This window comes from Callospermophilus lateralis (assembly GCF_048772815.1).
Source record: "Callospermophilus lateralis isolate mCalLat2 chromosome 11 unlocalized genomic scaffold, mCalLat2.hap1 SUPER_11_unloc_3, whole genome shotgun sequence".
Lineage (NCBI taxonomy): Eukaryota > Metazoa > Chordata > Mammalia > Rodentia > Sciuridae > Callospermophilus > Callospermophilus lateralis.
The window spans coordinates 8,033,469-8,105,557 of NW_027510155.1; the positions used below are offsets into that span (position 1 = coordinate 8,033,469).

A 72,089-nucleotide genomic window follows, 5' to 3' on the forward strand; every position below is an offset into this window, starting at 1 on the left:
TGGCATTTTTGGTTGAAAGGTGACGCCAACAAGCCATTAAGATGATATGATTATGTTAAGATTTGCATTCATATGGATATTGGACTCCTGCTGTCCACCTCGGCCTGCTACACTCCTGGAGAGTTCCCATTGGTAGGGGAAGTGCGGTAGGAGGGAATTTCAGAGGAGGAACTGCCTCTTGGGTTCCAGGAGAATGCAGTGTGGGCCGATCCAGAATCTCCCCAGACACGTAGGGAGCATTGACGGTAGTTTCAAAAAATAAAGTTTGTTCCTGCTTGAGTGGCTCGTGATTTTGTGCCCAGCCAGACTGCGGCAGGAAAAAAAGTGATAAACTTTAAAATGTCAAGGGTATATTTTGTTTAATGGTGACTGATAGACCCAACCTGATTTTTTCTTAAAATTGGGAGCCATCTCTCCACAAAGCCATGAAAAAATAATTTCAGTTTTACTATAAATTACTGCAAATTCTGATCTTGCTTGGAATGCCTTCCCGGGCCTTGAATTCAACCATGCCTGGCTTTCCTTGACCAGATAGTAGCCCTCTCTGAAACTTTAGTGATGCTTCATAAATCTTGGCCTTCCTTGGCCAGATAATGACCCACTCTGAGACTCTGATGACCTTCATAAATCCTGATGTCAGGGCCAGAAAAAATGTAAACTAGCCTTTTTTTTTTATTTTTTTTGTTATCTGTAACCCCCCTTTCTGTAACTTTCTGGGCTATAAGGCTTGACTGCAAGGAATTTGTGGGACTGTCTTGTTCCCACATTTTTTCTGAGGAGAGGCAGCCCGGCCGGTTGAAATAATAAGCTTGCTTTAATTTGATTTTAATTGAAGTCAGTTGTCTTTTCTTGCATCCTGGTCCAACAGTGACTTACAATGAAATCCAAAAGCTGAAAGCAATAGAAATTAATTGTTCTATGATTTTTGAAAATTATACTTAATATACAAAGTCTGCCTCCACCATTTCACAGGCTCTCTTTCTACAATGTTGGGAGTGGAGTCCTGGTCAGAAGTAAACATTTATACATACTAAGGCTAAACACAAACTTCTGCCTCATATTCTTTCCTTTTATTTTTTCATAAACTTTGGGAAAATTAAAAAGCATGCTGTTTATTTTCTTCTTGTTTTTCTCATTAGATACCAGTGGGAGTGAAGAAAGTAACTTGATACTACAATTTGCCATGCACATCGTGGATCTTTTTAGTTTTGAACATCATGATCAATTTAAGAACAAAAAATAGCATGGAAAGTAACATACTTCAGATGTCTTTTTTCAACCATTACCCCAGTTCTTGAAACTCTGGGGCAAGGCTGTGACAGCACATAAATAGAAGTGATCTCCATTTGAGAAATAGAGAAACAAAGAAATTACATAAAAGTGATTTAATTTTGTCATTGAGGCAAGATTGCCTTTAAGTGTTTGCATTTAGGATATTTAAATAAAATGAAAAATTAAACAATGTAATTTTCATTTATAGTTATTCATTATTTTGCTCTCAGGATAGGTAAAATAACATACTTTGTCTTCTTTTAGAAGAAAACAATGAACAACAATGTTTTGAGGCTACTTGGTGATAAAGCACAGCACATTTACATATCAGCACATTAGTATCACTTACTTTGAGAAATATGGATTGTTTAAATCTGTTTTCAAAAATTAACTGATGTGTTTAGAAGTACTTTATAATTTCTGAGTATAGTTACATAATTTATTTTGCCTATTAGTCTTTATGATAAAATTCTGCTTAAATATCATCTCTTTAAAGAAGGCGTGATATGCAAACAAACCATTTTTCCTTCATGTTCATCACTCACCAATGATCACTGTTTCACTGACAGCCCTACGAACAGCCTTATTTATTGCATAGAAATTAATTTTTTCCTCATATTCAAAAACTGAAGTTGCAGCAAAGAAACTAACAAGAAAGAAAGAAAGAGGGCACTGTCAAAAAGTTTTTGATGAATTATGGAACTGCATTAAATTAAATAAAAATAAGTTTCTAAAATTTCAAAACCCTTCCCCCTTTGATATGTATGGTTTTACTTTAATTACTGAAAATCACTAAGGAAAGGACAACCCCATTGATTCATGTTAAAGCACTCTTATGACTGCAAATTAGTGAAGTGTCCATAGCAATATGGAAATATGTTGACGAAAATGAAAAGAAACAAACAATTATTAAATTTATTTAAATAAAACTTAAAAAAAACATATCAGCCTCGATATATCATATATTTTAGACTATATAAAGGTATCAATCACATAAAATGCTAACTCTTAGATAAATATAATAACAGTTGAGAAGGGTAAAAACAACTAACTAGGGAAAAGAGAAGCTATATATATATTTGTTAAGTATGTTTAATGCCTTATTCCATTTTTATACTGCAGATTACTAAAGTTTGGGTCCTTTATAATGAACAGAAATTTGTAGCCTCAAGGTTGTGTAACACAAGTTCAACAGGCCAGCATCTCACAGGAATTTTTTTTCTGCACCACTACGTGATGGAAGTTAGAGGTTGATAGAGTGTGGTAGAGGGAGCAAAAGTGGGCCAAATTCATCCTTTTATATGGCAGCTACTCCCATAATAATGACATTAATCCACTTATCAGGTGGTATCTCCATGTTCCAAATACCACCACATCATTGGAGATCAAGTTCCAAACACATGTAGATATTCAAACCATAGCATTAACTAACATAATTTACATTGAAAAATAGTGTCAATACATGAAAAATTTTACATATTGTGTCCTAGAAAATTAATTATATTCATGTATATAGTGCAAATTAGGATTACACAAGTATAATAAATTTGTTTGTTTGTATAGTAAAGCATCAACACTGGTTGCAATATTATTATAAAATTATGGTTATTTAATTTATTTTCATGTATATGTACAATACAGTTCCAAGAAATATTTGTTGCTTTTAAAATAGGAAATAAAAAGTATTTTGTAATCATAATATCTTTGCTAACCTACTTAAAATAATAGGTCTGGTTGACTTCTAATTATATCCAAATCGAGCTTATTAAGCCAAGGTGAAGTACTTTTTTAAAAGTAATTATTAGGCAGAGGTGTGGGAGGGGAATGGAGGGTACATGGGATAATTAATGATGGTTGAGTGTGATGATCATTATTATCAAAAGTACATGTATGAGGACATAAATTGGTGTGAGTATACTATGTATACAACCAGAGATATGAAAAATTGAGCTCTATATATGTAATAAGAGTTGTAATGCATTCCACTGTTATATAAAAAATAAACACATAAAAATTAAATATTAAAGAATAAAAATAATTATTAATGTTCATTTTTCATTCAATTTTATACTTAATTATATATTGTGAATAAATAAAAATATTCATATTGTATGAAACTCAGCAAAATTTTAGTCTGAATTAATATTCAAAGTAATGGAAATGAGGTTTGTTTTAATGACTTAAAATGCATATTATATAATTAATTTTATAAGTATAACTAAACTACTATATGAACTTTCATTTTATTGATTTAAAATGTAGGGTTATTTTATGCAGATGTTAATATAAATTCAGAACTTTCAGTTAAGATACATATGCATATCCTTTGGCCAATTTATAGTCTCAGAATAACATGTATCAAATTATAGTGGAATCATGTTAACAATGTGCAATACAATAATGACTCTAAATTAGTAATTACTATTTGATAATATAGAGATTTTAGGCCTTGATCACAAATATATATGTCAGAATTCCTTTTAACTTTGTATAAGTTTAAATTTAATATTTAAATACAATAGTGCTATACTAGGAATGCGTCCTTCAAGATTCATGTGTGAGAAACTTAATCTCAAATGTAACATGTTGGCAGGTAAAGACCTTTAAGAGATTACTGGGAACAGATTATTGTCATCATCATGGGAATGGATTAAGTATCGTAATGTGGTGGGTTCTTTTAAAAAAAATTAGTTGTCAATCACCTTCATTTATTTATATGTGGTGCTGAGAATCAAACCTAGGACTTCACACGTACTAGGCAATTGCTCTACCACTGAGCTATGACCCCAGCCCCATGTGGTGGGTTCTTGGTAATTGATGGGATTAATCAGCTCACGTGGCTCTCTCTCTCTCTCTCTCTCTCTCTCTCTCTCTCTCTCTCTCTCTCTCCCTATCTATCTCTCTCTATCTCTATCTCTATCTCTCTAACTTTCAAACATGCTTGTGCCCTCCCACTATCCACCATGAAATGATGTAGCAAGAAGTTTCTCATTAAATGTGACTCTTCAGTCTTGGACTTTCCAGCTTCTAGAACTATAAGTCAATAAATCTCTGATATTTAAAAATTACTCAGTTTAATTTATTCTACTGTAGTGTTTTGGCAAAAACATATGGCCAAAACATATATTGTATGCATGTACAAATATTGTTACAAATATGTAACAAGAAATCTCATCAATATGTATAACTTTAAAGTACCAACTAAGACACAAGATTTATAAGATTATTGCAATCCTTTTTTTTTAAAAAAAATTATGAACTATACATTTATACATCACGATATGATTTATATGACATGATATACATGTGTGCATAAGGAGATATTCGGATTTTTCTCATATTTTGGAAGTTTTTCTGTGTATTGACATTACAGGCATGCATATTTGTTGTTATACTCTTTCTTTCTACCATGCTATATATCTCTCTGTGTGTATAGGTGCGTGTGTGTTTGTGTATGTGTGTGTGAGATCTGTATTCATTCTAAATGGGCCTTTCACATTAGTTCACCTTGAGGTGAGTATAACATATTTCCAGAAATATTTTGTGCACACTAACATTCAGAACTATTGTAGCAGACCACATTTGATATAGCTGCGTAAGTGGCATTGGCCTTAATTTCTTTCTTTATCCTATAAAAAATCTTATTTCCAGAATTTGGATATGCTTATTAATTTTATACCAAACTTCAAGACAGGGCTGGGGATATAACTCTGTTGGTAGAATGCTTGCCTCACCTGCACGAGGCCCTGGGTTCAATCTCTAACACCACAAAAAATAAAAAAATTCAAGATGAAAGAGACCTTATCCTGTGTCCCATAAAGATGAAATAATTCTCCTAGAATGTATTTTACTTTTAGAAAGTTATTATTTTCCTTGAGTGTATACTTTTACTTCTAATTGTCAATCTAATAAATGTTTAGATTATATATTTTTATTTTCATGATTTCATACCACTTATTTCTCTGGAAGACATAATACTATAGATTTAAAAATGAGTTTATGATACTTCTTTCACTCTACTTATTGAAACTGTTGTTAAATATCTGTATTCTTTTGAATGGATTCTCTTTGTAATAGCAGTTACAGCTCCTTGAAAACTCCAGCATAATTTATGTTAATATCAAAAATGTCCTTTGTGCATGATTTGACATGGACTTCATAAAAACATTAAGTGAATGTAAATGGATAATACATGAGTTTATAATAAGGTTGGCAAGACATACAAAGTAAATATTGGAAATGGACACCCAGGAATTCAGAAAATTAATTCTTGCATTATTACACACTCCCATTTGGCCCTCATTCTTCAAGTCATTAAAATTCTCAGATATGAATCAGTGAATTTATTGGTAATGACTTGAGTTTAGATAAATCCAGCAATGAAGACAAATTCTGGAGCGTTATTACCTTAATAAATTTATGGAATAGCCTTTCTGTATATATACATGGAACACAATTTCAGAGATTACCAACTGAGGTTCAGCAGGCACACTCTTTCGGTAGCACAGGCTACATTCTATCTGGACCCAGGACATTCTACCCCTCAGGAAAAAAAAATTACATATTGTTGGAACAATCTTAGTAGTATTTTCTGATTCTTAATGAGCCACTTACCCATAGTTGTGATTCTGGATATAGTAGTCTATTTACTTGATATAAACCAAAATTTTTCTTCTTATTTGATATCTTCTGTATATGAGAAATGGTTTTAAATAATGTTTAAAATATATAGTTCTTGGGCTGGGATTATGGCTCAGAGACAGAGCACTAGCCTAGCATGTGTGAGGCCCTGGGTTTGATTTTCAGCACCACATAAAAATAAATTAAAATTGAAGGTATACAAATATAGTTATGTTATTGTAAATTATAATTTACTATTTCTTTTTTAATCAGCTTTATTGGTCAAAGTTGAGATTTAGGACACACAATAATATTAAACTTGTTTTAGTATTCTTTGCCAGTGGATGAAAATATGTTTGTATTCAATATTACTTATATGAGGACTCACAATATTGTGATATACATGGATATGTGTTTATTTCTGGGTTTCCTTGTACTTTCTTTCCATTAAAAAAAAACCGCTTTTGTTTGTTTACTGGAAATATATGTAGGATTTAATAAATAGGTAGGATCAACAATGGCTTATGACTATTAATTTTTAAACATTTAATCCAATAAGAAAATGGAAAAGGAGAAAAAAGATTTTGGGTATAGATAGAAATATTTCAAAGAGAAGAATAAGAAGGAAGTTTCTCTAAAACCTAGCAAAAGAACGCCAAAACTGAGGAAAGAGAGAATTTACAGATATCTGGTTTCTTAAGTCAAGAGTCGAGTTTCTTGGTAGTGCCCTTGAGGCTCCAAAGGGACCTTGTGAGGAGGGTGGAATGATGGAGTTAATATTTGGCCATTCATTTAATTGAACAATATTTAGTGAATCAGTTTATGTGCCAGTGTCTTTTTCAGATATAGGTAATATACCAGTGATTGAAGAAAGATCCAAATCCCTTATATTCTAATACTGGGGGTAGATTGGGAAAACAAAGATTGACAAATGGTGACAGAGGTATGCTGAATTATTTAATGAAAGCTAAAAAGAGATATAGAGTGGGTAACAGGAAGATATTAAAGAACTTAAGATTACTAAAAGTTGACCTGATTTTGGAGGAAATTCCAGAATAAGAGAAAAAGCCAAGTTTACTTCTGAGGTAGAATTGTCTACATAAGAGAAAACAGAATAGATAGATAATCATCATCCCTGTTAGCAACAAAAAAATTACCAGGTGATCTCAATATGCATTCAGGGTTGAAAAAAAAATTGAGTTATTTTAGGAAAATAAGAAGACAAAGGCACAGAGACATTACTTGATTGTTGATAATCAAGAAATGAATGCATATTTATTAAGCTTCTCCCTCCAAAATGAACATGCTCAGGATATCCACTCCAAAATGTGGGCACCTTAAAAAGGAAGTAGAGTTGCAGGTCTCTCACTAGGAACTGAGTATAAGCATAATCAGTTTTCAGAATCTGGCAAAATGAAGTCTTAAGTTACCCCACATAATTAAAATCTGGTAGGAATCAGAAACATCTTTTTTTTTAAAGAGAGAGAGAGAGAGAGAGAGAGAGAGAGAGAGAGAGAGAGAGAGAGAGAGAGAGAAATTTTAATATTTATTTTTTGGTTTTCGGCAGACACAACATCTTTGTTCATATGTGGTGCTGAGGATCGAACCCAGGCTGCACACATGCCAGGCGAGCCACACTTGAGCCACATCCCCAGCCCCAGAAACATCTTTTTTGCTAGAGGTAAGAAGGAAATTACAAGAGGAGAATAGTTGAGAAAGAGGGAAAGAAATATGCACAAGGTTATTTCTATCAGGATCCTCAGATCTTCTAGAAATAACTGCTCATATAAATAAGAAACAAAGCAAAACAGACAATCAAAACAAAACTATTTTATACCAGAAACTCATGTGTCTTTGAGGAACCAAAAACAAACAAACAAACAAACAAACAAAACAAACAAACATGCATTTCATGGTATCTCACAGTATGAAAATATGACCTTACTGGGATGTAAAATAACAGTGCAGGCTTAGACACTAGTCATTTGTGGAAGAGTCAAAGATTCAGACTTGTTCAGACTTGTATAAAATGCTTGAGCCATGGCACCATTAAAAAAAAAAAAAAAAAAAAAAAAAAAAAAAACCTGGGTTATCTAAATGGGAGTTGTCCAGCAAGTGAAAGGGATTTCTGGTTCTGCAGCTCAATAGGAAAAATAGGCAATCAACATTTGGGAATTATTACTATAGAGAAACCTGAAAGCATGAAAATGGTTTAAATTGTTCTTATCTGGCATGCATACACAGAAAAAGCAAATAGGGCAGAAAGAAATCCCAGGATAACACTCAATATGAAGGGACAGGCAAAGTTAGAAAATTCAGGAAGAAGAATGACATGGAACATAGGTGGCTGGAGAGTTGCAAGAAAAATCACATGTCCCTTAATGGGACAGCAGTATAGTTTATCTGCACACCAACTACCTATCAGGAAGTTAAGTGCCAAGTCCCTGGTGCTCTGCAGAAAATACAACCTTTTTGATAAAACCTTAGGGGTATGTAGTTTATCCATTCTACATAATCTATCCCTATATCACCTTAGAACAGCTGAAGTTGCAAATATAAAGCACTTTATTTCAGTCTACTTGGAATGGTTTTATTGAAATACCTTTGGTAACAGCCATTATGTGGTGTTATAAGATGTAGTTTTATTAGTCTTTTCCTATATTTTCTATAAAGTTGAAGTGTTCAATAAATTGTCATTTTCTCTGTGAAGACTGACACTGTGAATGTATCCTTGGCCATTGTGATGGGAATAATAATGCTATACCTCAGTAAATTTTCTGTTCCTTTATGACATTATCTTGCATTTATCTGAATAAAATTTGATCTTTACATTGGAGGGAAGAGACAAATAAATGACCTAGTTTTAGCATAGGGAAATTTAAGGAATAGATTTCATATTTAGCCTTCATCTGTCTGCTTTCTTTTTTAACTATTCTATTCTTATTTATTATCTATTTTAATTTTTTTCTCATTATCTCATTGTAATAAAATGACATTTCTTCATATTGCATATATTAAAGTCAACTTGAACTCGAATATTCTCTATTCACCCATTCTGACCCAGCAACCATTCTTCTCCACCTTCAACTATGTCATTGGAAGTAGAATTTTGTGGATGACACCTACTCACTTTAATTTCCATCAAGCTTAAACTGGTTTTGGGTAATGGAAGATACAATGTAAATATCAGAAAATGCAAAACAAGAAGTTGGAACTATTAATGTCTTTATTTACTGTTTGTTTGTTTGTTTGTTTATTTTGGTAGTTTCACAGCAGCTATTTTTTTTAAAAAGCCATGGGTCTTATCTCATAGCTGTAGAACTCTCTGGTTTCTGATTACAAAGTGTTCCTTTTGTCATCTCAATCCTGTATTTGACATTGATTTTATACTATTGCACCTAACTTCATGCTTAGCAATCTGTTTTCCTATCCTGTCCAAGAAAATATTATTCTTTTGTATTCTATACACCCTTGCAATGTGGTTTGTTTCTAGCACAGATATTGACTAATGAAGTCATTTTCCTGTTTTTCTTAATTATGGGAACTGTACATTTTTCATATGTACCATGCATGGCTGAATGTGTATACACAAGGCGATTTATCTAAGGTAACTATTTTTAACTTTATGAGGCAAAATTTTGAAACACAGAATAGAAAAATAAACTAATAGCCTGTTTTTAAAAAATATTTTTAGGTGTAGATGGACACAATATCTTTATTTTATTTATTATTTTTTAATGTTGTGCTGAGGATTGAACCCAGTGTTTCAAAGGCTGCTAGACAAGCATTCTACCACTGAGTCACAATACCAGCCCCAATAGCCTGTTTTAAATAGTCTTATTATTCTCTCAATGTTACTTAAAGAATCAAAAATAACTTATAGCTGCCGCAGTCTGGCTGCAGCAAAATAGCGGGGGGGGGGGGGCGGTGACGAACAACTTGTGTAGATCGATATAGCAGGAGTGGGAGCCATTTATTGTAGGACAACAGAGGTATTTATACATTCCACACAGCTTATCTTAATTAACATAAACTAGATACAGCAGTCAACCAACAAGGAATCTCCACACTTAATGGCTTGCTGGCATTACTTCACAAACCACTCCCCCTGGCAAAATGCCAGGTGCCATCCTGACTTGTTTACAGACTCTAACATATAGCAAGATTTCACATTAGCTCCCAGTCATTCTTGCCTTCTGATATTAACCCCATATTTTCCCTTTCAGCATCTACTAGGGTTGGATGTATGACCAAAAGCATATGGCAAAGTTTATGGTATGCATTATTTCAGCACATCCTGCAGTTTGCAACTCCAAGGTCTCATATCCCCAAGAGAATTTGGCAGAATTCTAAAGAGCAGTCCAAGGGTTCAACAAACAAGTGAATGTTGAATCAAGATAATGGCAATTTGAAAACTGGTGAAAAGGTTTTTTGAGATTTATATATCCCTTGCTTCAAAACTCTTGGGCATAGTAGCACTCTTAAAAAATAATTTATTATTTTTAGATATACTTGACAGTGGAGTATACTTTGACATATTTGAAGATGAAAGCCCACAACCCCAAAGTAAAACTCTAGTCCCTGGTTCTGATAGGAACAGACCAGACCCTACTTGCAAGTTATTTTGCATATCCATTCTAGTCTTTCTGAAATATATTTGAAGGAGTGATATAAGGTATTCATATCTGTTTCAACTATGTTCAAATTCAAAACAGAAACCACTGGACTTGATTATAAATACTGCCAACAAACTTAATAACCTAGTCTCTTATAGCAGAAGATACTTTTGAAATATACAATAGACCACCTACAAGAAGGTAAGAAAATCTGAAGAGAGTTTCCTTAGGAGATTACGAATAAGCATTCATTAAAGCATGTATGTATATATGGGATAGTTAGAAGACCATGCTCACTTTCAGGGTAAGAAAATGCTCAGAAAAAACTGAAAATAAATTATGCTATCACTATTTCTTTATCCCTAAGTTGAATACAAACGAATATTGCTTTTTGGTGGTTTGCTGGTTTCAGCTGCTGCCATTCAAGAAGATCTTCATCAAAACAGTACATGAATACACAATAAGCTACCTTAGTGGTCACACACAGAGACATATGAAGCCTTTTAAAAAATAGTTTATAAAAGATACTACACTATGGACTATTTTAGCTAACAAAAATTTGTAAGATTTACAAAAATATTGATTACGGCCATTCAGAAACTATAAACTCAGAAACTACCTGATGAAGTCAAGCTTTGGATTTACTAGACAAGGATTAAAACAACTTTCACATAATTGATATTTTAATTAGATTGATTTAGCTAATCTTAAATGTATATACTATCAAAATATTTTGTGTTTTATATATACATATATAATATAAACATTTTGTCTGTAAATTTAAAAATTACTATATTTTAAAATAATTAAAAATAAATTGACTATCTTAAACATGCTAAAAGAAAACCTGAACCAAAAATTGCAGAAAATCAGGCACAGTATATCTGAAGAAAATAAAATATTAATAAAGTAATATAAATTATTAAAAAGGAGCTAATCAAAAATTATGGAGCTGGAAAGTACAATAACTAAGCAAAAGATAAATCCATGAACTTGAAGATAAGACAAATGAATTAACCAATTCTGAGAGGCAAAAAGAAAGAAAACTAAAATTGGCTAGAATATAAGGGTACTATAGGGCACCAACAACTGGACCAACATAGGTGTTAATGGAGGCCCACAGGAGAAAAGAGAAGGAAAGAAGGGAAAAAAAAGTGTTTTTGAAGAAACAATGTTCAAAACCTTTTCATATCTGGTGAAAATATGGAATTACAATAAAATTAACACAATAAGCTACAAAAAAAAGGATAAACTCAAAAGAACCACCAAGTTTATTACCAAACAAATTCAACAAGAGAAATTCAGCTCATTACATATAAGGGACCCTGTTACAATTTTCATCTGGAATGTCCCCCAAAGTCTAATATATTGAAGGTTTGTTTTCCAGTGCAGCAATATTTTCAGGCAGAACTCTTGGGTAGTAATGGGATTAACTGGGCTCTGATCTCATAAGAGATGGGACACATTATTGGGAGGCAGGAGAAAGTAAGGGAGGTGAAACATGATTGGAGGGAGTAGAGGCCCTGGAGAAGATTTCCTGAACTTTGACACATACTCCTCTTTGGTTCCTGATCATCATAAAGATAACAGCTTTTCTGCATTTTTCCCTTCTGCCATGATGTTCTGCCTTGCATGAGGCCCCAAACCATGAAGCTGGCCAAATCTGGACTAAAAAGTCTGAAACCATGACACAAAATAAAGCTTTCCTCTTGTAAAATGATTTTCTCAAGTATTTTATCACAATATTAAAATACTACCACAAATCCTCAATGAGATTAACAGAAATTTCTCAGCATAAACATGGAAATGAGAATACAATATGACATATACTAAGTACTGAGATATATACAATATGATAAATACAAAGACATCTTGTTCTAACAAGATGTCTCTGTCTCATCAGGTAATTCTTCAAAAGTGAGAGTGAAATTGAGACATTTTCGTTTTCTTTCTTTCTTTACTTTTTTTTTTAAATGATGTAGGGACTGAACCCAGAGCCTTGTTCATGTTAGCCAAGTGCTTCTCCACTGAGTCGCATCTCCAGTCTAAAATTAAGACATTTCCTGAGAAATTAATGCTGAGGGTGTTCATCATTAATGGTTCTTCCATACAGAAATTCTAAAGAGACTTTTTAGGTTGAAATAAGTGGATACTTGACATAGAATTCTAAATTTAAAGTCACATGAAGAAACAAAAATGATCCTATAGAGATGAACACAAAGAACAATTGAAAATCAAGTATTATTGTATTTTTGGCTTGTGATTTACTTTTTTTTCTTTGTTTAGAATTTTAAAGACAGAACCATAACCAAAAAAGTATAAATGACATTATTTAGTATACAATGTACGAAAAAAAGTGTGACAATATCTATGTAAGTCTGGAAAAAGATGCGACTTCGTAAAGCTGCATTTTTTATAGGCAATTTAAGCTAAATTGTTCAATTTTAACTACATTGTAATCAATTTTGAAACTTATTTATCATCCTTGGGGTGATCATTAAAAATATCTAAAAATATTCTCAAAATAAATTAAAAGAAATACATATGGCTTACCAAAAAAACTGAATATAAAATAATAATAAAGAAAACAAAGGAGAGCCATGTATAAGACATTTAAAAAGTAAATCCATAAATTATGGCATATTATTTTTTCATAAAGTTGGTATAATCATTCAATGGAAAAGAATCACTTTTTAAATAAGTTCCAGGAAAGCTGAATATCTACATGCACAAGAATGAAGTAGACTCTTAACCCAACTATATACAATGATTAACTTGAAAGGTCTCAATGACCCAAACATAAGAGTTAAGTATAGCAATTTTAGGAAAGAACACAGGATTAATATTCATGAGTTTGGATGTAGCACTAGATTATTAGATAGGACACCAAAAGCATGACCAATAAATGATAAAAATAGATAAATTGGACTGCATAAATAAAAACTTTGTACATTAGGAAACATCATAAATAAAGTAAAAAGAGAAATTATACAAGACAGAAAGTAATTACTAATCATGTCATCAGAAATTAATACACTAGCGATAAGTTCACTTATATCAACAATAACATTAAATTTTTAAAAAATAGAAAATGATTTAATGGATATTTCCCTTAAGAAGATATAAAAAGTCCAAAAAAGCACATAAAAAAGCTCCACATTAGTAGTCACTAAGGCAACACAAATTAAAATCACCTTGCGATATTATATTATACTTATGAGGAGGGGCAAATTTTGAAGAAAAACAAGTATTAATGAAGATATGGCAAAACTAGAAACTTCTTCCATTGTTGATAGAAATGTTAAATGATATGGTGTTGCTTCTGTGGAAAACAGTTTAGTAGTTTTACAAAAAAGTCAACAAAATAATTATGTAATCCATAAATTCCACTCACAGTTATACAAACTCATTGTAATTGAGTAGAATCCAGAAAATACTAGGAAGTCAATATTTATTTTGGCACTATTTAAAAAAACCAAATGGTAGAAACAGCCCATGTGACTCTTACCAGATGAATGCATAAACAATATATGTGACCAAAGCACCATGGTGCACACCTGTAATCCCAGGATCTTGGGAGGTTGGAAAGGAGGATCTCAAATTGGAGGACAACCCCAGCATCTTTGCAACACATTCTCAAAATAAAATATAAGAAAGGCTGGGATGTAAATTGTGGTAAAATATCCCTGAGTTCAATCTGCAGTAACACACACACATACACACACACACACACACACACACACACATTTTTAAGCATGATATATACCTGGTTTATTGAAATAATAATAAAAACTTAAGTTCTGATATATGTTGCAGCATCAATGAACTTTCAAAACTTTATGATGAGTGAAATAAGGCAGACAAAATAGGACAAAATTATATTGTTTTATAATTACAGTGTGCCTGTATTGAAAGAAAAAATGTCTCACATAAATAGTGGTGATGGCTGTATAACATTGAATTTTACTCCAAAGTAGTTAACATTGTAAATTTTGTGCTGTAAATATTTTAGCACAATAAAAATATTTCCAAATATTAAAACACTCTTGAGAGATAAAGTCCTACTTTACTATAATCAAGATTTAGTAAATTAAACCATGGATGAAAAATGCTTACATTGAAACTCAGTGCATACTCCAATATCATTTCTAACCCAGGGATAATAAACATGATCGTTTGACAAACATTGATAATTTGGAGAAGGATAGACTATATGCATAGTGGTGGTCCCATAATATATAATTTAGTGACATCATAGCCATGTTAGGTTATATAAGTATACTCTATGAGGTTTACACAAAGACAAAATCACCTACCATCATATTTCACAGAAAGTAACACTGTTGTTTGATGCATGACTTTAAGCAGATTGCATAATATAGCCAAATAGGCAAACCAAATGAAGGCAAAGTGGCATATTGCTAGGTGTTACCACCACATCTTTATTCTGTGTCAGAAGTTAAATGATCATATTCTAATAAAACAAACTTAGTCTGATGAAACTGCTCTTAAAAAAAAGTGATACTACACCTCTTCACAGAGTAGGTTATAAAGTCTGAAGCTCCTGCCTTGTTTCTATACCTTTATCTCTATCTGAATCTATGTCTATGTCTATCTTTATCTCATTACTCTGCAAAAAACAACTACTATGTCTTCACATTACTTAAGGCAGCCCTAAGGAGAGGCCAGATGGCAGGAATTGAAGCATTGACCATCAGTCAGTGTCAACTACCAGATAAATGAGTAAATGTGCCTTCAGAAGATGCAATCCCAGCTGAAAGCTTTGCCTACACCCTCATGATGACCCTGAGCCAGAAGTCTCCAGCTAGGCTGCACCTGGATTACAGATTTTCAAAATCTGCATATAATAAATATTTCATTTTAAGCCATTACGTTTTAGTATAGTACGGTTTGCTTCAAAAGATGACTAATATATAATTTGTAGTTTTTCCACAAACTACAGAACTTCACAATTTTAAGATTTAGCACATATACACTAAGAGAAAAATGCTGTTTTACAAAAGTGAAATCAATTATATGAAAACCAAATGAAAGAATTGCAAAAAAAGGAGTAATTGTAATTCTCTTTATTTTTCAAACAAGAAAAAGAAAAACTTTTCCATAGATATCTGACCATTGTTCCTCCATATAGGGTACACTCAAAAAGCATTATTATGTATGATTCAAACACTAATTAAGAAATCCTAAATTTCTTTCTTCACATTTTGTACGCTGGTGCAGTTAATTAAAATATAAAATACCATAATAAATGTTCCAGTGATTATTTGCTTTGTGCAAAAGATCTGCAAAAGGTTGTTAAAAATTTGCTTAAAGTCATCAATGTAAAATATCAGCAGATTCACTCATGGATCTTATATCAACAGTTGTTTTAACTAGACTAAAAAAATATATTCTAATTCTCATATAATTTATGATGATGTTTAACAACTTGTGTAAAATATCATTTTATTTTAAAATCAAGTAATTTAATATTAACTTGTTATTAAACTAATAGTTGTAGAGGTGGTTAATAAGGTGGAAGCTGTTACTATATCACTTAATAGAAAAAAGATTACTATAGAAGCATAGCATTTCCAAATGTACTATATTCATCTCCAAATGGGATAGTATTTTCCAAAAGTGGTGTGTTGTTAAACAACTGAAATGATTCTGAAGTCACCTCATGCAATTACGAAACCCAAAGATATAGTGAAATTTGACTGTAAGTCTTACTAACAAAGATAGTTGATGTAATTTTTATTTGAAAATACAATTTTATAAACATCATTTAAATTTTTCTTCATTTAGTTAGATACAATTTTCATGCACAAAATTCATGAAACTTTTGATTCAGTATTAATTGGATTTTAGTCCACAAACAAAACTTGCAAAAATCATGTTCTTTAAATAATGTGAAATTAAAAATAACAGCACAGTACCATATTAGTTCAGATAACTATAACTAAAACTGTATTTTAACAATGACTAAACATAGAGTCCATGGAAAATGTCTATAACCAAAGGTCACAAATGTATTTAATGAGTATAGTTATTGCAATACAAGTGAATGCTAAACCCCACAGAATCATCAAAGAAGCAGAAATCTCTGCCTTTTTGTGGAAGTCTTTATAATCAAGATCAGAAATGAGTTGTTTACAAACTCTTTGGTGTGTAAGAGACTATAGAGATAAACACAGATAAGGAATTTTAAGAGTGACTGTTGCAGGGACGTATAGTAAATAACAGAGTATAAGGTTGTTTGGAAATCTGTTTGGAAATCTAAGGTTGTTTGGAAATCTGCTGTGAAGTAGTGGTGTGGATAGACTAAGTGGTTTTCATAGTGAGAGGCAAATGATGTTTGAGATGAGGAGTAGGAAAGACAGGTGAATAGTGCTAAGCAGTCCTGCATTTCCATAATAGAAGTCTTTCTTTCATTCATTGTATTAAGGACATGGGCTTTCAAGAATGATATACAGAAATCCATCAACTCTAGGATATAAAAATGATTTGACTGAAAAAAAAGGCAGAATTCTGTATTTCTAATTCAGGATGGTGATTTCTTCACTTGAGATCCAATAAAAAAAATAATAGATACTCCTGGTAAATAAAGCACATTAAATCAAGAAAGCACCAAAGTGATTTTCAAAGAGGTGACAAATTTCTAATAAATGACTAGATACTTGAATATAGGTAAAAGCATGTTGATAAAATATGAAACATTCATCTAACTTAAGACACATGATTTTGAACAGTATGGATGGAGTTTAGAGGAAGGACTTTATATGTGATTAACTCTGTGAATTACTGTGAATTTCAGATGACTTATGAAAATGGAGTTGAGAAACAATTGAAATTCTAACATGTCTTATTCTCCTGTCAAACTATCTATGGAGTTACATATTTCAAGAATTTAAAGTAGTAATAATACTAGCAAGTTTTAAAAAATAAATGCATGTCTATTTTGAAGAAATTGAGAAATTTAGAAATAAAAGAAATAAAAAGGAAGAAAAAAAAAGAACTACTATCACTCACAAATACTTGTCGTTACCATGGTTTAAGATTCCATTTCTCTCTATCAGTACAAATAAGATGACAGAAATTCAAACCTGACTACCTACTACCTGTCTGATAACAAAATGTTAAATTTCATTGAATTTGACAGAATCAGATTAAATTACAGAGCTTAAAGTAAATGTTTCTAGGATGATTCTCTAACATAATGAAAAATGTGGGCACTGTCTTTATTTATTTCATTTTTCAAAATATAATTATAATTCTATTTTATATTTCCTACTGATTTTCAATTATGCAAAACCAAAATGAAGTAAGCCAATTTACATTTTGCCTAACTCCCTTTTCTCTACAATTTTAAATGATCAAGTTTTAATCATTTCAGTTTTGTTCTATAAAGGAATTTGCTCTTTGTTCTGTGTATAACTCGTTTTAATGTTCACCAGTAGTCAATCTACATGTGGTTTTAATTCTAGAGTTTTTGTTAAGAAGTTACAAATAACACCCTTTTATATTAGGAACTCTATAACAGTCAAGATTCAGTATAGTATTTTTAAGAGAAATGTATGGTTATAATATTTGCTGATTTGTGTTTTAATTTAACACAGTTGCTAATTTTAAGTTGAAAAGTCAAAATAAAATGTCTTGCCAGATTTTAAATTAATAAAATCTTGGTTGGGCTGGGGTTGTAGCTCAGTGGTAGAGGGCTCACCTCACATGTGGAACACACTGGTTTCGATCCTCAGCACCACATAAAAATAAAATAAAGAATTATGTCCATCTATAATTAAAATATTTTAATAAAATAAAATAAAATCTTGATGAGATGAATTCTCAGGGATTAATTGTGAAATACATTAGCTATTAACTGAGATTTGACTTTGTACCCTGAAGAACTTGAAAGCAATTGCTCTGAAAATGAAATTTAATATCAACTCTAATTCTAAATTCATTCTTCAAATATATTCATTTATTCTAGTAAATAATTTTCTCCACATTTGCAAATTCATCATTCATTCTCACCCAGTACTAGCTTCCTTAAACAAAGATATTTCAAATTTTTAATGAATATTCTGCATTTTAATGGACACTTATTTTCCTTCTTAAGCAGTATGTTTTAATCCTAAATGTAAGGGGGAAAGATACACTATTTTAAATTCTAACAGTATTCTTAAATTGACCAATTCTTCTAGAAATACTAAAAATAATCAAGCTCATAAAGTTAATCTTTTTTTGTCTTAAACTTGTGCTACCTGTGAAAGAGAGACTGGAGAAAGTTTGGAGAACAAGCTCACTTTGAGGGGATTTTAGGAAATGGTTTAAGGTTTAATGGCTTAAATTAGTAAATCAGGAAATGAAAGCAAGATAATATATAGTTAGGTTAAGAAGCAGATAACTGCTGTAGACCCCTGGAGACTACCCATAGGAGCCCTTGAGAGACCATATAAAATGTGCCTTAATGATTAATGCCCCTCCCATGGGGTGAGGAAGCTGCTTTATTTACCTATCAGCTCCACTCATCATTAAATCGCTATCACTTCCAGTGAAAGCCCCAGGCAGACAGGCATATGGTTGAAGGAGGAAACAGTTGGCTTGAACAGAAACTGTGAGTGCTGAGGACATGTGCTGAATGGCTTGATCCTGTCACATCTCAAAGCCTAGCTCAGCCCCAGCCTCTATTTCTGATCACATCATAAACCTATCACTTATCACAGCCATTCTAACTGGCAATTATTTTAATTCAGTTCCAGTTTAAAGTAGCAGTCACTGAAATATTTTTACTCTTATGCTGAGAAAGAACTTAGCAAGTGCACTCTAACCACGGTGCTGGCTAAAATTTAAAGTAAGAAAATAGACAATGACAATAAACAGTGGAGGGGAGGTTGGTAGCATGATCTGAAAACTATTTCATGAATGCAAGGAAAAGAGAGGTCAGTATTAAAGAAAAAGGGGAGCAAGTATAATATGACTTTTTCTCTCCTAGGCTTTCTTATTCCTGGAGCATCACAAAAACTTGTTTCGGATGTTTAACACAATTCTGAATTGTGATTGCTTTTAATACCTTCAGATGACTTCATCTCATTTTAGAAAACATAACTATCATCTAAAATTTTGTTAATATGCATATTACCTGCTATAACTTCCAAGGAATTTGCCTGTTTGAGGTCTGGTATCCCCCAGTTCTAATATGTGCTAGTAGATAAATTTGATAAATTTGGTACATGAAACACATTTCAGAAACATTTTGTCCTGCATTTCAGGAATATTAGATTTAAATTAAGAATACAAAAATAACTGGCACCATGGTACCTGTAATCCCATTCTCAGGCTCAGGAGGCTGAGGCAGGAGGATTGTGAATTCAAAACCAGCCTCAGCAAGGGCAAGGCACTAAGCAACTCAGTGAGACTGTGTCTCTAAATAAAATAAAAAATAAGATTGGGGATGTGGATTAGCGGTTGAGTGTCCCTGAGTTAATTCCTGGTTACCCCCCCCACCCCCCAACTCACACAAAAAAAGAATACATCAATAAATAAACAAGCAATTTAAGTTTGTACTATTACTAATTGAAATTTATAAAGAAAGGGTCAGATTCTAAAAATTGCAATAAGAGAAAAAATAAAATATATTAGCATTTTAACTCAGCCCTCCAATCTGATTTTTACCTCTACCCCTCTACATGAGAAATCATAGGGGAGCTAGTATTCATAGGTATGACCCAGAGAGAAACTAGACCATGTTGATTTCATAAAACCATTTAATTTGATAGGTAAAGATCCATAACCAGTATCATTGGAGGGTCCCACAAATGTCATTTGTGACTTGGAAATGATGGTGGCAAGTGCTGTTTATAATTGAGATCTGTGATCTCAACAAGAAAAAAATGGGATCTCCAAGGCCATATGGCAATGCTCCCTCAGATACAAGGGGGCAGAATTAAATCTATAGTGGTGGACAGATAAATATGGGTCCCTAGAAATGTCAGAAATGGTCAGACTCTAAGGTATATATAGTGTAATTGAGATAGAATCCTCACTCAGCAAAAAACATTGAGGACACTTAACCTTTTAACTAGTTCCCAGATGTTGCACTATACAAGAGGAACTCTGACTAAGGGGGGAAATAAATAGTTTAAGTCAATCTATAACATGACCATGGGTTTAAATGGCAAATTCTCACCAAAGCATTTCATGGAAGGATCTGAATTATTCACTGGGGTCACAAAACTCTAGTAAATAAGTGTTAGCCCAAAGTTTCAGAGAATATCTTAGGATACTTTTAAGTCTTCTGTGCTTCCCAGAGACCCAATGATACATTGGTTCACCAAACAGGGGATTTATGAGCCAGATAATATGTAGAATCTTGATCCATGTAAACATAATAGTGAGTCCATTGAGACCGAGGAAAAAAATTGGTGTTATTTTCCAAATCTCAGAATATAAACTAGAAGGATTTCCTTCTATATGTATATGTGTGTGTGTATGTGTGTGTGTGTGTGTGTGTGTATACATATTTGCTATTGCAGCACTGAGAATCTAAAGAGACTATTTCCATCCTCAAGATGGAAATTTAAATGCAAAAATACTGATTCATATATCTCTTATTTAACTTACTTGATTGTTCAGCACACAAATCCAAAAAACAATTGAGTAATGCATGATAATTGTGATAATTGCAAGCTAAATCAGGTAGTTATGACAATCAAAGCTTTCTTTTTCGATATGGGTTTTTCTAGATATGGTGGTTTGTTCAATACAGCTCATGTCATATGAATTTCTGAAGATACTTCCTTTCCATTCCCATCAAAAAACAAAATTTGTATTTATAATACAATGGTAGATACAGGGAAAATTATATTTTCATAGTTTAAGGACTAAATCAAATGCTGCTATTTGTATAATAACACAACCTAGGAAAAAAAAGATTTTATGATAAAAATCTGAATGGATCACATTGGGTATTGTGTTGATGGTATTATTTTAATTATTCATTGAATATAAAGTATTAAACATCTCACATGCAACTGTGTGATAAAGAACGTAAATCACTACCTTTCTAAATTAGTGCTCTGAGGCACATGATGTTATTCCTTCTAATGTGAAAAAGATATGTTGGTCAGTCTTGTTCACCAAAAAAAAAAAAAAAAAAAAGAAAGAAACAATGTTTTGTAAGTAACATATATGCAGTGATGCTTTCTGATCTATTTATTTGATATACATGAAACCAATAGTAGGGTATTGATAAAAAGCAGTGTCAATTATCATGATCTAAGATTGGTCAATTAAAAGAAATAAACAGAATAATGGGATCAAGAGAGCTAGAAGCTTAAAGTAAACTTCATAAGAAAGTGGTTCATGATTCAATGAATTATAATTTATTGAATTTTTCCTACTTGCTAAGTTCCTCTGTAACACAGAAGGAAGAAATACTGGTAAGGTTACCACATGAATCTGCATGAGATGAAAGGCCAGTGGGGAGCTATTCAATTACTTAAATATCAAAACATTGGGAAATTGTAGCAAAGATATCTGGGTAAGATATCTGCAGATGGATTTTTTAAAAATAGACACCAAGTGGGAAGTTGTTTTGATTGCAAATGAATTCACATAGTGAACATCAAAGGCAGTGAAAGATCTCAATAATTAGATGGCAAAGGTGACCTAACCTATGGAAGATGGTCAGTTTCTTTGCCTGGTCATTCTAAAGATAACTTAAACGGCCCATGAACAAGTTAGATATTTTGGCAAGGGAAGAGTCTATCCACAATCTCAAATGTATGGACTTCTGTATCCAATGCTGATTTAGTTAAATTCTCTGCAGAGCTCTAAAATTTCTAACATTCAGAAGCCACACTTAGTCTCCTAAGATGGCATTGTGCTATGGGGTAATCAGTCAACTAGTATTTTGAGATTGAACTTTTTTTTGTGGTTGTAATTAGTTATATATGACAGTAGAATGCATTTATGTACTTTGATATATCATACATAGACAGGACATAATTTCTCACTTTTCTTAGTGTACATGCTATAGAATCACAATGGTCATGCAATCACATCTATACATGAATTAATAATGTCTGTTTCATTCTAATATCCTTCCTATTCCCACATTCTCTACCCTCCTCTCCTTTCACTTGCCTCTACCTAATGTAAGGTAACTATATTCTTCTCTAGTGTCCCACCCCCTTTTTTGTGGATTATCATCCTCATATTAGGGAAAACATTTTGCCTTCGGCCTTTTTGGGATTGGAATTTTTTACTTATCATGATATTCTCCAACTTTATCCATTTGCTGGCAATTGCGTTAATTTTATTCTTCTTTATGGCTGAGTAATACTCCATTGTGTATATGTACCACATTTAAAAAAAAAAAAAAACATTTTCTCTATTCCTGGACACCTAGGTTACTTCAATTGTTTAGCTATTGTGGATTCAGCTGCTATAAATATTAATATGGCTGCATCACTGGAGTATAATGATTTTAAATTCTTTGGGTATAAACTGAGGAGTGGATTACCTGGGTCAAATGGTGTCAGGGTTTTTAGCCCCTGTCTCCTCCTGACCACCAAGAGAAGTGAGAAAAGCACCCCCCGACCAAGATGAGCCAAGAAAGGTAAAGGTTGAATGGTGGCCCACCCCAGCCCTCCCTCCCGGGAGGACAATCAGAGGTGCCAGGGAGAACAGTCAAAGCAGGATCTCATTTAATAAGGAAGTACACACAGCTTATATACTGCACAGGAGACAATCAGGATAAAGGTCAGAGGGGTGGAGCAACTTCACGTGTACACCCAGCCCATAGTCTGTAAGGGAAAGCACAAGCTGTCCACGAGGGCGGAAGAGTCCCGGACCTATCCTGAGGTGGTCCGCCTCCTCCCCTCACCGCCCACAGCACCGCCTCCTGGCTGATCCCCAGGAGCTGTCCCAGCCACATGTGCAGCCTCAAGACCAGGAGGCGGGCAGCCACACCCTACAAAATGGTGATTCCATTCCAAGTTTTCTGAGAAATCTCCATACTTCTTTTCATAATAGTTGTACCAATTGCAGTCCCACCAGCAATGTGTGAGTATACCTTTTCCCCATATCCTCCTCAATATCTATTGTTTTAATCCAATCTGCCAGTATATGTCTTTTGATTGATGAGTTTAGGCTGTTAACATTCAAGGTTATTACTGAGATATTACTTGTATTCTCTGTCATTTTGACTTATTTCTGTCTTCCAATTTGACTTTGCTTCTCCCTTTGTTGCATATTACTTTAGTGTAGATCCCCCCTTTGCTAGTTTTCACTTTTTTTCTCTTCTTCCTCATGGAATATTTTGTTGAGGATGTTCTGCAGTTTAGGCTTTTGAGATCCTCCTACAATGTAGGAGGGCAGTTCGTTTCCTGTACTTTGACAGATATGTACACAGTGCTCTTGCCAGCACCAACAGCAGTGAGTTTTCTGAATGCCTTTTGCTTTTCCACGGTTCTTATACATTAATGACTCATAATAATGGGTTTGTTTTTCATCAAAGAAGGATTAGCAGTGAATTCACTCTCATGGAATTCATTCCATCGCTCAGATGCCATCTATGTGAGCTTCCTTAGGGCATCACCTGGAAGACAATACATTTGTGAAACTGAAGTAAAACCCCATGGAGTGCAGCATGTGCATTAAATCATAAGTCAATGTATTGCACAATCCTTCTGAACTGCCTGGATGTGCAGTTCACAACAAAAGATAGTGACATACCATTAAAAACTCCCTGTGAAGTCATTTTGCTGGTGCCCATAACTTGTTTTTCATTGTTTTAGAGATTTTGGTTCACAAAGGAGAAATGAGAACCATTTTTCTAAAGAAGAAGATTGTCATAGTTTTGGTATACTGGAATCTGTATTAGTGCCCTAGTCATTTTAGAATCTCAAAACCAGGAACTAAACACACAAAGACGAGTTTATTTTATCAAACAATGTACGTGATCTAGATTATCAGGGGAAACTGAGTGGCTGCTACATAATTTGAGTAAGTATAATTAAATTTGGAATACAGATGAGTGGCTGAGATTTTCTAGGTTTGTATAGTAATTCTTTTCAATGAAACCACAAGACTACTAAGGACAACATCCTGTAATAATTAATTATCAGTCACTTCTCAAGGAACAAAAATAAAACCTCCCATCCAGGAGCTGATAGTTGAAAATTCTATAGGAGCTAGTGCTTGAAGAACATAGGTAGGGTCACTCATTTAAAATTCATAAACAGGAAATAATATAAAATGTGCTTTAAATTAATCATTTTAACCATTGTAACCTCTTGCTATATTTGATTTTCCAATAAAAATTACTTCTTCTTTCAAGGCTCACTTCTCCATAAGATATACTTTTTTTAAGTTTCTAGTAACTACTGCTTTTCCTTACTACTTGTTTTTTTTTTCCCAGTCTTAATATTCACCTTTCTGAAACTCAGTGTACTTAACTAGTCTTTGCTTCATCTGTATCTGCCCACACTCTTAAAGATAGTACCTTTTAAAAATCTTTCTGAAATATCATAATTTGAGTATATATTTTGCCTCATATTGAAAATTTAGTTGATATTCCCTGTGATAATAAAATAGTATGTGAATATAAACTAAGTACGTTAGAAATATGACAAATATATACATATATACATATATATATGGTTTCACAAAAAAGTGTCTTGTATTTTTCACAGTTAATAGATCTTAGTTAAAAATAGAAGTGTCATTTTGATATCCTGTTTTTTTTGATTAATTTAATTTTCTTTATCCTCTTTATATGACTTATACTTTGTTTCTTCACTTCTTTTTAAATATTGTTTTAAGTTCTGATTTTATAATATAATAGTTTAATTTGAAGTGCTATTTTAGCAATAAAATAAATACTGAAGCATCAATTAAATAAAAAAAAATTAAAGTGAGCTGAATCATCTTCTTTAATTCTCTCAATATTGTACTTCTTAAAACTTCTTGTTAACTTCCACTGTTTTGAATGGCTTATATTTATCCTCATTTATATATGTTCTTTGGGCCTACCTCACTATCTATGTATCTCTATCTACATCAGCATATCTGGTTGTTTACATATATAAAAATGCAATTGAATTTTGCTTTTATAATTTTATAACTTCCTTACCTTGATTAGTGTCATTCTTGTAGTAATTTGTGTTAGAATATATGGTTCTAGTTAATTTTCTAATGTATAATATTACTTTCTGTGACTATATAACAATTTACATATTATACTTTTTTAGCCTTCATATTATTTATAAATATTTGCTTTCTTTAAAAATAATGATCCCTGTATTATTATTGAATTTTCTGTAAGTAAATACATGCAAAAATGTCATTAGAATTTTAAACAATTACTGGGATTGCTCTGTTTTACAATATTCACATCTATATTTTTACTGGGGGTAGTCCTACCTCATTTTTAAGAACCTGGTGATGCAAAAAACCACAGATATTATCAAAACCTATTATTTAATGCGTTTTTCATTCTAAAGAAACACTTGTCATGAACAATCAAGCTGCCATAACTTTTGTAATTTGAAGAGCAACAACAAATTTAGCATTATTTTTATTTTTTTAACTTAATAATTACACAGGTGATTAACTTTTACCACAGGTCTTGGCAAACACAGCATACATTTCTTTCTTTCTTTTCTTTTCTTTTTTTTTAACCTGAGAGTTCTTACCTTCTCACTTAGAGAAAGCACTTTGTGGCTTCTCTTTGGGAGATCCAATTTGCCAGCATCTCTACTTTTGTTATTTCAAGCTGTTACTAAGGAAAATAAGGGGTACTTGAACACAAACAATGTGATTCCAGGAAAGGGGAGTCAGGTTGAGCCAGAAGAAATAGGATGCCTGGAAAATTGTAGTATAAGGAAGGGCTAAAAGAAATAATTCATTGTATAAGCACGAATTTGAGAGGGATGTAATAATGCCTTCAAAAGTTTTAAGGGTAACTGTGATGAAGGACAATAGACCTGAGGAACCAATAGGACTCTCCAATGACTAGCAGGAATGTGGCATATGCAGCATGAATATGCTGTCAAAGAGATGACTGGCATCCCTGTGGGAGGGGAAAGAAGGCACAATATTTTAGCATGCTATTCAGAACAGCACATAGTCAAATTCATGATTTGTTTCTTTCTGGACTATTCATTTTTGGACATTCATTTTCCATGGGTAACAAACTATGGTAAGTAAATATCAGGAGTGGCAAATAAATGATTGCTTTGAATTTCACAACCTTGGACTGCTTGACTACCCATTCTGGGAATCTTTCCAAGCAAAGATGTAGAAAGACATGCTCATTTGCAGGCAGCAGTTGTTAATGGGGCCGATTCCATGTCTGGCATGGAATCTGTGATATTGATAACTTTCAGTTTAGATGCCTGGTAGCCTTGGATAAAAGTCATATCAGTGTCCCTAAACAGCCTTGCGTTGCCAGCTGCCTGGAGGAGGAAGAATCACTTTCAAGTGGTCAGTCTCCAACCAGGCCAACTCTCCTACAACCTCTCCTTATTTAGCCTGAATTACCCCTCCTCACAATAGATTTCTTTGGTGTGTTTCACTATAAATAAAGCATTTGTGGGCATTTCCCTTTGTTAGGATCAGATGCATCAGATCTCTTCTACCCATCAAGTCCTTGCTTTAAATATATTTACCTATCTTTGTATTATTTTTTAATATTACTTTTCAGACTTTTATTTCCAGCTGGCCCACACCTCTGAGAATTACTTATTCCCTCCCCCATCCAGGCCTCAGGTGATAAGTAAATCCACTGATGAAGGGATACCACTCTATTGCTAACTTATTTTTTTAGGTGGTGATAGGTACAATTTATATTCCTATGAAGTTAAAATACTTTTTCTATATCTTTTAAAAAACATGATCTATAAGACTTGAAAACTTTTCATGTGCTGTATATGTTACAAATACTTTTAATGCTTGGGTTCATCTGTTTTCCAACAATTTTTCCATTTCTTGAGAAGCAATTTTCTACATTTTCCCTCAATAAATACTTCAATAATCTAATCAAATTCATTGTTGTTTCTTTTTAAAGTTGGTAGTGACTATCAGATTTTTGTTTTATTAACATTAATTCTCTTAGGATTGTTCTGCCTTTGCAATCATCTTTCTCATTTACACTCTAATTTAATAAACATGCAATATATATTGGCATAGTGAAATTATTACAGTTGTTAACTAAAAATATATAAAATATATAAAAGTGATGAAGGCCAAAGATGATTCAAGAGTGCTCTTGTTCTAAGTGTGGAGACCTGTGCATGGCACTTTGTAGCCAGGGACAGATTGAAATTAATTCCACTTCACCAATGATAAGTAGGGATTTTTATCCAAGAGCAGGGTGAGAGGTTCAGTGGATTAAAAAAAAAATTACTAAGATTAGGGGTTTTAAAATAAAATGGCTGGGTAGACTTATTGTAAAAGGTAACTTTTATACCTCAAATACAATTTTAGTTTATAAATAATTGGTTGACATTACAAATAAGAATTTAAAAAATAAAATTAGGCTAACATTTGAACTCTTTTGTTCTGAATTGCCATAGAAATAAAATGAAGCATTTCACACAAATTAAGAGAAATATACTCGTAGTCATTGAAAAAATTTGTTTAATCAATTTATCAATCATGCCAGAGACATATTTTGAAAGATATACTCAAATATAACTCCTTAATCTTCATTTGGTACTCAAAGCTTTATTTTATAAATATCAAAATGAACCATAAATTTAACTACTTGGACTAGGAAATATAAATGTCCACATGCTAAAGTAATCTGAAAAAGTAAAATACAGAAAAAATAATAACTTTTAGTTTCCTGATTTCTCAAATTTTAATTAAAATATACATTAATTTCAGTTTCTATAAAAAAAGTTTCACATATTGCCATTTGGATTTTATTTCTACATGCTAATTTAATAAATAATTTATTGTTAATCATTTTTGTATCTCATTGTGTTGGTTTAAAAACAAAATGTGAGTTTGTTTTTAAAGCTTATATAAATCAAAATAATCATCAGTAAATATGAAAACCTTTACATACTAAATTTGAGATTTAGTAGTAACATAATAATTTCTTAAAAACTATTAAACTAATATTACTTTATTGTACTGTTTTTATACCTGTTATTAAAATGTCAAACTGTTTCTGTACTATGAAAAAGTAACCTCATGTCTACAACAAATCATCTGTGTAGTCACAATAGAAAACTCTACAAGTACCTTACAAAACTATAAAAGTAAAAGTGCAAAAATAACTGTAGTTTATTGTGTTTACTAAAATTATTCCAAGTGATTATGGATTTGTAAATTAGAAGAGTCATCCTTCCTTTAAATTTCAACATTCAAATTTAGACAAGAGTAAAATTTGATTCGACAAATTCACTGTGGGTTTTTTTTTTTAAGATTTTAGTCCTGCTGGTAATCATTTATGTGAAATTAGCTAAATTTTAACATATTTTGAGCCTCTTTTGCTCATATATGAAAATCCACACACAGTTTTTCTGCAATTAGGTGATGACTTGTATAGTTCAAGACAGAAACTAAAAATCTTACATGTTTTTTAGTATAATATTTATCACCTAAAACTTTAAATACCTGGAAAATTTATATATCCAATAGATCATTTGAAAATGATTAGCAAGTGAATATGTGAATAATATGTGTCATGGAGAAGAAAGAAAATGATAAAAATAATAAATATATATTCTTGGTTAATTTTAATAAGAACTAGGAAACATAAATATATTTTATAGTTTTGTAAGTAGCACATTTCTATTTTTCTAAAAAACAGAATATGTATGATTTCAAATAGAAAATAAATAATATAGAAAGAAATTTATTATACATTTCATAGGTCAGTAGAGATTATGAAGATAAGTCATTTATTTGTGAATAACTCGATTGTCTAAATCAATCCATTATTTTCTTTTTCAGAGAGAGAGAAAGAGAGAGAGAGAGAGAGAGAGAGAGAGAGAGAGAGAGATTTTAATATTTATTTTTTAGTTTAAGGTGGACACAACATCTTTATTTTATTTTTATGTGGTGCTGAGGATTGAGCCCAGCACCCCGGAATGCCAGGTGAGTGTGCTACCGCTTGAGCCACTTCCCCAGCCCCTCAATCCATTATTAATTGGAATATTTTCAGTTAACAAAATAAACTACAATTATTTGATTAAGTTGCTCTTATTCTCTCAAGAATAATTCCTCAAGAATCAAAACCAGATAAAGAATGCTTTCCTAAACAAGAAAACTTATTTAAAAATTACAGATGCATGCTTAAATATCAAAATGGTCATCCCAGTCTTTTCATTTATGCATAGGGAATTAACATCCCAGAATTCACTATTTAATGAGCATTAATTTAATAAAACTTTTAAGAAATATACTACTATTTACTTAACATAAATAACACATTCTTAGAAATAAGAATTGATATGATAAAATGCATGTGCCATAATTCATGTTAAGCTAAATTGAAAATGTTTGTTCTCATTCATTGCACTTCCTATAGATGGTTAAAAAAATGAACAATTATGTGAAACCAGGATGATTTTGTCTTAAAATCTAAATAAATGTCCCAAAATTAGAATTTAAAAGTTTTTTCTTTGCAACATAGCCAAATAACTAGTAAGCCATTATCTATGATGTATTCTTAGCATTTTTCTCTTGGAACTAAGGTGGCTGTCAAACCCACTCATCACTTCAGTCTTAAAGGGAAGCTTCTTGGTGGGTGCAGGAAGGAAGCTTTACCAACCACTTTTATCATAAAGACAAAGCTTTGTCAAAGCTCCCCAAGAGGTATTTGCCTAATTTTCACATAAGCACTAATTTCCAGGAGGCCAAGAAATTGGGCATTGACATTTTCACCTCCTTATATAGATAGAAAAAGGAGAAGGCTGATGGAAAATTATAGATTCATAATTTGTCCAATAGTGTCTAAACAATTTAAATCAACAAAAAAATGTGTGTTTAAGAAAAAAAGCTTACACATTAATATGTTTTTGGAGAAAATGTAAGATGATTTGTTGATTTTATGTTTCTTGACATTAATGTAAATTATTTGTTATGTATATAAAAATTAGGTTGCGTAGGCCAAGCACTGCTGCTCATACCTGCAATCTCAGGGACTTGGGAGGCTGAGGGAGGAAGATCATGAGCTCAGGCTCAGCGATTTAGCAAGGCCCTAAGTAATGCAATGATATCCTGTCTCTAAGTGGTTAAGGGGCCTTGGGTTCAGTCCATAGTACAAAAACAAACAAACGAACAAATTAGATTGCCTAAATCACGGTAGATATAGGCACAAGTGGAAGCCAGAAATTTATTTTAATACCTGGTACTCTACTTTTTGTGGCATTTATTTAGAGTTCATATGTTATTATCATTTCAGAGTATAGGTTGAAAACTTGATGGGTCAAAAATGTTTCTCTAATCTCCCTGTGGTGATTGAAAATGTGACATTTGGCTTTTTGATGCTGTTTCAAATATGAACTTCACTTCTTTTTGTCTTAGCTCTTGGTATCATCTGCAAAATTTCCATAGACATGAAACACCTTGTCTCTCTATCATTGACAAAGGAATAGACACACATTTTTGCTCGCTTATAGTACTGTATATTTAAATAATCTTTAAAGACACAACCTCAATATGTCACTAATTTTTAAGTTCAGTTGTGTATTCTAATGGAAATAGGCAATATTTTGCTGAGAATGTCTAGGTGAATTTTAACATAAGGTCTTATACACATTCTCTCTTTTCTGTTATACTGCCAGAAATAATTCATGTTTGATCTAGGTGTGAATACCTTCCTAGTTTTAAAGCTTTAACACGTCCCTTCCAAAGTTCACCTGGTGAAACTGAATTGCCAAAATTATGGAATTAAGATGTGTATTATTTGAGAAATGATTAGGCCATAATCATTCATAATCAATCATAATCTGGCCCTTATACAGTAGACTTCATGCAGCATTTAGATAGCTGGCCCTTCCACCTTTTGTCACATGAGAATCAGTAACCAGGTTGCTTCTAGGAAGCAATTTGCAGCCTTCCTCAGAAAATCAAGCCCTCTAGCTCTTAGATACTGGATTTTCCAGCTTCCATAACTGTGAGAAAGTAGATGTGTCCTTTGTTAATTATTTAGACTTGGTTATTTTGTTATAGAAATACAAAAAAGAAATCTTGGGAAAAAATTATTTGTAAACTATTTCCATTGGTAGCAAATCTGTGCTCAGCTTTCTGTCAGTGATTGTATCAAATATTAACGTTCTTTATTGATATTTTCAATAGAAAAAAATTAAGTTTAGCTTTGTTTGCAAAGGATGAGTGAGCCATAGGCAGTGTTTTTACTATACGTATCATTCTTGTGTGTATTCTCAGGCAATGGGTTTTATTTCCATTGTTTTTTCTTTGTGAGAGGGAATCAATACTAAAACATTTAACATCACAGCCCAGAAGTCTCAATGGACATTATCAGGATGCTTTTTGTTCTTTGGTATGTTGACAAAAATGTAAAATAAGTTGTGAATTTAACTAAACAAGTGAAAACAAACGTACATTGTAATTAAGTACATTTTGTGGATCTTATATGCCTTATTTGTAAAATGAGTCAGGAATGATTTTAAAAGTGCCTATTAGCTTCCAAATTCTATAAATCATATAAAATTAAGTATATTGTGTAGTAGAATATTAGTATAGTGCAGTCATAATATGTAGGTGATTTAATATCACATATACTCAGTAGTAATGGATGATTTTCAGAGCAAAGACTACAAATGTTATTTATGCAGGCTTAAAATGCAAAATGGCAATTTGTGCTTTGAATTATTACTTAGGAAAATTATGCTACAATCTAATGGTTTTCACTGACTTTTAATTCCACAATAACTAATTGCAGTATTTTTTTCATTATATATTTGAGCCCATTATAACTTTACAATGTTATAAATAATTTATCTTTTACTCTCACTGATTATTATGGTATATAAATATTCTATAGTATGCATGAAATGTAAGTATAATTTTCATGTTAACATAATTAATCTCATTTTGCATGTTAAGCAACTTATTATATCTTTAAAAATTCAACTAGTATATTTATTTAAATTTATTAGTCCAAATTCATAGACATTAGTTCCTTTTTAATTTGTAGAGGTAGAAATATTTAATGCAATTATGCTGCATACAAATTTGTGTCTAGGAGAGACACATGCTTATAAAAACTTTAAAAAAATTAAATTCCTCAAAATTATTATGTCATTGCTTTAATTAAATCTTGATTTGAACTGGAAATTATGAAGTAATACCATTGTGACAAGGTAAGGTGAAAACAATTTTTATTAAACTATTTATTTATACATGTATAGTTTATACATTGAATGAAGAAAAAGTCTGTTTTGAACTATTCTATCCTATTGAATTTCTAGGAAATGTCCACAGAAACATATCTCCCTGAATTTTACATTAAGAATGGAATTTATGGGGCTGGAGTGTAGCTCAGTAGTAGAATGCATGCCTAACACGGTGAGGCACTGGGCTTGATCCTCAGCACCACATAAAAATAAATAAGTAAAATAAAGGTATTGTGTTCATCTAAAAAAAAATAAATGAACAAAAATGTAATTTATATGTTTGCATTCTAGTATGGCTACATTTAATGCAGCTATTAGATGACTCAACAGAATAATGACATTATTTGTAAACTTTTTGTCTTTGAATAGTGTTGTTTGAAGTGAATATGGCTTATAAATAGTTTTCTAATATTATAATTCATTTAAATGTTTTCATGCATCATTTATTTTCTTATATTTTTTTTGTAGAAGGAAGCATTGAGTTATTCTTTATTTCAGTCCAAATATGTCTTTAATTTGTTTTGAAATTTAGTGACACAAAGCAGAATAAAAAAAAAAAACTATATTATCCAATTGTTCCTAAAATATGTATTTAATACTAGGGCTTAATAGTTAAAATACCTTCAAAATATACTAAGTTTTAGAAAACTAAAAAAGAGCTGGAGTGTAGCATGGTAGAAGAACACAAAGACAAGGACCTGGGTTTGAGTCCTAGCTCTGCAAAAAACATCCAAAAACTTTTATATATTATTAAAATATCTGTTAATAATATAACATTATAAGAGAATAGATGATAAAATTGGTGTTATAAATGTAAAGTATATATACTGAGAACTCAATTTCATAAATTAAGGTAAACATTTGTAGATATTAATGGAAAAAATTTATAAAAATTAATTAATATTTTATGTTCTCTGATGCCAATGCATTTAGTTCATCAAATATATGCAAACAAAATCTATAGCCACCTTAGAGATGTGTCAGTAAATAATTGGCTCATGTTAAAAACTAAGATTACAAGAGATATTTAAACATAATGAAGTACAAGTAACATAGCAATACTTTGTAAAAGTGTACTTTTGTAAAAATACTAAAAATCATCATGTTAAGGAAAATAAATCAAGCTCAGAAGGTTAAGGTATATGTTTGCTCTCATATGTGGACGCTAGAGAGGAAAAAGGAAAACAAAGGTGGGGGTGGACCTCAAGAAAAGTAAAGCGAGATTAATAGAAAAAAGAAATCAAGGGTTGTGAGGTAGGTAGGGAGGAGGCCAATGCTGGGGAGTGGCCAAATTATATTGTTATATTGAGTGCATGCACAGATATTGTAATGACAAATTGAAACAGTATGTACAACTATAATGCACCAATAAAATGTGGAAATTGAAACAAATAAAATATTGTTAAGAAAAAAAGAAGAAAATATATTTATATACTAATGATTAATTGGAAAAGTGAATCAAAATGTGGAAATGACAACCTAGAGATATTGTCTTCATGGTTAACACACATTGTGGTACGAAAATATAAGTAAAAACAACAAAGGAAAAATAATAAGATGGATTAATATGTTGAATTGGAATACAGTAATGATATGTATGTATAACTTCATAAAATTAGATTTAATTGTGTTAACAATGATTTTTTTTTCTTTTAAGTAGAGTTCAGGCATCTCCAAAATATGTTCTTATGTTTCAGGTACAGACAGAAAATCAACAAAATTTATAGCAATCTCTCTTCATATTAGTCATGAGAAAAATAAATCTAGAAATCACAACATAAGGATTACTTTGATAAGAACAGAATAAAATGAACAAAAAAATAACCAAGGAATAACAACAGTAATAACATAAAAGAGATCTTCAAATTATAGCATATCTGAACTTTACAAAATTGAAATTAAAAAGGAAAACTGTTTTATTTTTTGTACACCGAGAAAGACTAAAAGCCTTTAAGAACTAAACATTTACAGATATGCTTGAGTGAATGGGGCTCTGACTCTTACAAAATATAGTTCAGATCATCTTTAAAAAAAACACAGATTAGTATTACAAATATTAGAAATATTGGGAAGCTGATTTAGGCAGTATTGAAACTTATTTTTAAAATTAGAGCATCAAAACAAAATTTATATTTAGGATTGAAAATGGACTAAAACTAGTGACTGAGCAACCTAATAGAATATATTGTGAGCTTCATTCATCAATAGTACTAGACAATTAGACAGTAAGCTGGGCATGGTATTGTAGGCCTATAATCCCAACAACTTGTGAGGCTGAGACAGGAGGATATTGAGTTCAAAGCCAGCCTTAGCAAAAGTAAGACACTAAGCAACTCAGTGAGACCCTGTCCCTATATAAAATACAAAATAGGACTGGGGATGTGACTCAGTGGTCGAGTGCACCTGAGTACCCCCCCCCAAAAAAAAAAAAAGAAAAAGAAAGAAATTAAAATAAAGGAGTTTTAGATAGTAAGTAAAAAACCTGCTTAGTACTGGGCTTTTGACTGGGAACTCTATTCAGCATGAGAACATTGCACTTAAAAATGTGTTGAATGTAGCCAAAATGTTTTATGAGAAAATAAATTTCTTTTTTAATATTGTCTTACACTATTCTCTAGACATTAACACAAATGGTTATGTCAAAAACAAAAAAAAAAAAAGGAGACAAATAAGAGATATACTGAGTAAAAAGTATCAAAGGCAAGAGAAATAATCTGGCAAAAGTCAGGAAATTTTTTTTTAGAAATGTGTATAAGAAAGGTACCTAAGTAAAATTTTTGAAATGAAGTTTAGTTAGTAATATATATGTATATATATGCATGTGTATTTGTGTGTGTGTGTATATATAATGTTTGAATAAAATCAAAATTTATTATTTGCCATTTTTTTTAAAAATAGAATTTATCTTCTAGTTATGAAGTTTAGGAAATTTTATTTTTGTATCATGAAAATAATAAATAAAATTTAAAAAATTTTTAAAAAGCATTTCTTTTTTAAAAATTAAATTCTTGAATATCTGCATAATTATTGTAAAGTCTATCTGGAACAATAAATATTAATACATTTGAACTCAACAAAACAGAAACATGAAAATCTCAAAGAACTCCAGATTGTTTTGAAAACTAAATGAAACCAATGAAAATGTCCTCTGGGATCCGATCACTAATATCATACTCAATGTGATTGCTTAACTAAGCATTAAGTTCCATCAGGACTTCAGAAGAGTCAATTAATCACTTAAAAAATGCTTATACATAGAAATTTAAGTGCAGTTCTGGAAGAAGGTAAGGCTGAACTTGAAAAATGTTTAACTTTTCAGATTATGTCTAAGATCTACAAATCAGACATTTTTTTTTTGCTTGTGTGTTCTTTTTAGATATATATGACAGTAGAGTATATTTTGATATATATGCATGGAGTAGAGCTTACTAAATAGAATCCCATTCTTGTGGTCATACATCATGTGGAGTTTCACTGGTCATGTGTTCATTTCTGAGCACAGGAAAGTTATGTCTGATTCACTCTTGTGTATTACATATTCCCATCTCCCCACCCTTCCCTTCATTCCTCTTTGTCTAATCCAAGGAATTTTTATTTCTTTCTTCCACTCCCTCCCTTGTTGTGGGTTAGCATCAACATTTCAGAGATACTTAAATATACTTTTTAGATCTGTCATACTGTTTTTGGAGACACTTGGAAACTTCGTTGTCCTATTTGTTCAAGGTTGTAAAAGCTAGAAATTTACTTGAGTTGTATGTAAAAAAAAGGTAAAAAAAGATTTATTGATACACATAATTAAAATCACATAACTATGTATTTACAACATAATAAGTTGAATAAAATAAAACAATACATTTTATTGTGCTGATAATAAACCAGTTACATTAAACTTATTTTTCTGCTATAGATGAATAGAAACCTTAAATTTAGTATATATTTGTTATTTTTGAAAATTTAATTAGTTACATTAGTTACAATTTAATTAGTTACATACAATGATCTTAACATATCATACATTAAAATCAGATGGGGTATAATTTCTCATTTTTCTTAGTGTACAGTTTGCAGAATCACATTGGTCATGCAGTCACGTCCTTCCTTTCCCCACTTCCCCTCCCCTCCCCTCACTTCTCTCTGCCCAATCTAATGTGACACACTTTTTTTTCTTTTTCCTCACATCATCATACATGTATTTAGTATATGTATTTAGTATATATATATATATATATATATATATATATATATATATATATATATTATATATTTAATATATGTATGTATATATATTCATACATGTACTTAGTATATATTTTAAGAAAAAATGGTATTGGCAGTAAAAAATTCAAAGAAATATTCTTAAAATAATAGAGGTATACTAGCTCAATCTAATACTCATCACAATTTCTGGAAGGAGCATTTTCTGATGAAAAGTTCAGGACAATAAGTGACCAATCAAATATATTCAGAATCTCCTTGCTGTTTTGAAAAATTTTCCCACCTTTTAGACTGTGTGTCCATACAATGAGATTTAATTTTAATTTTTTGTTCATTCTTTTTAGATATACATGACACTAGACTATATTTTGACATATTACACATACATGGAGTGTAATATTCTAATTAGGATTTCATTCTCGTGGTTTTACATGTTGTGAAGTTTCACTAGTCATATATTAATATATGAACATAGGAATGTTATGTCCAATTCTTTCTACTGTCTTTCCTCTTCCAATATCCCATTTCTTCCCTACATTCCCCTTTGTCTAATCCAATGAACGTCTATTCTACCCCCTCTCCCTTATCATATGTTATCATCCACATATCAGAGATAACATTCGGCTTTTGGTTTATTTGGACTGGCTTATTTCCCTTAGAATAGTATTCTTCAGTTGTTTCTGTTTACCATCAAATGCCATAATTTCATTATTCTTTTTGGCTGAGTAACATTCTATCACACAATGAGATATGAATAACCCTAATAGTAACCATTATCCAAAAGGAATGGTTTATAAAAAGAACTATGAGAAGGCAACAAGACATTTGTGAAATTAATAAGAATTGCCAGGATAGAAAAATTGAAACTATAGAAAATTTTCTAGAGCATATTTTTATAATTTTGAGTATTCATTTATAATATATGCAAAAAATCATAATATAGTGATCAATAATAAAGTGATAAAATAACATGGAGTAATAGACAATGTAGTTGTTATAGTTAGTAAAAGACAATTTAAAATATGGAAGTAAACAATGCATAGGATTGTATACCTCAAAATAGAAGTATAGTATACATTAACAAAACAAAATAAAATTAATATATATTTGGTGGACATAACAACAAACTTGACATAGTAAAAGAAAGGTTCAAAACAACTGATGACTAATCAAAAGAAAATATTCAAATAGAAAATGATGAAAATTTAAACAGAACAAAAATTTGGAAACATGAAACATAATAAAAAAGAGAGATAGCCTACTAGGAATTGGATTTCCTTTGGAAAAGAGAAGAAAGAAAAAAGCAATATTTGGAGAAATAATAATCAAAGGAGTTCCATGTTGATGTTGAAAATTTGATAAGCTCATTATACACCAAAAACAAATTAAATTTTTCTTAGAAACAGCATTAATTTTATGATACTGTTGAAAATTAAAGATAATGAAATCAGAAGCATGTATTAGTGCATGCCCATAATCCCAGTGACTTGGGAGGCTATGGTATGAGAATGGCAAATTGGAGGTCATCCTCATCAATTTAACTATACCTTGTCTCAAAATTTAAAAAAAAATAAAATAAATTAAAAGGGCTGGACGTTAAGCTCAATGGTAAAGTGATCCAGGGCTCAGTCCCTAAAAACACAAAATAAATTAATAAACAAGCAGATAAAAATAATGAGAAAATCAAATAGTGGCTAGAGAAGAATGTAAGAATCATTGACTTTTAACACAAATCATGAAAGACAGGAAAAAATAGGGTGAGAAGGGGCAGAATTTTATGTCAGGAAAAGATAGCTTCAAAAATTAAGGAAAGGTTTCTAGGTGAGCAAAGCCGGGAGACATCATGCCAGTGTTCTTGCATTACAAGAAATATTAAACCATGGTTTTCAAGTAATAGAAAACACCATCAAAAGCCTACCAACAAATACTATACATTCAGGGATAATTTCTATAGTTTGTTACTATAGAAGTTTCTCTGATCTTGCAGAGTACCAAAAGCAACAAGAGTAGTGTAGCATTTCCTTCTGAGTGTGAAGCTGACTTACAATGCTCCTTTGCTGAAACTGCCTATTGCCATTGATGATCATTCTTCACTTCTCTTTGGAGAGCAAGAGGAAGGGAACTCAGTCTGAGTGCTTTGTTTAAAAAAAAAAAGCCTACCAACAAACAAAAGCCCAGGAATAGACAGATTCTCAGCCAAGTTCTACAAGACTTTGAAAGAAAAATTAACTCCAATACTCCTCAAAGTAGTTAATGAAATAGAAAAGAAGCAACCCTTCCAAACTCATTCTCTGAAACTAATATTACCCTAATACCAACACCAGGCAAAGACACATCAAGGAAAAAAAATAAAAATAAAAACTTTAGGGCAATATCGCTGATGAATATACATGCAAAAATTCTCGGTAAATTTCTGGCAAATCACATACAAAAACACATTAAAACGATAGTGAACCATGATCAAGTGGGGTTCATCCCAGGGAGCAGGGTTTGTTCAACATACAGAAATTAATAAATGTAACATCATATTAAAAAGACTTAAAACCAAGAATCATATGATCATCTCAATAGATGCAGAAATAGTATTTGACAAAATACAGCACACTTTTATTTCAAAACATTAGAAAAACTAGGGATAATAGGAACATATCCCAAATCATAAAAGCTATATATGTTAAACCCAGGCCAGAATCACTCTAAATGGAGAAAATTTGAAAGCATTCACTCTAAAAACTGGAACAAATGTCAAGGATGTCCTCTTTCACCACTCCTATTTAACATCATTTTTGAAACTCTAGCCAGAGCAACTAGAAAAAGAAATTAAAGAAATACAAATAGGTAAAGAAGAACTCAAACTGTCACTATTTGATGAGGACACGATTCTACATCTAGAAGATCCAAAAAATTCCACCAGATATCTTTTAGAACTAATAAATGAATTCAGCAAAGTAGCAGGATATTATATATATATATATATATATATATATATATATATATATATATATATATATATATATATATGAATCAATCTAACAAAAGATATGAAAGACCTCTACAATGAAACTACAGGACCCTAAAGAAAGAAATTAAAAAAAAAACCCAGAAGATGGAAAGATCTCCCATGCTCCTGTATAGGCAGAATTAATATTGTCAAAATGGCCATACTACCAAAAGCATTATACAGATTTAATGCAATTCCTATTAAAATCCCAATGACATTCTCCATAGAAATAGAAAGGGCAATTAAGGAAATCATTTGGAAGAATAAGAGACCCAAAATAGACAAAGCAATCCCTAGTAAGGAAAGTGAAGCATGAGACATCACAATACCAGATCATAAACTATACTACAGAGCTATAGTAACAAAAATGGCATGGTATTGGCACCAAAATAGACATTTAGACCAATTTCACAGAAAGAAGACACAGAGACAGACCCACATAAATACACTTATTTCATGCTAAACAAAGGTGCCAAAAACATACATTGGAGAAAAGACAGACTCTTCAACAAATGGTGCTGGCAAAACTGGAAATAAATATGTAGCAAAATGAAATTAAATCTCCATCTCTCACCCTGCAAAAAAAAAAATAAATAAATAAACTCAAAGTGTCTCAAAGGCTCAGGAACTACAACAGAGACACAGCCCTAACAGAAGAAGTAATCCCAAATGTTCACTATGTCAGTCTAGAATCTGACTTCCTTAACAAGAGTCATAAATTGCATGAAGTAATATAAAGGATAAATAAATGGGATGAATTCAAATTAAAAAGCTTCTTCTCAGGAATGGAAACAATTAATAATGTGAGGATAGGGCCTATTGATTGGGAGAAAATCTTTACCACATGTACTTCAGATAAGGGATTAAACTCTAGGATATACAAAGAACTAAAAAATTTTAACAGGAAATAAATAAATAACCCAATTAAGAAATGGGTTAAGGAACTAAGCAGACACTTCACAGAAGAAGAAATACAACTGATCAACAAATATAAGAAAAAGTGTTCAATATCTCTAACAATTAGAGAAATGCTAATGAAAACTATACTAAGATTTCATCTCACTCCAGTCAGAATGGCAATCATCAAGAGTACAGGCAACAACAAATATTAGCAAGGATGTGGGGAAAAAGGTAGATTCATACATTGCCCATGGGATTGAAAATTGGTACAGTCACTATGGAAAGCAGTATGGAGATTTCTTAAAAAACTTGGAATAGAACATCATTTGACCCAACTATTTTACTCCTTGATTTATACCCAAGGGACTTAAAATCATCATACTACAGTGATGCAGCCATGTCAATGTTTACAGCAAACAATTCACAATAGCTAAACTATGGAACCAACCGAGGTGTCCCTCAATAGATGAATGTAGAGAGAAAATGTGATATGTATAGTCAATAGAATATTATTCATCTGTAAAGAATAATGAAATTAAGGCATTTGCCAGTAAATGGATGGAGTTGGACAATATTTTGCTAATCAAAATAAGCCAATTAAAAAAATGCTGAATATTTAATATGCAGATGATAATTCACAATGGAGGAGTGCACTAGAGAAGAATAGAATTGTGTTATATTAGGTAGAGGGAAGTGAAGGGAGGGGAGGTGAACAGATGCAAGGATAAGAAGGATAGTAGAATGAAAGAGACATTTTTTATTTTATGTATTTGTATGACTGCATGATTAATATGATTCTACAACATATACACTCAGATATATGAGGAATTATATCACATCTATGCATGATATATTAAAGTACAGAAATGCACTTTACTGTCATGTATAACTAAATAAAACAAATAAAAAATTAACAAAGAAACATGTTTTTCAAGCTAAAGAACATTGGTTTAATGTGTAAAAGAAATCAATAATGTTGATAAGGATAAATATTAGGGTAAATTTTTTTGAATAAAAAATATTAACTGTTTAAATTTTAAACAATTACAATTTCTTTTATGGCATACATCAGTTTTAGAAGTAAAAATATAAAAACAAAATCAAAATTGTATGATGACTAGAAATAGTAGACTGCACTTTTTCTTATGGTAAGAGAACAAATTTATGATAAATTAATTAGTTACATATGTATTTTTTGTGACTTTTAGTGTATCTGTTAAATGCAATGATACCAAAACTGCCCAAGAAATATTAATAAAATGCCAAAAAATGAATACTCAAGAACCCAATTAATGAAGTAAAATAAATAAAAGATAGAATTGAAAAAAAAATTTAAATAATTATACTGCCCCAAAAAATAAATAAATGAAAACTTACATTGATCATACAAGAATCAAGAAAAACAGATAACAAATAACAATATAATAGTCCATAATAAAAATATATAAGTAATTATATTAAACCTTAAATGAATGAACACTTAAATGAAGTTCAGTTATGATACTGAATTAAACATAAAAGTAACTAAATATATTACACTCACAGAATAAACAAGGTAAGGTTTATACATCTGAAGAAAATATATGAAAGATATTTAACATATGAATCACCTGGCATGGGTTTACAACAATAAGATAATGGAGTGTTTCACATAGTAAGCATTGCAAAAAAGAGATATTTATTATAATCATTAAGTGCTTACTTCAACAAGAAGATGTAATAATTGAATTTTGTTTGGAGAAGAAAGTAACTACTGTAATACCCTTGATCAAAGGATAATTCTCCCAAGTGAGATGTTCATCCTCTTAGACTGAGGGCACAGCTGCAGGAGGGATGCACATGGAGAGGTGAAGGAGGTAGGGGATATCTCCTGATCTAATCAGATCAGTGGAATCCACCTGATGGTCAATGAGATGACATATATTATAGCTTCATACAAAATAATAGAATTTTGTGTGTACTTAATAATAACTTTTAATAACAGTGGAATGAAATTTGCTGCATTGAATACATAAATTAGAAAAAAATGAAATTTAAAAAAATCAATGATCTAAGCTTCTAACTAGAGTATTAGGCAAAAGAACAGAAATTTAAACCCAAAATATAAGAAAAGAGAGAAAAGAATAACAGCAATATTTTTTTTTAAAAATGATATAGCATTGAAATAGAAAACATCTTCAATAGAGAATATCACTAATGCAAAATTTCAAGTGTAGAATTATTACTATAATGACAAAACTTTCCAGAACTGACTGAGAAAAAGAGAGAACATAAATTATCATTATCATGAATAAAATAGAAAATTCAGTATAGATATTAAAGTCAATTAAAAAAGATTAAGTGATAATATAATAAATTTCTCCCAAAACTTGAAAACTTAAATGAAATGTACCAATTAGTTGAAAATCACAATTTAAAAAAAAATCTAAAAACATTCATACATACAAATAAAATTGAAATTTTTATTAAAGACTTTGCACTGTAAGTCAGAAAATGTCATTCATAGTTATTTCTATAATAATATTTATTAGTCCTAAAATCCCAAATTGACTCTTAATTCAAAAATGGAGATACTGAATTTCTGTGCTACTTTCATTATTGCTGTTGAAAAATGAGCATTCAGTGACACTTGTTTCTGTGAAATCAATCTTACTTTGATTTTTGGTTTTCTATTAGTGTTGTGATTGTTGTTTTGTACTTTCTCTGAATTCACTTGCATTAAAATGGGAATGATACAGAAAAGGTTAGCATGGCTCTGCACAAAGGTGTTATAAAATTTTGTGAAGATTACTAGATTTTCCTTAAATTCTCAATTATTATTATTATTTTTTTACAGATATTTTCTTTCTACTTGTTTTCATTTTTAAAAATCATGTCAGGGATGTTGCTGTGGCTCAGTAGTAGAGTACTTGTGTTAGGTAAAGGATTTGATTCTCAGTACCACATATGAAAAAAATAAATAAAATAAAATTTCTATAACAACTAAAAATATTTTTATTGCGAAATTTTTTATGGTTTCCATTTTTTCGCTAAAATTTTGTAGATTGACTTATACTTCATACTTTGTAGTAGGTCTGATTGTTTCATAGTATGTCTGATAATTTTAATAGCTAAAATTATTAATTATTTTCTATTGTTTATTGCTTCCTATTCATGTTTTCCTGTGATATTATTGTTCTCATAATCTTTTACTGGATGCTAGGCATTATGGATTAGAGTTGTTTTTAGAAAAAAAAACAAAAAACTATAGATTCTTTATATCTTTCTTCAGTGAACAATTTAATTCTCTCAGGTGTTTTTAAATCACTAAAAATATAAATCATATTAATCTAGATTCATAATGTAATATCATTTCTATGATTCAGAACCACGTGAGATATGTTTTAATTCTTTCCTATGGTATGTTCCAAAGTATAGACATTACAGCCATGGATCATTGAGTAGGTGGTTCTTTTAGATTTCCATACCCTGCAGCTCCTGAACTTCCACTTTTGTTCCCTTATTATTTTGGCCTCTCATTTACTTCTTCTGGACTGTGAAATGTACCAAGAGCCAAAATGGTTCCAAGGGGTAGGATCATGTCTCTGCTTTTAGGTTTTCTCACTCATCATTGCCTGGTGATTTCAAAGTTCTTCGATTGTAGCACCTCCAAAACAAAACAATTCCCTTCTTCACACTTTTCCCTCTATGCTTCAACATTTGGGGAGCCGTCCGATTATGGACCTATTCTATACAAGCATTTAACTAGGGATACTCACTAAATGCCCACACTTCTGTACAAAAAAACAAACAAACCCTCAAAATTTAAAAGAAAATTCTGTGGAATCTGTTTTAACAAAACACTTTTTCACAATGCTTTCTTTGACTTTGAAGAATCATTCTCACTGATTTTTTCTTATTTTTCAATTGTGCATGAATGCAAATGTCTCTATGCTGTCTTCGGAAACACTACTTTAATAAGTTTTCATTGTACACACGAGAAAAAGTAGAAATTATAGTTGAATATCATCTGGAAGAATTCTCAAATTTCAATGCCTAATCTATAAAATGGAAAGAGTAGTAACTAACTAATACATAAGTTAGAGGATCATCACTTTTATATACATAAGCATACTAAGAACTACAGTTAGCATATTACTAATAAAATAAATATTAGCATTATTGTTATTGTTCTCTGCTTTCTTCTTTTTCCATCTTACTATTTATTCTACATATTGTAAAATTGAATGTACAGGTTATTTCTTATGTGAGAGAATGATTTATTTCCAAGGTAAAATTACTTCTTTTGTACCTAAAAGGAACACATTTTAATTTAAAACATATTAATAGCAAAGTCACCTTATATGTTTATAGGTTATGAAGCAAAGCTAAAGAGACTTTTATGGTAAAATTCATGCCGTATTTTAACTTGCCATAGTCTTCTTCAGAATATTCACCAGTATCATTTTTAAATGTGTGATTTAGCTCTACCCTGACACTTATAAGCACAGCTAGACATGCAATTTTCTGTCTCAGCATTTATAGTATGATTGTCTCCATTTTTCAGAATGCAGGCATAATAGCAATCTTTTGAATTTTTCATGTTTTTCTTCCCTGGCCACTTTATACCGGAATATCCTAATAAATGTCTATTGAAAGAGTCGATGAGTGAATGAATGAAGCTTTAGGAGAGAAAAAAACCAAAATGAATAATCAGGATGACACTGCAGTCACTAGCTAGAATTGTGTCTTATATATCTTAAAGAGACTTTGAAAAATTTCTCATCCAGACTTCTTCCAACTTTAATCTTTTGTACTTAAAAAAAACTGAAGTCTAGGATCTAGGATTTTAATTTATTTAAAAATTACTAATTGAGATTCTATTACAATATCCCCAAAGATTTGTTGTTAAGTGCTTCTCTAATTAAATGTGAAGAATTTTTTTCTTCGCTTGAGGAGGGACTGGGAAATTGCAAATGAGAAGCTACTTTGTAACCTAACAAGACCTGTTTTTTTGTTGTTGTTGTTTGTTTGCTTGTTTGTTCATTATTGGTACAAATTGGCCACTGTCTTCAGACTCCACTCTTTCTGGTAGTTATCAGAAACAGCAGGAAGCAATTAGCTGATATTTTCCCTATTTTACCTGAAGATCCCTTTAGTCAAACTTAAATGCTCATTCTATAAAAGTTTCTGTTTCTCAATTTTCCTAGTGCTAGTATTCTGAATTGTTTTGCTACTAGACAACAACAATTGTCAATTTACCTTCCTCTAGAAACATTTTCTTTATTTCTTCATAGCCTTCATTTAAGTTATATGCTCCGTTTTTTTTTCCACTTCTACCCACTGAATGTCACAGGATCAAAGTCAAATATTTCATGTTCTTTTTATTGTTGTTATTGTTGTTGTTGTTTTGTTAGTTTGTTTCTTAACAGCAACATTTTAATTTGAATGATTTCAGAATTGTCAGTAGGCGCATAAGAGACTATGTGTGTGTGTGTGTGTGTGTACATATATATATATATAGTATTTTTTTAATTGGAGTTTCAGACAAGTTTGTTATAATTATATATATATATATATATATATATATATATATATATATATATATATAGTATTTTTTTTCCCTCACACACCTGTAAAGATAAAATGGGAAATTTGCTATCTCACTTCATGTGAAGAATTCAGCAGTTCTAGCTGGAACCATTTGAGACCTGCCTAGCCACCAATACCAAATAAATGTGAGCCCAAACAAAATCAGTAGAACCACATCCCTGATCCAAAGTTATCTGACAACCTCAAGAAGAACTGAGCTAGAAGGAGAAAAGAACGCATCTGATCTACTAGCTGACAAGAAATCTTTAGGCATTATTTTAAATTTCTAATATTTAGAATGATTTGTCACACAGGAATAGGTAACTAATTCATCCTTTAAATTATAATATTTTGAAAGGATTTTCTTCTTTAAAAAAATCCCTGAATTTTAAGGCTAAAACCTGAGGTAAACAAAAACAAGGAGAAAATAGGCCGTTAATAAATATTTAGTAGGTGAATGTGTTGAACAAATCAGTGGACTCAAAAGGGTTTAGGGCAAAGAATGAAAGCATAAATTAGTATTCATTACCTGATAAAATAAATTAAAAAATTCACTAGCTTTGTTACTGTTAAAAGTCATTTGATAAAATGCAAATCCAAACAAAGTTTAAAGTTTTTAATAAAATATTAATAAATATATTATTTTTCAATTTAGTAATATTATACTTAACATGTGGACATATGTCTTTCAAGGTTTTTTGTAGGCATTTAAACTGTTTCAGTAAAAGCATAGTTTTTATGAAGTTATAAATGTAAGAAAATCAAATGGGGACAGAAGCAAGGTGCAGAGGCAAGTGGCAGAAGAGCAGAATGGCAGAATGATAGAAAGGCAGAAAAGCCCTTGTTCAAGCTGTCAGCCTTATTTATATCAATAGGTTACATTAGGTTCGTGGCATCAGCAGTACCTTATTGTTCACTGTGTCATTAGTCAGGTTACAGAGTTAGCAACATTATGCAGCTTCTTTATCAGTCACATACTATAGTTGGAATGTGAAATGTGAGGAGCTTTGTGGAGCTCTCAAAAAAGACCATGTTTGAAGTTGCTGTCATGTGGACAGGTTCAGGCTCAGAAGAGCTTGGTGAAACACTGTGGTTTTCTAACTGGAGACTTCCTTTATTCCCAGGAACTGAGGACCTGAGATCAAAATTGAGACTGTTAAGACTCTAGCCCAGAGCCTCCTCATGCAGTGCATTGCCACAGCAGCTAGGCTTTGCACATGTATTAGTCATCTTACTAGTTTTGGGGAGAAATTGCAAAATATTACAAGTGTATAAAACATGGCGACTGTTACCCACCAGGAGTTTGCTCACCAGAGGAACACTGTCCTATAGTGTCTGAAGGAATCCTTACATATAAACACTAGAAATTATTTTATAGGAAATTAAGCAAATATGAATCTGAGCTATGATTTTGAAAAAAAAATATAATTCCCAAGTATAGTAGTGATGTAAGAGACTAATATATATTTTGTGACAGGCTTACCTTCAATACCTAAGATTCTGCCTGACAAAGTAAATACTTGATACTTTTTTAACTTAAACTATAAATTAGTTGTAGGAAATGAAAAAAAGAAAGAAAGAAAAGAAAAGAAAAATAACAAAGTTCTTACTTTTGTTCCTTTCTAGGAGATGCCTGAATATATAGAGTTATTTAAACTGAGTGTTTTCAAGTATTTGTGGGACCATTTGAGACCTGCCTGGCCACCAACATCAAATAAAAGTGAGTCCAGACAAAATCAGCATTTTCACACACCATTGTTAAGCAGCTTCTTAATTTTTTCAAATTTCAAACTTTGCTTTCTGAGACAACCTGAAAAATGTCCTCTGTGGTCTTCCTGACTCACCAATATCTGTCTTCTTATGGATGCACATGTGCACAAACAATACTGATATATCAGGTACATTGGTAAGTTTCTAGGATGACATAGAATAAAACATAAAGGCAAAAATGTAAGCCCAATGTATAATATATTTTATTGACTCAAGAAAGACACTTTAAGAATGTCAAATACATTCTACAATTGTCTATCTTTTAAAGGGACTTACACAGAATGCATTAGTTATTATTTACTATATAGGTCTAATAATAGTCTCAGTTGAATTTTCAATTTCATGATCATTTTGAAAATTTCCATAGTTGTAATTGGAAAGCCATAATTTCTATTTCTTATAATTATCTATATAATTTAACACAATATTTAAAATACTTAAACTTTCATAAAAATTAAAATAGATTTACTAATGCATACAGTACGCATTTTTTGATTAAGGTTGTAGTGGAATGTTTCCCAAGAAAGGATTAAACTGTCCTTAGATTATTATTAATACACACATGCTGAGCAAAGCTACTGACTGGAATTTGATGAGCATTATGCATCTAATTTTGAACAAGCCAACTCAAATTCCACCACAATTAATCCTTTTAAGTTACCCTGCAGAATGTTTTATTCATGAAGTCATACAGCATAGTATTAGCTCACAATAATTTACAGAATATTTATAAGAATCTGGAAAATTTACAAAAATTATAAAGTACGTGCAAATTTTGTTTCTGCATGCAAAATAATAATAAGATTATCAGTAAAGCAAACTGTGAAAGCCAAATGCTGTATTTGTTTCTTAAAAAACAAATGATTATCATTCATCAAAAAATAACTTCAGAACACTCTTTAATTGATTGATGAGATTCATTTATAAACAGGATATCACTATCTTTATAATGTTTCCATCTACCAGGCAAGTTTGGCTTATGTAATGCAGATCACCTTGAAAAGTGACACTGGATGTTCAACTGGCCAGAATTATCTATTACAGCAAAATTCTTCTTTTCACTAACACTTATTAAGAGCTTATTTACATGAGGCCTTTTGTTCTTGGTGTTACAAAAACACTTAATGCAATTAATAGAAAGTTATATTGGTTGTTGCCTTCCTCTACACAGCCATAGAGGATAATTAATATTTTAGTAAGACTGGGCTAAGCCGTAAAGCAAAGGATAAAAGCATTTTTATCTCTGTTTTCCTTCTTATAAAATAATATATGCTTATTAGTGAAGAAGACACAGGAAGTGCACAAATGTATAAAGAATAAAATCAACTATAATTCTGTCACCCAGCAGCAGCTGTAGTTAATGTATTTTCATGATTTTTTTTTCTGTCTATGCTTAAATTTGAGATACCAGTAAATATTGTATCATAAACATAACGTATTAATTGATATTCATAATAATACTTAATGTTTGAAGTTTTTCTTGAAGTGGATATATAGCATAAAATGCATGAAACTGTGAACATGAAAGTTATATTTATTCTGTGAAGCCAGTTTTAAGGGTACGGCTTCTGGCTCTCTCTATTAGCTGTTTGAGAACTTGGATTAACAGCTCTATCTCTCTTTATCTCTGTTTTCTTTTCTATAAAATGGGAGTGAAATAATTTCTATTTCATGGATTGTTAGAAAGATGAATCTTGCCATACTGTGTAAAACTCTTGAAACAAATGCCATTACATCAGAAGATTTAAGTATTTTTTGGGGGGTGGGGGGACCTAACATGCTTCTAATGGCTTTCTAGAAATAGTGGACATTCCCTTCAGAAGTAAGCACATCAGTATTGATGTTGTCCACACACACACACACACAGTATTGAGTGTGTTCATATGTGTGGGTATACTAAGTTAAAATGTTGAAATTCAAAAATGCCTTAATTATAATTTTATTGATGTCATAAAAATGTCCTGAAAAGAGAAAGAAACTGGAAAAGATAACTGAACATGAGATTGCTGTGGTGGAATGACCTCACTAAAACTCATGTTGAAATTTTATCCCTACTCTGAGCTCACTGTGAGATATTAAGAACACAGAACAATCTGGCTATAGTACTTGCAAGTAGGACCTTTGGGAGGTAATTAAGATTAAATTATCTTTCTTCTAGTAAAAGAGGGGAAAGAAAGAAGAAATACTGGGGAATGAATTGGAGCAAATTACATTCCATGCTTGTATAATTCTCTCTCTCTCTTTTCTCTCTCTCTCTCTCTCTCTCTCTCTCTCTCTCTCTATATATATATATATATATATATATATATATATATACACACACACACAAACACACACACATATACATATATATGTAGGTACATGTTCTCAAACTTTTTAAAATTTTATCTCTGTATTTAGCTAAAACTTGGAGATTAATAATGGTAAAGAGTTCTAGAATGAATGACTATTTTTAGGCAAACTGGATATCACTATGAAATTATTTTTCTGCTTTAGTCATAAAGTGCAATCAAATTTTGTATATACCTTGATCTGTGCATATTGCCTTCAACAAATTATAGTAGAGAAATATAATAATAGTACACAAATGTTATTTCTAAAGGATAAAATGATTACTAGACTATATTCAGATTGAGATCTTCTTTTGAAGAAAGAAACCACTAATAGAGGAGAGATAATTGCCATCTATTTATTTGATAAAGTATACATATATAATGTATCCAAAGATCTTTTTCAAATCAGATACAAAAAAGAAGGAAAACCTTATGAAATTGATTAAAATAAACTTAAAACAATGCTTTATAGAAGAGGATTCCAAAACAGTTAATAGAAATATGAGAAGTTTCTTATTATTCTCAAGATGAAAAGCAAATTAAACCTTCAATGTGATACCTATCCTAATCCACAACTCAGAGTGTCAATGATGAAATAAAGGCAAATGGTAGTACTAATTACTTCAAAGAATGTTAAGTATATAAATGAGTATATAATAAAAGTAGAATTTTTAATATCTACTATTACACACATAAATACTTTTGTATCACTAATTTAATTCCTATGGGTATATCAAGAGAAATATCTAATATAACATATCCATATATTCAGGAAAAGACACATTAAATATGTTCATAGAACTGTTCTTTATACAATCATATGAGTGAAACAAGGCACTGGTACATAGTCACATGGAATATGAAAACTTAAGATTATATTTCAAATTTTAAGAAAGCCTAACATAAAAAATAGATGACTGAACTATGTTCACTAATGTAAATTGCAAGAGAAAAATCTATTTCAAAATAAATAAATGGTACACTAACTATTGGGCCTATGCAGAAATTGAATGAATTATTTCATAGATTAATAAATCCACAAACTGAAAATGTATTGAAATTGAATCAATCTTCACTTTTTAGAATTAGTTATCTAATCATTCAGTCTGTTTTGTTTTGTTTTGGATTAAAAATTACTGAGAATTTGTTTGTGCTAGGTTAGCTTGTATTACGATAACAAAATACTAAACAAGTTCCACTTATGAAGAACAGAGATTTATTTAGATCACAGTTCTGGAGGTTCAAAATTCAAATGAAATAACACTAGCTCTGTGGCATGGACTGCCCTGTGATTGGAACACCTCATGGAAATAGCAATGGCAGGAATGCATAAAGAGACATTTGGAACACTGAGCAGAGACAGGGGCATGGGGTCAGACTTAGGCACTTAAAGCAAGGCATTGTCATGGAACCTACCCCAGGACACAGTACTCTCCATGAATGCATGCCTCCAATGAATCAAGGACCTCCCAAAGAGCTTTGAAGTGTTTTGCACCTTCCAATATTACCATCTTTGGGACATGGACTTCTATAGGGACACAATTAAATCATGCTTAATCAGAACTAGGCTGTATATTTTCCTAGGAGTATCTTATAGATTAAAATTTCTATTTGGATATAAATTAAATTATATCTATGTATGTGTATGTGTGTGTGTGTATGTATATGTATATATAATTTTTGAGTCAAGAATTGATGGTCATGTTGACAAATTGTGGGGTCTTGCACTAGAGGAGAGAGATTGGGCTCAAATTTTAATAGGGCACAAGACAGTAGGAACTTAAAGGCAAGAAGTGTTATGGAGATCAGTAGATAGAAAATTATTAAGAGAAAAAGGCAGGGATAAGAATAACCCAACCTGAAAAGATTTTTGCTGAAAACTGACCAGGTGATCACCAGACAGGGATGGTGGAGGATGAGGCATCTGATCAGAATTTGTGGATTATTAAGATATCGAGGAATGAGTGTTTCTGGTTGAAATGACTTAAAAGAATTCTTTGGCTGAATTTGAATTTTAAGAAAATATACAGATGGTCCTAGAAGAAAGTTTAGAAACCTGACTATAGTCTGGCCAAACAATCAATCTTTAGCAATTATAAACTAAAGTAGGTATACCTGAGTGTTAAAATCATGTACTGTGTATTTAGTCTCCCGAGGTTTGAAAACTTCTCCATAAGTTACTGACTTAATGACTTGGATAATGTTTTCAAATTGTTCCCGATTCCTCAACTATAGAATAACATTATATGTAATGTATAAAGTTTTTCTAAGTATTCATTTTTTTTTCTTTCTTTTTGGGGAGGTGGAACTGGGGATTGAACCCAGGAGTGCTTTACCACTGAGCTACATTCCCAGCCCCATTCTTTTCTTAAATTTTGTAATAGGATCTTACTAAATTGTTTAGGTTCTTCCTATGTTGCTGAGGCTAACCTTGAACTTGCAATCCTCCTTTCTCAGCTGTGTGGTATCACAGCTGTATGTTACCACACCCTGGCTCAGCAGACTTTTAGGTGTAACAGTAGAGTAATTCCTAGATACTTTGAATACATCATTGGTTGACATAACTAGTTTTATTTATATTATTTGTATTATTCAGGACAATGGTTAAATATACAAATAAACACTTAGGGATGATTGCATATATATTCATCATGGAAAGCAAGTACATGTAAGTCACTCTGGTTAAGATAGATGTTAGACACAGATAGGCTCATTTGTATGTAAAAACTGGAACAAATTTGTGAAGGATGAATTTATTTTTATATAAAGTTTAGTGATGGCCCTTTTCATTTAAGTATATTAGCTTTAAATAAAATTATACAACTTGTTTTTCTGACAAATTTCTGCATTTTGGATATCCCACTGCCTTCACTGAACCATATTGTTAGGTGCTTCCAAGTTATGTAATACTCAGTCAACAACCTTTATCTCTTCACATTCAGAAGTTATTCAGCTACGTTTCTCATTTCATGGGTCAGTTACTTTCTTTGTTCTCATCCATGAAGGATAAACCCAACCTTTCTTATTGAATTGCAGGCAGGTAGTGTGAGCCTTAACTCTATTATGGATCTTGGCTTGTCACAGATGAGTAGCTTCTCTTTGATACAACTTGAGCAATCTATCTAATATGTGGGGAAATGCCATCTCTGTGGAAGCAGCAGCACAATTCAGACCAAAGAGATACTACTCTTATTTAAAATGAATGGTGCCTATGGGTGGGTGACAAATCCCCAGTCAGTTTAAAGCTGCTAGTCAACTGTCTGTTGAAGGGCAGACAACTGAAAAAATTCATGGAGATTGTGCAATTGTATCTTGAGTAATTTCTTTTAGAGAAAGTTAAACTACTAAATGTGAATAATAGAAGCTGCAAAACTTAACTTTTGTTTACTTTTGTAAGTGAAGTTTAAAAAATGACTTTTTATCATTTTCTAAGAGTGTAAAAAATTGGATTTTTGTAATCAGGCTCATAAAAATTTTTGGAAATGGCTGAGGTAGAAAATAACCTTCTTTGTCTCTGTATCTCTCTCTCTCTCTCTCTCTCTCTCTCCCTCTCTCTCTTTTTCTCTCTCTTCTTTTAGGTAAAAGTCCTATGCTGTTTTCCTAACATTGTCATATAATCAAATTGCATAGGTCTTTCCAATGGGATGAAATTGTAAATACTGTGTCAGATGTATTCATTGAGATTTGTATGATAATTTATTTTTGAGTAATACTTCATAAAGATAATGATTAGTTTTTTGTTTAATAGTCATTTTAAAAGTAGTTTTGATTTCCAGCATTTAAAAATCATGATGCACATATGGATTTATTTTATTAACAAATTTATTTATCTCAAGATGAGTAAGCAATAACTTGTGTAAAGTACAGCTTTCACTGGGTTTTTTTAGACAGAAGTGGAACTGTAAAGAATAAATATGTATAAACTTTCCTCAGACTTAAGGGCTGCTTCAACTTTTAAAATGCAGGAAATTATGTATTAAGACACAGCTCTGTACTGATGACATTTTATGCAACCTAAAAGAAGTAAATAAATTTCTCATAAATATATATACCTTGTATTTTTATTTTAAAAATTGCTTAAATTAATTTTTTGGTAAAATAAGATAAATGACATTATCCAAAAATTCAAAATAAAAACACGCCATTGTATATGAAGTACATACATAATTACAATTTTAAGTATAGCAACATTTTATATAATGAACATTGATGCAGCCACATCAATATTTATAGAAGCTCAATTCACAATTGCCAAGCTATGGAACTAGCCTAGATGTGCTTCAACAGATGAATGAACACATAAAATGTGGTATATACACACAATAAAATATTATTCAACCTTAAAGAATAATGAAATTATGGCATTTGCCAGTAAAGGAATGGAACTGGAGAATATCATGCTAAATGTAATAAGCCAGTCCTCCAAAAAGCCAAAGGACAAATATGTTCTGATATGTGGATTTTAACACACAACAAGGTGTGGGAGTGGATATAGAATAGAAGTTCATTGGATTAGACAAAGGGAAATGAAGTGAATAGGAATGGAAAAGACAGTAAAATGATTTGACTTTCCTATGCTCACACATGAATACATGAACAGTGTAACTCCACATTATGTTCAACAACAAGAATGTGGGATCAGAATTGTAATGGGTTGCACTCCATGTATGTATAATATGTCAAAATACACCCTACAGTCATTTATATCTAAAAATAACAAATGAAAGTATATTAAATTCTCTATTTTATAAAATTTCATGACATACACAACTTGAAAGTGGTTAGAGAGTTTTACAGATAATAAGTATCTGCATTTAGATATTTGTTCTGATTATTTATCTATTACATCTTATATGATATAATGACATTATTTTAGGAATTAAAAAGGGGATTCTATAATACCTATAGTTTTATGCCTTGGTAAATTCAGGGATGAAATTTCATATTATTTTGGTATATATAACCAATTATTTAAATGTGGTGTTTTAAAATAAATATTTGCCTTTTTGGTTTTCTTTATGGATAACCAGTGAACTATCTTCATAAACTACATCCAAAACTAGCATTTAAGAACTCATGAACATCATAGAACAGTAGTACATGCCTGTAATCCTAGTAATTCTGGAGTCTTAAGTGGGAGAATTGCATGTTCAATGCCAGCCTCAGCAATTTAATGAGACCCTAAGCAACTTAATGAGATCCTGTCTCAATATAAAAAATGTAAAGGGCTGGAGATGAGACTCAGTGGTTAAGTACCCAAGGATTCAATCCCTAGCATTAAAAAGAAGAAAAAAATAACTCATGAAGTAATGTGTGTCTATGTTTGTGTAGTATATATAAATATGAATATATACATATATGTGTGTAAATATAATTTTATATGGCAAATATTTGTCCACCATATAAAAATATATTACATGATATTTATATGCTTTCCATCTTGGAGGAAAAATCTTAATGTGATGATAAAAAGAAGTTGAGTTTTTATTTTTTTGTTTTCCTTATTTCAATCTCCAAAATATTTTATTGTATATTAAATACTATAGTAAATCTTATAATACTTAAGTTTCTTTTTTGTTGTTGTTGTTGTTCTAAAATAAACATACCTAGCAACTTGACCTTTTTCTGAATACAGGGGTTGTTACATATTTTTTCTGGTTACTTCACATATTTTTCACCTCTAATAGTGTTTATGTGTACTTTTCTCCCTATTTTCTATATTGACGTACATAATGGAATTTGCTTTCCTTTATTGTCCTTTCTTCCTTCCTTCTTTCCTTCCTTCCTTCCATCTTTCCTTCCTTCCTTCCTTCTTATTTCTGCTTTATTCCTTTTTTATTTTAATTCCAGAGAGTATTCAATATCAAATTAATGTTCAAGGACCATAAAAATCCAAAATGCTTTTAATTAAGAGGCTTGGCTGACCATTATACACCCCCTCTAACAGGTATTGGATAACCTAAACTGAGAAATGAGATTGATTTGCTCCTGACTGTGTTAGTCAGGGTTTTCCAAAGAACAGAACACATACATTTGTGCAAATAATTTAGGAAGAGGCTAACCAGTTTGTACAAACTGAGAAGTCTTTTGACCTGCCAAGGGTCTTGGAAAAACAAGAAAGTATATCTTGTAATTCAGTTGAAGGTCCAAGGCCTGGGTGTTAAGGTCAGGATTTGATGCTAGAAGTTCTGGTCTGATTGTGAAGGCCTGAGAACTGGTGAAGGTTGAGCTGATATCTCAGCTCAATAATTCACTCTTTATCTTCCTTTTGTTGCATCATATCTTCAACATTTTGGATAACCAGCCCACTCACATTGGAGAGGGTGATATGCATATTCAGTTTGTGAACTCAAATGCTAATCTCTTCTGGAAGCACTCTCAGAAGTAATATTTACAAGTATCTGGGCATCCCTGAAGCCTGACAAATTGACACACAAAATTAGCCAACACAAGGACATTTTTTAAAACATTTAATAATTTATTGGATCCATTTGAAGTATTTTTAAAAAATTTGTTCTAATTAGTTTTACATGAGAGTAGAATGCACTGTGACACATCATACATAAAAGGAGTATAACTTCCCATTCTCTGGTTGTGCATGATGTAGAATCACACCAGTCATGTAGTCACATATGTACATAGAGTAGTAATGTCTGATTCATTCTACTATACTTCCTACCCCTCACCCTCTCTTCTCCTTTCACTCCTCTAACTAAAGTAACTCTGTTCTTTCCTGTCCACACCCCCTTATTGTGAGTTAGCATCTGCATTTCAAAGAAAATACTTGGACTTTTGTTTTGGGGGATGGGTTTATTTTGCTTAGGGTGATGTTCTCCAGCTCCATCCACTTAAGGGCAAATGCCATAATTCATTCTTCTTTAAGGCTGAGTAATATTTCATTGTGTATATATGCCACATTTTCTTTATCTATTCATCTGCTGAAGGACACCTAAGTTGGTTCTATAGTTTATCTTTTGCGAATTAAGTTTCTATAATCATTGATGTGGCTGCATCACTGTAGTATGCTGATTTTTAAGTCCTTTGCCAGTTTTTGATGTTTATCTTTAAAGCTCTCGGACCAATATTTCTTTGGAAGAAGTTGCTCAGAGAGGATACAGATGTGATACCTCTCCTTTCATCAAGATACATGTATACCTATATTTGGTCCACCATGTCTCTATAACACTGAGCTAAAATTCATTAAACTAGGAACAACTGGAAACACGAACTGGAAAATGGAAAATAAAAATCATTGGTGTTTGAGAAACAATAATTTAAGAAAAATTAATATCAAGTGGGAAAAATTATATACATTTTAATTCTTCCTTCTAACCATCTTTATAACTATGTGCCAACTGTTTTCACAAGGCTTCTTGCTGACCATGAAATGAAATCTCTTTATTGCTTTTTTCTTGTAGACTTCATTTTTTTTATATATTTGTAGTATGTATTTCCTTAATTTTACTTTTTAACTTTGATGTTCCTTAAGTTCTTAATTTGAATACTTTGCCCAACATTTTTCAGGTTTTCTGATTTTTTTAATATATGACAAAATTATGTAATTTTTCCTGAATTCTACTTTCACAACTTAATCGTATTTTTAATTCATATGCATTTTAATTTTATTCTGTTTTAATGAATTTTGTATTTTAGTTATAATTTCCCCTTTAACTCATTAATTCATTAGCAATGTAATTTTGATTTCCAAAGCACATAATTATTTATTCCTTCATTATTGATTTTTTTAAGAAAATTATGCATTTTGTTGTGATTTCTTTTATATTTGGTGATTTTCATTTTATGACTTATTACATGGAACAACAATATATGATTGGGAAAAATTATATTCCATATTATAGTAGTTTTATTACTTTTCTAGCAAATCCCTCCCTTATTGGAGCAGTGGCTTAAAAAACACATACATTATTTAACAATTTTTGAGGTCAGAAATATAAAAATCAGTTTCACTGGGATAATGTCAAAATATTAAGGTACAGAACTCTAGAGGTTGAAGGTAATTTTTTTTTTCTTTTATTTTCTGGTTTCTAGAGACTACTATGTTCCTTGGCTCACAGCCCCTTTTAATTTCCAGTGCAGTTCCTTATAATCTTCACCTCCCTCTGACTCTCTGACCTATGTTTCTGTCATACCACTTCCTTTTTAGACTAATTCCCACCTTTCTTTCTTCCTTAAAATTACTCTTATGATTGTATTGAGTTGACTTTATAATTAAGGATAATCTCCACTTTGCAAGATCCTTAATTTAATCACATCTGCAGAATTCCTTTTGCTATATAAGGTTATACATTCAGTTTCTGGGTATTTGGAATGGTATTATTCCTACCACATATGCCTTCTTTAACTCTTGATAGAAATATTCTATACTGGGGCAAGATTTTTGGAAACAGAAAACCTACATATCCTATAGAACTCTCCTTTAACATGACCACTGTTGATTTGCCACTGAGAATATCAGATTAGTATTTAAACAGAACATATTTTACTGTGGTTCCTTTATTTCATGTGTCACAGGAGAGAGTAAAATCCAGTAAATCAAAAATTTTTCATCAAAAGATTACTTCTTGTATGTTCAGTTTTGAAATTCATAAGAGCAGCAGTAATTACAAAGGTTTTCTAATAGAAATGAAACTTGAATAGATGTTAAATCATTAAAAGAAAAATAATTTTAAAAATGGTGATTTTGGTATCTAGGATAAATCATCTGTATTTGTGTGATTCAAGGATTACTCCAGGACTAATCATTATCAAATTTTTAGACAAATATTGATCAATTTTCAAGAAAGAGTATTTAGATGTTATATCATTCATCTCTTACTGACTAATCCTTCCTTATAGACGCTAGACCCAAAAGCTATATTTTAAAACATGAAAGTATTGCATCAATATTAAATATAAGTAACTGGGCTTTAAGATGTGGTAATTAATCACATAGATAAGATTTAAAAGGGAACAGTGAACTTGAAATGTTGATTCATGTAAGCTAAATTGTTCAAAACATCAGTGAGCAGAAATAATAGTGATATGCAGAAAATAATGTTTTAAATGTATTTTATATTTGCCCCCAAAGTGAAGTCTACCAAATGTATCAAAGTATGCATTTGTATTTTATCAAAAACTCACTAAGAAATCTATATAAAACTTTCAATGTGAATCTTATTGTTTAAACTTGAATGAATTTATGCAAGTGGCTTGGCAATATAGAATATTACTCCTACCTTAATGTCTAAATGAAAATGAAAATGATGTATTTTATTATTTTCATGGTTCCTAAGTACACTGAATTGGAAGGGTATCAATACAAACTTATCTATATATTAAAACTTGTTTTAGAGCTCTGTTAAATTTGTAGCTTCTGAACTAATAAAAGATCCTTATATGTGACTTTTGGTTTCCGATCCAGCAGATTAGAAACTTTGATAAAAGCACTCTGTCCTAATAACAAGTTAAAATTTGAACAACCTGAAAAAATCAGCAACTTTTTTTAGCTCTCTCAGAACAGGGAGAACACAGGGCAAACTGCTGGTCCTAAAATTGGAGAAAAAGGCACAGAGAAATACAGTTCATTGCAGCAAAAACTCCGAGGCAGCCACTTCCATGGGAATGCAGTGGTGCAGTAAGAAAACCAAAACTGCAATTGACAAACTGTGGAGGCACAGTGTGGGTGAACCTGAGAGTTAAGAGACCCAATTGATCACCAAATTTTGTGCATTTTATTTCTTGGCATTATAAAGCATTCTCACATGAAAAGGTGAAAAATTTCTCATTTTTCTAGCATGGGGTGGGTGGGTAAAGGTTAATCTCTTTGAAATGTGCTACAGAACACTGTTGTTAACAAGGCTTCCCCTGAAGACAAACTAGATTGTTAGAACCTACTATTGTGGTTATGTTTAGCCTAATATATCTGTGGAAAGAGAACTTCTCAGGGTTAGTCCAATCTAACCTGTTGAATGTGGGAAGGGAAATGCTATCTCCATCTCTTTCCAAAGCATCTGACCTAAAGTGGGAGACAAAAATAAAATGAGAGGCATTTTTGAAGCTCATGGTCCAGAAATATAGACTCACTCAATTACTTAAGTCTTATGCTACAACTCCATCATGTGTCTATTACCCCACACCTTACCTAACATTACTTCCTATTTACCATAGCTCTTTATATCCAGCACATCAAGACCCTATAGCAAGAAAATATTATAAGGCATTTTAAATAGTGAAAAAAAGAGAAAAAACATGTTTTGAAATGTTTTACAGCATCAGATCCAGAATGAAATATGGCAGGGGTGTTAGAATTATCAGACTGAATATTGAAAACAGCTATGATTAACATGATAGTGATTATAGAATTAAGTACATCACATGTGAGAAAAGTAAATTCTAAAAATCAAAGACATGTCTACAGAAAAGAAGACAACCTTTGGTGAACTCATTAATATAGAAGACATGTCAGAGGCAAAAAAAAAAAATCTGTAAGCTGAAAAATGTAGCATTGGGGATTTCCAAAAGAAAAGACCAAAAAAAAATCTGAAAAAATAATGTAGTACAACAGAATATCCAAGAACTGGTTATAGAACATACAAAAGCTATAACATGCATAATGCAATGCAGAAGAAGAAAGAAAGGAACAGAGGAAATATTTAAAGCAGTAAAAACTGAAAATTATCTGAATTAATATCACACACCAAAACATGCATCCAGAAATCTCAGAGTACATAGAAAATAATAAATGTGAAAAAACTCTACATGTAGGCATATCATTATCATATTCACATAGCAGAAAAATCAAAGATAAGTAAAAAAAAATCTTGAAAGAAGCAGAGGAAGTGGGAAAAGACATTAACCTGTGGAAAAGCAAAAGACAAACGTTATATCTGACTTTTCCTCAAAAAATATTTAAGCATTATGAATCTGGAGTAAATAATTTAGCCATCCATCCAGACCCTTATCATTCACAAGTTAATGCTAAAATAAAGAGTTTACAGACTAAACTATTTTAAAAATGGAGGGAGAGACTTGTTGCCAACAGACCTGCCTTAAATTTTAAAAGAAATCTTTCAGAGAAAAAGAGTTATGTAAGTCAGGAACCTCAATGTACATAAGAAAATAAATAAAATTATTAAAGGAATAATTGTAGATAAATCAAAATGTTTATTCTTCTCCACTGTTAATAGTTTGTTCCAAATAATAATAGCAACAATGTATTTGATTTAAGATGCTTGTATATATACATTCTTACATGCTTGTGTATATTCAAGTGAATGATAGCAATGATACAAAGGAGGGGAGGAAGAAATTAGGCATAATTTATTATAATAAGGTGCTTACACTACCTTACCTGTGAAGTAGTATAATATTATTTGAATGCAGACTTGAGTAGTGGCAGATTCATATTGAAAACTCTAGGATAATTTCTGATAAAAGTAAGTGATGAGATATAATTGACTTGTCGAAAAAGAAAAGAGAAAAATTGAGTCATGTGGAATGTTTAATTGAAAACACAATTAACAGAAAGAATGGAAAACAAAAATATGAACAAAGAACAAGAGACATGAATAGAAAATAGTAACAAATACAATTGATACTAATCTATCTATATTTATAGTGACTTTATACCCTAACTACACCAATTAAAAGCAATTTTCAAAGTCAATTAAAAACAAGACCCAAAAGTAAGCTTTCTACAGGAAACTCACCTTACAGTAAATACATGCATTTTAAAAAATAGACATATGGAGAAATATAAAATATATTAACACTAATCAAAAGAAGTGAAATTAATTTCAGACTGAGCAGACTTAATAACATGGAAAATTACCACAGATAATTAAGAAAATTGCATAAAAATTAAGTGTTCTATTCTTCAATAATTGATAACAATATTGAGTCTGTACATACCTTGCTACAGAACATAAGATGTGAAGCATCAAATGACAGAATAGCAGGGAGAAATAGATTAATTCACTATTATAGGCAAAGACTTAAATAAACCCTTTATCAGAAATGGAGATATCAAGCAGGCAGAACATTAATTAGGATATAGAAGAACTCAACACTAATGTGAACCATTTGGATATAATTAACACAAAATACTTCTTCACCCACAACAGCAAAAAACACATTTTTCAGTGAAAATATTGTATTCTAAGACAAACCTCAAAAAACTTGAAAAGAATAGAAAGTGAATAATAGATACTTTTAGATTATAATAGAATTAAAAAATCAAAGAAAGCAAGTTAAAGATATTAAAATATTTGGAGATTAAATAACACACTTCTAATAAAACATAAGTGCTGGGAGCCATCAGCCAAGTAGGTATGACAATTTCCTTGCCAGCTACTCCCATGCTGTCTAGTGGAAGGACTCTTGAAAGGTGACCTTGCTCAAGGACCAGGGCAGATCCGTGTTTAGGGTGTCCCTGGTTTAGCATAATAGGAGATTAGGGTGTTCCCCCTTTAGAATAGGGCGGTTTAGAATAATAGGAGATTAGGGTGTTCCCCCTTTAGAATAGGGCGTATCCTGCTGCTGAGTTCCTCTTGAGTTCTTAGGGTCAGACAGTATATTTGGGAGACAGAAGTCCAGGAATAGTGTATTTGGGCAGAGTGTGGATTTGGGCAGAGAACGTGGATTCCCCCAGAACTTGTTTGTAGACTGCCAGTGTGAGATCGGGAATAAAGAATTACTGTTGGAATCTACAAGCTGTGTGGAGGCTCGTGATTTGTGCCCAGCCAGAGACTGCGGCATTTGGTGGCCCGTACAGAGAATGCCTGAAGCTTGGGGGTAAGTGAAATTGCTCGCCCCTGAGGGAAGGCGAAAGAATGGGTGACCATTTCAAAAAACAATGTGTTCTTCTTTTGATTTATTTTGTTTTTCTTTCAAGCTGCCTATCCCTAGAAATTTCTCAGGCAAACTGGAAAAAATGGTTGACTAGAGGCTTGAAGTTTGTCGGCCCTGAGGAAGAAAAAATTGATACAATGATTTTTTATTCCGTTTTTGTTTCATTCAGTTTCGGTTTTGTTTTGTGTTATCTTATTGGGTTGCGTTATCTTTATAGTAGGTTAAAACAAACTGAAAAGATGTTAAGTAAATTGTTAGAGGTTCAGAACATGGAGAAAGATTTTAGATCAAGCAAAAGAGAAGGTCTCTCGAGCTAGTCAGACAGAGGAAGAAAATTTAAAGGAAAAGGGGTTATTAGGAAAAAGGCCACAACAGGAGGCTGCTACTATCTCCGTTTTATCACAAGAGGGTGTAATTCAACCAAAAGGCCCACCGATAGAGACAGCTGAGTGGCCCTCAAACCCTGTAGTTGATAAATGGGATCCTGAGACAGGACCTCAAAGATTAGCATGCCCTGTACTTGAACAGGTAGAAGGGCAGCGAATTCACCGTGTTTTAGATTTTAAAACAGTGAAGCAATTAAAGGAGGCTGTAACAACCTATGGTCCCCAAGCTCCCTTCACGGTAAGCATGGGCTAGCATGTGTAAATCTGTGCTAAATGGAGGACAATATTTGTTATGGAAGGTTGCCAATGAGGAATTTTGTGCAGAGACAGCTAGGCGAAATTCAACAGCTGGTTACCCTCAAAGAAATCTAGAAATGTTGCTAGGGAAAGGACCTTATGAGGGTCAGCGGAAACAAATTGAATATGATCCTGCTATATATGCACAAATTGCTGCAAACGCAGTTAGGGCATGGAAGACTTTACAAGGACATGGAGATTTACAAGGTCAGCTATTTAAGGTAATACAGAGAGCTAATGAACCTTACGCTGACTTTGTAGATAGGCTAATTCAAATGGCTGCCAAAATTTTGGGGGATACAGAACAAGCAATGCCATTAATAAAACAACTGGCTTATGACCAAGCAAATCGTTCCTGCAGAGAGGTTATTAGACCATAGAGACATGAAGATTTAAACACATATATTAAATTATGTAGAGATATTAATTAACAAGGGCAAATCTTGGCAGCTGCAGTACAACAGGCTTTAGATGCCAGGCCAAAAACATGCTATGATTGTGAACAAACAGGACATTTTAAAAGGAGGTGCCCCATAGGAGGAGGGTTTAACAAAACTAGGTATCAAAGAAATAGAATACCAGGTATTTGCCCACGATGCCGTAGAGGGAGACATTGGGCTAATGAATACCATTCTCAAACTACCATAGAGAGTACTCCCTTATCAAAAAACGGACAAGGACCAGATATTTACCCACGATATCGTAGAGAAAGGCATCAGGCTCCTTTGCCAAAAAATGGACAAGGGGGCCCAATGCTCCGGGGCCCACAACCACAAATATACGGGGCAATGGAGAAACCCAGCAACACCATCAGAGTAGTGCCCAGGACACATTGTCCATTAAATCCCTCATCAGACAAACCCAAGGGAGCACAGGGTTGGACATCTGTGCCTCTGCCAGAGCAGTACTAACTCCAGAGATGGAAATTCAAATCATTCCCACAGGAATAAAAGGACCTCTTCCCCAAGGGACAGTAGGCTTATTATTGGGACGTAGTTCATCTACATTAAAAGGACTTATGATAAGTCCTGGGGTAATTGATCCCGATTATGTAGGTGAAATAAAAATTATAGCTAATTCTCCAAGAGGTATATCAGTAATTTCACCTGGAGATAGAATAGCACAGTTGTTAATAATACCAGCCTACATAATAAATTTCCTAGTCATAGTGTAAAAAGAGGTTCCAGGGGATTAAGCTCCACAGGTGTAGATTGGGCTATGTTGTCTTTAAATTTAGATTCTCGCCCAATGTTAAAACTAAATATTAAAGGACATGACTTTAATGGGCTACTGGACAGAGGTGCAGACCTTAGCATCATATCTAGTCAGGAATGGCAAAAACATTGGCCATTACAACAAGCCACTCAAACGCTTCGAGGCCTAGGAGTGGCTACTAATCCCCATAGAAGTGCAATGGTATTAGATTGGAAGGATCCTGAAGGATGTGAGGGAACTATACAACCATATGTATTGGATCATCTTCCTATAAATTTATGGGGACGAGGTGTCCTAGATCAATTAGGTTTGACGTTAACAAATAACATCAATCCTAAAGCGCCCACTACTAGGGCTAGACAAGGTTTTAGGAAAGAAAAAAGATTAGGAAAACAAGGACAAGATATAGCAACACCAATTCAAATAGATCAAGGAACAGACAGACTGGGTTGGATTTTCAGAAAGAGCCACTGAGACAATAAAAATTACTTGGAAATCAGAAAGACCAGTGTGGGTTCCTCAGTGGCCCCTGACTAAAGAAAAGATACAAGTAGCCCATGATCTGGTCAAACAACAATTAGCGGAAGGACATATACAACCTTCCATATCTCCCCATAATACTCCCATTTTTGTCATTAAAAAGAAATCTAGTAAATGGAGATTATTGCAAGATTTAAGAGCCATTAATAATGAGATGGTTATTATGGGGCCTGCTCAATCAGGGATTCCTCAATTGTCTGCTTTGCCAAAAACCTGGCATGCTTTAGCCATAGATATTAAAGATTGTTTTTTTTCAATTCCAATTCATCCTGAGGATAGTCCACGTTTTGCATTTACTATCCCTGCATTAAATCATGAAGGTCCTGATCAGAGATATGAATGGAAAGTACTCCCTCAAGGGATGGCTAACAGTCCAACTATGTGTCAAATATATGTTAATAAAGGAATCCAGCCACTTAGAAATCAAAATCCTGAACTAAAAATATTTCACTATATGGATGATGTATTATTGGCACATAAAGATAAAAACATATTGCTGGAATGTTATGCCACACTTACAAACTTATTAAAAAATTATAATCTAGAGATAGCAATAGATAAAGTACAATTAAATTTTTCAATTAATTATTTAGGAGTTCTATTATCCTCAACCATGGTCCGTCCACCAAAAATTCAAATATGAGTAGATCAACTCAAGTCACTTAACGACTTTCAAAAGTTATTGGGAGACATAAATTGGATAAGGCATTATCTAGGCATACCAACAGGAGAGTTGGGACCTTTATTTGATATTCTAAAAGGTCCATCAGATCCAAACTCACCTCGCATGTTAACTCCTAAAGCAAGAAAGGCATTAAAAATTATTGAAACATATATGGAAAATATACATTTGGATAGAATTGATATAAGTTTGCCTTTATTATTTATTGTACTACCAACAAAAACTATTCCTACAGGAGTATTTTGGCAAGAAGGTCCATTATTGTGGATACATATATCTTATTCTCCTAACACTATTCTTACTAGGTATCCTGAGGCTGTAGGACAATTAATACTCAAAGGAATAAAAACAGCGAAGGGAGTGTTTGGAATTTCTCCCAATAAAATTATTACTCCATATACTATGGATCAAATTGATGAGTTAGCTAATGAGTTAAATACTTGGGCAATAATCATATGCAAATCTAATGTTTCATTTGATAATCACTTACCATCTAATCTTTTGTTGTCTTTTTGGTCTAAGCATCCTGTAGTTTTTCCAAAAATGACAAGAAAAACCCCTATCATGAATGCTCCAAATATATTCACTGATGGGTCAAATAATGGTACAGCAGCAGTAGTTACCCCTGATCAAACTTTTACATTTTTAGTACCCAAACAATCAGCTCAAAAGGTAGAGCTTAATGCAGTATTACAAGCCTTTTTAATGTTTAAAGATTCTGTATTTAATTTATTTTCTGATAGTCAGTATGCAGTTAATGCTATAGTATCTCTTGAAGATGCTGGTAGGATTTCCCCTTCTTCTACTGTTTTCTCTTTGTTTTCCACTATACAAAGTCTAATCTGGGACAAAAAAGATCCATTCTTTATAGGACATATTAGGGCACATACAGGATTGCCTGGAGCCCTTAGTTTGGGTAATGATTTAGCAGATAAAACTACACATGACATACATATTTTCTCTACACTAGAATAAGCTACGAATTTTCATAAAAAATTCCATGTTAATGCTAATACTTTACAAAAGCATTTTAAAATAACTAAGGAACAAGCCAGACATATAATAAAACAATGTCAAAATTGTGTGACCTTTTTACCACAAGTTAATCTTGGAGTCAATCCTAGAGGACTGATACCTAACCATATTTGGCAGATGGACGTCACACACTTGCCAGAATTTGGAAAATTAAAATATTTACATGTTACAGTTGATACTTCTTCCGGATTTTTGATGGGCTCCCTTCATGCCGGAGAAAAAACTAAAGATGTTATAGCTCATTGCTTACAAAATTTTGCCATTGTGGGCGTTCCTAAACAGTTAAAAACTGATAACGGTCCTGGCTATACCTCTACCTCTTTTAAACAATTTTGCTCATCATTTGGTATTACCCATATAACAGGAATTCCATACAATCCACAGGGACAAGGCATAGTTGAAAGAGCTCATCAAACTATTAAAACGTACTTATTAAAGCAAAAAGAGGGAATTGGAAAGGGGTATATATCCCCCAAAGATAAACTTAAAATAACACTTTTTACTCTAAACTTTTTAACTTTGGATTCATTAGGACTTAGTGCTGCGGAAAGACATATGTATCCAAAAAATGTGCATAAGCCTAAAGTTCTTTGGAAAGATATTCTAACAGGACAATGGAAAGGTCCTGACCCAGTGATTGTCTGGAGTCGGGGCTCCGTTTGTGTGTTTCCACAGGGAGAACAGCATCCGATTTGGATTCCAGAATGACTAACTAAAATGATTTCTACAGATCGAAAAGAAGATGATTTGACTCAAATCCATAACAGCTGATATCCAGAACTCCAGCTTGGCCATTCTTACATCTGCAACTGTGATTAACCAGGATGCTTTTTTCAATATCTATTTTATTATTGCATTTTTCCACATCATAAGGCTCTATTTTATTTTTTGAGCTCATACAAACCTAGGTTAATGTTTTTCTGAGTTTTAGTTTTTGACTGTGGAGTTTTTAAACATTTCAATGGAGATTTCACCTAGGTAAAGCTACAAGGCCTTTATTATTATCTTATGTGTTGTACGTTTGTTTGCACATTTGTGTTTTGTGTTGTATGTCTGTGTGTGCCAGAGAAATCTTAACAGAAGATAAAAAAATTAAATAAACAGAAATGAAATCATAATCTATCCCAAATTTCATGATGCAGAAAGATTTCTCATGGATAGAAATTTAATACAACATGTTGGAAAAGGACAAAATCCTAAAATCAAAAAGCTAAACTTCTTCTTCATAAACTAGAAAATAAAAACAAACACATAGGAAATAGAAAAGAGAAATAATCAAGGCCAGGAGTGGTGGCACATGCCTGTAATCCCAGTGGCTCTGGAGGCAAGGCAGGAGTATCACAAATTCAAAGCCAACCCCAGCAGATTAGGAAGGTGCTTAAGCAACTCAGTGCGGCCCTGTCTCTAAATAAAATACAAAAAAAGGTCTAGGGATGTGATGCAAGTAGTGGAGTGCCATGATTTAAATCCCCAGTACCCCCCTCCCCACAAAAAAAGTGAATGAATGAAAATACAGAACAGAAATCAATAACATTGGAATAAGGAAATCAATGTTGAAATAAAAAATAAAATTAAAAGCTGGTGATTTGTAAAGGTCTACAACATTCAAAGAAATTCCAGTCAGGCCAAGGAAAAGAAGTTAGACGGTCCATATCATATCAAAAATAAAAGAGAGGATCTCCTAGACATCAAAAGAATAATAAAAGATAAGTGTGACAACTCTATGCCCAGATATATGGTAACTTAGAAAAAATGGATCCATTCCTAGACACAGTCTATATATTCCATGCAAATGAAATTGGTATTCTAAAAAATTATCGATTGAAGAAATAGTATCAATAATTAATAATTAATTAATAACAACGAGTCTCAGATGAGTTAAGTTCTACTAAACATTAAAGCGAAGGATTATATCAATTTTCTACAATAACAGAAGATAGAAAGAGATGCAAAAATCCTACCTCATTCTATTACACTAGTATTATCTTAACATTCATATCAGAGAAAAGGGCTTCAGGAAAACTATCCACCAATATTTCTCATGAACGTTGTTTAAGAGTCCTAAAAATATTAGACTATGGAATCTAACGTATAAAAAGAAGTATATACCACAACTAAATTGATTCCTTCCCTATGAAAATGTGTTTCAACATTCAAAAATCAATGGGATCCATCACATCACCAGGCTAAACTAGAGAAATTACCTCCCATCAATAGATACAGAAAAGGCATGTGACAAAAAACAATACCCACTCAAAATAAATTCTCTGCAAACTAGAGATAGAAGGAAATGTCTTATTAAAAAACATTTACAAGACACTAATAGATAACCTAAATGATATGAAACCAAAAGCTTTCCTGATAAGTTCAATAAAAAGACAAAGATTCCCCTAATTAAGGTAACAAAACAATGAAAGGTAATAAAAGGCAGACACATAGGAAAGAAAGTAATATAACCTATGCTCTTTGCTTGTGAATGATGTGATCATCTATGTAGAAAGTCTTTGGAAAAGTGACCAAAAAACAAACAAAAACAAAACAAACAACACAACAGCAAAAGAGAAAAAATTTCTAGAGATAACAAGGAGTCATAACAAAGTTTCAGTATAAAAATTTAATAAATGACTGTTAACTCCTTTACTATATAACAGCAATAAAATAATTGAATTTAAAACTAAGAACATACTACCTTTTGAATCAGAATCCCCAAATGAAATATTGAGGTATAAATCTAACAAACAAGGTATAAGATTAGTATAAGAAAAAAAATGAAATATTTTGAAAAATTAAAAAGAACTAAATAAATGGAGACAGGGTCCATGGTCACAGATAGATAGACTCAATATTTTCAAGACTTCAGTTCTTGCCAGCATTATGTGTAGATTCATTGTAACCCATCTAAAATCTCATCAAATTATGATACAGATATTGAGAAGGTGCCAATGATACAGCAGGTTATCGGTGATGAGTCCAGCTTCCCCACATGTTGAAGTTTGAACATTAGAGAAGCACACCAGGCAAGCATATGTCCTAGGCTTCCTTTGTTCTCCTGCTTTCCCCCCTTATCTTTCTTCCTGTTTAGGTGACTATGCTAAGGAATGCATGGTAGGATGGCCAAAAGGGGGAAATAGGTGGGCTGAAGGGGGAAGGTCCAGTGGAGTAGACAAGGACACATTAACAACTTTATAGCTCCCTGTAGGTAGGGGAAATTCCTGGGACAGGTTACCTTAGCAAAAGGTTGGAGCAGGGGTAAGTTCTTGACAAAATCTCTCAGGGAACAGTCTCCAACTTCCCAGACTCACTCAAAATTCCAATAAAAAAAAAATTGACCTCCTAGTTCCGACCTGACTGGATTTACCTATCTACACTGACTGCCTGTCTAATTCTGGCTTCACCAATATTTATACAAAGAAGCAAAGACCCTGATAAAGAATGATTATCCAATATGTTTTTAAATAAATCTTAAAATTAAGTAATAAGAAAAGAAGGACCAATTTAAAAAATGGGCAAAAGACCTCAATAGACACCTAATCAGAGAACATTTATTGATTAAAATAAGCATGTGAAAATATTTTTCACATCATATTTCAATAAGAAATGGTACTTTTAGAAATTTTCTGCGGCAAACCTAGAGACTTATGTATGCTTGGCAAGTTTACTACCATTGAGATACTTAGCTATCCACAGAAAATTTATTTTAAAACAAAGAGACATATGCCTATTAGAGTCTTCAAAATCCAGCATACTGTCAACACCAAAGGTTGATAGAGGCCAGCTTACTGGGCCTGCAAACAGAATTGATAGGGTTGAATTTTTTAGGACAACATTACCTATATTGTCACATCTGTCACATCCAGCAGGCTAGCCCAAAAGGAGCACAGAGAACACAAAGCACCAATGTGCATCTACTTTTCAAGACTCTGCAGGTATCATATTTGCTTATTACTCATGGATCATATTTGGTCATCTAACCAAGCTTTGACTCAGGGGGCGGGAACATAGGTCCTACTCATTAATTAGATAAACTAAATAATCACATTGTAAAGGATATGCAGAACTGATGGGAAGAATATTGATAATGCTTGCAATCTACTACAATTACAAATTTACTTGCAATTTAAATAGATTTGTGATACATTCCTTTTTTTGTAATTTTATTCAGTTTTTGATATATTCTTCTGAAAAATTTCTCTCTGTTTCCATAACCACATATTTATTTTTATTCTCTTAATTTATTTGTCTTAAACTATTGAGTAACAGTGATGATGAAAGAAATTATTTACCTTAAGGGCATATATATATACACATATACATGTCTATATACAAACAAATATATAACATATTTGAAATAAGCAAGTTGCTTACTGAGGATATTTTATTCCATAAAAATGGATTCATCTTTATA

The 72,089-nt window shown here is 31.9% G+C and overlaps 2 non-coding genes across 2 annotated transcripts; both read left to right on the top strand.

Moving 5' to 3' along the window:
- Positions 1 to 39,028: 39,028 nt before the first annotated feature.
- Positions 39,029 to 39,242, top strand: LOC143386032 (small nucleolar RNA U3). Its single transcript, XR_013089533.1, has one exon. It is a non-coding gene; the product is annotated as a small nucleolar RNA U3 (small nucleolar RNA).
- Positions 39,243 to 43,700: 4,458 nt separating this feature from the next.
- LOC143386035 (U6 spliceosomal RNA) lies at positions 43,701 to 43,806 on the top strand. The gene has a single exon (XR_013089536.1). It is a non-coding gene; the product is annotated as a U6 spliceosomal RNA (small nuclear RNA).
- The last annotated feature ends 28,283 nt before the right edge of the window (positions 43,807 to 72,089 follow it).